Source organism: Alligator mississippiensis, chromosome 2 (assembly GCF_030867095.1).
Source record: "Alligator mississippiensis isolate rAllMis1 chromosome 2, rAllMis1, whole genome shotgun sequence".
Taxonomy (NCBI): Eukaryota; Metazoa; Chordata; order Crocodylia; family Alligatoridae; genus Alligator; species Alligator mississippiensis.
Window position 1 is genome coordinate 37,087,878 of NC_081825.1, and position 72,089 is coordinate 37,159,966.

The window sequence follows — 72,089 nt, forward strand, 5'->3', positions numbered from 1 at the left end:
AAACTGTCACTTGATGGTGCTGTTGCTAAATCCTTTTAAAAAGCAGAGGGAATGAGTGTTAATATCTAACATCCTGAAACCATTTGTATCTGGCATCCTCAATTGTGGCTGTGTGATTTCACTATTAAATAATAAATTTCAATAGGAAAGGGTACTCTTTTGATGATCAATATGATAGGTATAGTTTGATATACATTGTACTTAGTGACAATTCCTCATTTATATCAAGGACATTAAGGTGTATTCTTTCTTAATATACAAGTATTTGTGGATATTTTAACTCTAGAGGCATAATCCTTCCCCATCTTACAGGGAGCGAGGGGCAATCTGTGACATGGATACCACAAGTGGCATGGGCAGCCTCTGTATGGGGCACGTGAGACTGGGGAAAAGATAGGCAATACAGTGGCAGACAGGGCAGGGAATAGAAATCAGCACAGCAGGTTGGGTAAGGGAAAGGGATCAGAGTGACACTCAAGGGAGAGTGCGGGACTAATTTGTGGCATGCCTGCCCAAAACGTTGGCCCCCACTGCCTTACAATAACATAAATCATGAGTAATTCCACCATAATAAACAGACTGATAACACTATTATGAGAGAGGAGAATTAGACTCAAATCCAAGTTCAGCTTTGGATGGAATTAGCCCTATAAATGCAACAGCTACTTCAGAGCACCTAAACACAAGAATGTAGGTTAGGTATTTTAAAAGCACCTTTCATCTCTGTGTGATGTTGGCCACTGAACAACTAAGAGGAGGATATGCAACCAGAGGGTGTGACTCAGAAAGCTGGGTATAGTATTGAAAAGGAAAGGGGCCTGGCTTCTGACCCCTACATTTGTGGCTAAAGCTAGCCATGAATGTGCTACTAAAGAGATGTCCACTGAAGAACAAACTTATTTTTCCCAAAATGCACCCTGATATAAGTACTCCCTTGTTTTCCAGACTCATACTTCAACTCTCCCACCTCACAGTTTCCAGGGTGCAACTCAGTCTTTCAGTCAGGAAATGGCAGCTGACAGGGAGGTCAAATGGGATGACATGGAGTATGGGCTAGAAATGAGTCCCAGCTACTGGGAGGCAACAGAGAATATTGGTTATTTGTCCCGCTTCCTAACTGCCAGGTACTAGGAATCTGGGTTAGTCTCAGGTATCCCTGCAAAACCTGAGACTCTTGCCAGATGTGCAGGTAAAGGCATGATGGGATCTCATGTGTGAACCACGCAATCATGCTTCCTGCCATGCCACATGTTCATGGCAGGAGGCATGATTGTGGGATCGAGCGTCATATCCCATCAAACCTTATTGCTGGTGAATAGGGAGCCAAGGATCATGATCCTGGTCTCCCCTTGCACCAGCAAGCAGCAAGCTTCCATGGCTAGGAACCGCATCAGCTGATCTGGGCTCCCAGGCACAGGGGTGAGGGGCTCCCAGATGCAGGAGCACATGGGCTCCCAGTCTCAGGGGTTCATGGTGTGCCCCTGTGCCTAGGAGTCTGATCTGCTGGTGGGGTTGCCAGCCACAGGGGCATACCTGACCATAAGTTCAATTAATGGTGTGATATGAACCAGCCACAAAGTTCTTACAAATATAGTAACTTTGTGGCTTATCCCTTGTTTTATGACTCCATTAATTGCTTTAATGTGTAGCTGGGTCGTGACTTAAGACACGATTAACTGGTTATCACATTTTAAGTGCCGGATGTGGCAGGGACCTGTGTGAGACAAAATGGACAAGGTGTCTTCTGTAACATTGCCTCTGCAGAAGAACTGCTAAGTGGGTTCAAGAAACTTGTCCAAAAATCAATGCAGAAATAGAGAGCTATAACAAGAATGTAACTTGAACTCCTGCACCTGTGAAATTGTTCTACAGTGTATTGCCTTCCTTAAATATTGTGATTTATTTGACTGGCTGCTCAAAGCATTGATGGCTTTATGAAAGGAAAATTGCAAACCTACTATTAAAATAATTCTAACAATAAACCATTATAAAGAGAAGTGACATGTTTGGACCACAGGGAAAAGCTTTTATTTTCAGTTCTAACTTGTTAGATATTAGTTACAGAGCCTCATGAAGTCACTGAAACTGCATGTTGTGTAAAACTATACATGGGGCCTTTAAGTAGGATTGCCGCAGGGCTGAATAGTGAGTAATCTTCCTTCCATTATACCAGTAACTGTACTGGACAAGCTTTAAAAATGTGGTCTTCAGATACTAGCACAGACATAAAACATAAAAACACACACTTAAAAAACATGTTTTATGCCTGCTGCTGTCTAGTAAAGCTCTAATGCAGGGGGAGCTGTGGCAGCTGCAGAGGCAGTCGTCTCCCTGCCACATGGAGATTGGGACCTGACCTGATCTCCACAGGTGTTTATCAACATGCTCCAGGAGGTGTGGGGAGCTAATTTTTAATTAGCTTAGCTCCAAGAGCCGCGCTAATTAATAGTACCTGAAGCATGATGTGTATCAGCGACCCCATAATGAAAATAGTGGCAGGGTGCTTTCCACTAAAACTCACCATACTAGATTTAAAGTGCCCACTACCATCTTTCAATGCTGGGATGCTGATACATGTGATGCTGAAGTCTGCTGGAGCATGATAATTACCATGTTCCAGTAGACTTGATTAACTGAGTCTTCTCCAACGTGCTGTAATTACAACACATTGGAGCAGCTTCCCTGCACATGTATAGGAGCCCCATGTGGCTGGGTTTCAGCAGTCCTGGCTGCCGGGAAAGCTCTGCCCCATGGAGATCAGGACTAGCCTCCGTTCCTCCTGCCAGCCCTGGGCTGGCACCTGGGGGAGCCTGGAGCTCCCCTTCACTGCTGCAGCAGGGCAGAGCAGGGCAGGAGCAGCCCTGGAGTGAACTGCTCCCATCAGGTGCATGGGCACATGCTTGGAGGGGTGCAGTTTAACACACCTGAATTTTCTGTGAAGGAAATTTAGGTGCATTAATTGCATGTGTAGACACGCCTTGCATGCTTCAGACTGGAATAGGTGTGCAGGGCTTCTATTCCAGCAGCAGCCCTGAGAGCAGCACAGAGCTAGTCTAGACATGCCATTGGAGAACAGGAGATCGATGCTCTACTGAACCCTTAGAGCCTGAAGGAGAACAAGGACATAAAGAACGGTTATTTCCTTCATCATTCCTTATATTTTTGTTTAAAGTTCAAGGACTCTGTCATAAATACGGTGGCTGACTACATGATCAGAAATATAAAGTCATGATGAAAGCCCACTTAGAAGCTACGCTCTATGAAAAAAAATTCTGTGATATTACAGATATGTTGTATTTTATACATATTTTTTCAAGTGCTTTAATGACATAATCACTCACTTACATTGGTCTTTAATAATGTTTTACAAAATGTATAGAAGTTCAACTTACAGTTTGAGGAATTTAAATTGTATTTGTTGCAAATCCCCAACTCATGGCATAGTCATATCCTAATTTGTTTTGTTCTTTTTGGTTTTTAACAAATGTACCTTGGTAGGATTTCCTGTGACTCTTGGGAGAATGTAAATGCAAATGCTCCTAGGTCATATGGTCTAACTTCAAATTGCTCCAAGTAAGTTTTAGTTTTTGGAAAGAATTCTATTTCCCTTTTCTGCATCCAAATAGCAGTTTTCTAGCCATGGTGGTATTCGCACTTACACACAGGTTCTACTACCCCTGCACTATGTGCATATATATATGTGTATACAGATTGAGCACATTAAGCAGGCAGGGACATGGCTACATACAGAAGCCCATTCTGGATATGAAACTGTTTTTAAGTCTTGAAAAACTGGACGGCCAGAGACTCCTAACTGACAGCTATTAGATGGAGAAGGTAGCTACCCTCTTTCACATTTTAGCCCTAATCGTTGTGTTGTTAAGGCACCTACCCAGGGAACAGACCCTCTTTGCTCAGAAGTGGGACCGTACTATAAATTTATCTGCTTTCCTAGCATAATGCTCTAATCATTACACCACACTTGAATGCAGACTTAACATTTACCACTCCTCTCAAAGGCAAAACACATCTATTTCTGAAAGCATGGGTATAAGGCTAGGGTAGAATTGGTACCTACCTCAGTATTGCCTTGCTTGCCTTATCACTCAGTGCCTGAATGCTTTTTTACTGATTTCTGTAACTTTTCCCCCCATATCAATTCTAAAATATGGGAACAACAACTGCAAGCGGTATTTCATGTGTAGTTAGACCAGGGGTGTCCAACCTTTTTGAATGTAGGGCCGGATCATGAACTTTTTATCACCTAGCGGGCCAGTGAGCCATATTCAAATAACTCACAGGAAGCAGTATCATGTCACCCTCCCCAAAACGAAAGTACAATGTTTACTTTCGTTTCCCATCGCAGCACCTCGGGCCTCAGAAAACAGCTTGGAGGGCCGCGTAGCAGCCCGCTGGCCGTTGGACAAGCCTGAGTTAGAACATAACAATTGAAAAAGGATATTGTGATATCTCTGTCATTTATAGATCACCATGTCAGCATATTTATTAGCTTTGAATCTCATTTCTCTGTGCATCACTGAAGTCTGTCTTTTTCCTCTTATGGGGGAAGTGTGTGTGTGCACGCATGTGTGCACACACATACAAGTGTTTTAAATCTCCTTCATGCAGGATCTCTGGTTGTAATTTTATCTCCCTCTATATATTTAACAAACATTGTATGCAATATACATTGCACATGGGCTCCTATAATCTTATTTTTTTAAATATGTTTCCCTTCCAGCATAATATTCTTCCCATGAGTATAAATTATTTGAAACAGTAAATTCAAGTTTTTCAAAGAAGAGCATCTACATTAATAAAAAAAGTAGAAGCAGAGTGCAACATATTGGCAGCATTCTATATAGAATAAAAAATTCTTCCACAGTGTGGCAGCAAAGTCTTTGAAGAAATAAGCAGAAAGCAATGTCATTCAGCCCACTTAGTTACCAGTATTCTACTACTGGTACTAATGAGCAAGAGGTAAGGCTGAACCAGGATGAGAAAGATTATCTAGATATTTCTAGAATGATAAGATGCATTAAATAAATGTTACAGTCCCACTGTGTTATCTCCCATAGTCTGCATGGCTGACTTGGAAATAACAAGCACTTCATTGCCCTCTGGTGGTCACTTGGCAAAGAGCATCTTATTGTCTTTGAGTATCCACCACACTTTCTGCCTCCAACTTTGTAACTCGGTGTTTAAAAAAAAAATCTTACGCGCAATCTTCCTTCTCCTAATCAGTCTGGGGCTGCATACATCATGAACAGTGACTACATGCATGTTGTCATCTGCTTTAACATAATGGAGTTTTGCATTATTTTTCTTGATTCATTCTTTGTTTTGCCTTGCATTGAGTCAGAGGCTGAGTTCTCAGCTTGCAGAGACCAACATAAAACTCACCCTTCCAAAAGACTTAGGAGTTTGACCTAACTTGAAGAAGCAGCAATTGTTTGATTCCCTAAGCCAAGGGTGGCTAACCTACAGCATGAGTGCCAGAAGTATGCACAACTAGAAGACTTAGTCTGAAGAAGAGAAGACTGAGAGGGGGTTTGATAGCAGCCTTCAACAACCTGAAGGGAGATTTAAAGGAGTATTGAGCTAGATTGTTCACGGTGGTGACAGATGACAGAACAAGGAGCAATGGTCTTAAGCTGCAGCAAGGGAGGTTTAGGTTGGATATTAGGAATAACTTTCTCACTAGAAGGGTGGTGAAGCACTGGAACAGGTTACCTACAGAGATGGTGGAATCTCCATCCTTGGAGATTTTTAAAGCCTGGCTCAACAAAGGCCTGGATGAAATGACAATGTTTGGGGATGGTCCTGCTTTGAGCAGGGGGTGGGACTAGATGGCCTTTTGAGGTCCCTCCCAACCCTAATTTTCTATGATTCTATGTTTTTAAGTGACACAAGCAGCATGTCAGTTTGGCACGTCAGATCAGCAACAGAAAAGGCAGCACATCAACAGAAAGCAGAGTAGCAGATCAGGGAAGCAGCATAGCGCAAGAAGTAGAAAGCAGAGGAAATCAGAGTAACAGAGCAACAGATTCGGCAGAGGAAAGGGAACCGAGTGGCACCCAGGAAAAATGCAGGACTAATCTGTGGCATACCCGCCAAAAAAACTGTCCCTCATTGTCCTAAACAGTGGGCAATTTCACCCACCTGGAAATTAAAAGCTCCAATAAGGACTGTCCTTCCAGTATGACTACAGTCAAACAAAATATTACATAAGAAAGAATCATTTATCAAATTCAAAATGTTAATTTTGCCTCAAAATAGATAAGTTGAGCCAAAAATGTTGATTCCAGAGCAAAACATCTGGAATTTGTATTCAGATCATTAGAAGCATCAGAACCAAAACTACACTTCCTTAAAGTTCATTGTTTTGATCTTGGTTTTGTATCAGACCTTTTTTCTTTAGAATCAACTGTGTCAAAAAGGACCATGTTATATACTACTTGTGGTTAAAAATCCCAAGAGGAAATATTTCCATTTCTACTAACAAAAGCATGATTTTACTGAATTAATGTATCAAGGCAGGCTATTCATTTACTTTAATGTGTTTCAAGATAATGCCACACAGAAAAAAGGTTTGGTATATTTATAAAACTCATCAGTGAGCCATTTATAGCCACACAAAGAAAGCAAAACAAATCAAAACAAGTTTTATCTTCCCCAAAAGACAATGGAAATACATTAAATCCTAGGAATTAATGTCTAGTGGGAATACCACTATAAATTATTGGTATTTACTTTAAAAATAGTAATATAAACAGGGCTTTTAATTATTATTGGCTTGGATTATACATGCATACACTTCATTTAGCTATACAAATGGTCTGAAAAGAGACCATAATCTAAAATATAATTCAGGAGTAGAGCCCTTTTCATGATGGATCGTAGGCTTCATTAGAGGCAGTCATGATGTATAAATTACTAGAAAATATAGTACGCATTTTCTCAGTGTGTATATGACCAAGACCAACTAGAATAGGCAACATGTGTGCCATTAAGTTATGAGGTTCACTCCTCATCTGGGACTTGCTGAGTTGTGATTTAAGGTACAATGGCTGAAAACTACTTCTGGAAAAACAGCTGAAAGGGTTGAGTAGTATATTTTGAAAATGAGAGGCCATTCAGTGTTATCACTGAAAACTACAAAAGCAAAGCAGTCAGCTACATTAGGAAAAGGATTAACAGAAGCATCTTCTCATTAGCATTACACCCTTTCACAAGAGCTGGGCACTATTGAAGGATACTGCTCCCAAACTAATGCTACCAGCCTCACAAAAGAGAATAGAAAAGAATTAGAGTATGCAATATTGCTGAACCAGCACAAACAGTAATGTTTTCTTTCAAAAGGTAACATTATTTCATAGATTTCATAGACATTAGGGCTGGAAGGGACGTCAGAAGATCATCGAGTTCAGCCCCTGCCCAAAGGGCAGGAAGTCAGCTGGGGTCACAGGATCCCAGCAAGATAAGCATCCAGTTTGCTCTTGAAGGTGTTCAATGTAGGCGCTTGAACCACCTCCGGTGGCAGGCTGTTCCAGACCTTGGGGGCTCGGCCAGTAAAGAAATTCTTCCTTATGTCCAGCCTGAAATGGTCTTGTAGTAGTTTATGGCCGTTTGACCTAGTCGTCATCCCTTGGGGCGCTCTGGTGAACAAACGTTCCCCTAGATACTGGTGGTCACCCCGATAAACTTTTAGGTGGCCATCAGATCACCCCTGAGCCTGCGCTTTTCCAGGCTAAAGAGCCCCAGGGCTCTCAGCCTGTCATCGTAGGGTCTGCTTCCCTGACCTCTGATCATGCGCGTGGCTCTTCTCTGGACTCTCAAGCTTCTCCACATACTTTTTGAATTGTGGAGCCCAAAACTGGACGCAGTACTCCAGTAGGCGACCAGCGATATTGTGGATCATGGTGTGTTCCTAAGAGGTCTAGTCAGGTGCCTGATAAATCCTCCTTTTTGAAGTCTTGCAACCATTACACCAAGACCTTCAATGTGTACACCTAGGCAAGAATATGGAGGAGTAGACAGAGGCTAACATCCCAAAACCTAACATCCTTACTTTAGATCATTGAGACATAATCCAAAAGCCAGAACGAGTCCAGACATTTAGTACCTCTATGGCTGTAGCTTCTGCCCAAGAGCAGCAGTTAAGAACAGCTACTGACTGGCTAATGCCTCAGCGAGGGCGCATGTCTGTTGGGGTGATGTGACTCTTACCAAGGACTACCCACAAAGCAGTGAGGGATAGGATTTTGAGGCATTCTATGCTCACCTTACTCTGGAAGTTGCAACACTGTGGTATTTTTATAGGAGCTACCCCACCATGAGTACCAGCGGGCCCTCCAGTCAGATACAGTTTAAGGTCATACCCAGGACCAAAAGGGTAACAAACCTTCTGGTATAATATGCTCCAGTTCACTCAGAGGCTTCTCTGAGACTGGAGGAGCAAAGGAGCAACACCCTATCATCCCCTAGCTGGAGAGTGTGCCTTTGACTTTGTAGTGCTCCAGCCATGGAACTGTACAATGTGCCCACCCCCCACAGTACTTTACTTTTATATCACTGGGAAGTGCCCCAGCACTTTGAAACTACAAGTGAACATGCACATATAGCCTTAGTTGGTGGGAGTCAGTAATTAGTCTGTTCATTGTGCTGCATTGCTTCTGGCATGGAAGGCAATATATGTGGAACAGATAAGCATGTTTGAGCACAGTGGTGCCTGGCACAATACATTTCCAGTCTAAACATGGCCAACAAATTCATCCAGGTGGAGCCTCTGGCAAAATCTGGACCTAAATTCTTTTTCCATCACTAACAATTCCCTTCCTCCCTTAGTAACATACCAAGCATCAGCAACTCACTATGTAATATAAAAACATGCCAACATCACCTACTGGCAATTGCTTCAGAAAAGTTATTGCTCATTTAATAGTATGGTATGTATCTTAATACCCAGAGACCTTATGTGGAGTACTCCATGCTGAGTTTCAGTGACTAGGAGCTGAATTACTAGCTCTGTTCCACAAACTAATTTATACTGACAGCTCATGGCACAAGCACCTTGTGGTTCTGTTAGATCAGGGCTGTCCTACAGCTCCCCAGGTTCTGGCTTCACTGCCACTCCCCACATTGCTCCAGCTGCACCAGCAGCCAGAATCTCCAGGCTCCCCTCATCCCCTTCAGCTTCTGCATTCTGCACCTGCCCCAGGAGGTGGTGAGGCATGCCACAGCATAGCATGGGGAGTTCTGGGTAAGGCTCAGGCTGCATTATGAGCAGTGAAGGGGGCACCTGCACAGGGTCACTGAAGTGGTAGAAATGGTGCCTACACAGGTGCACCTTGCACTATGGGGGTATACCTGGAGGCAGAGCTGTACTGATACCCAGTGTGTCCACAGGTGGTAGATAGAGGAATGACCTTCAGGGAAGGTGAGCTGCAAAATAGGCAGGGGTAACTGAACAATAAGCAGTTGCAGAGCAAGCAGCAGAAGCACCACCACGAGAATATGGTAGGGACAGCAGATAGAAATGTTTTCCTTCCTGAAAAGCCACATATGTCCTTTGATGGTTCTGTGACATGGCAACTACAGATAGCCAATATAATAAGTCTGCCCAGCCCCAATCATAGGTCTACAAGTCTTCAAAAGCAGAGTAGCTGAAAGAAGATGTTAGAATCTCAATGGCTGTGAAGGCAGACAAAGGCTGCAGCAAAACAAGATCTCCAATTATCTTGACCTCCTTGCCTTTGGATCAGGGTCCTGTTCTGTCAAGAACCATGTGGAAGCTGATGTGCAACAGCTTCCCCATGATAAAAGAAATCATGCATAGACATCTTCCATGAAAATGAGCATATTTTTCAAGTCCTGTGGTGACCAGCTAGTAACAACAGAAGCTGGATTCTGAGGTCTGGAATCTCCTAGTCATGAACTAGCATAAAGGTGGCAGTTACAAGAAGGTCATCTAGAATTTGGATGAGGCAGGAGTGAGATTTAGCAGCTGTATCTGCACCTGAGCAGCCCTCTTCAGGATCTGCTTTACTCACCTCACATTTGGAGAAGGATAGAAAAGGTGCCCTAAACATAGCATGTCTACCTTCTCCCTGACCGGATAACCGTGTCCAGTGGGATCACCTTTACTGTTATCAAAAGCAACTAAGACACACAATCAATTTCAGGACCCGGAATATCAAGACCCTCATGGATAATCCTAATAGTGAATGCCCAGAGCACTGCACAGTAATTGTGGCTCAAGAACTCCAGTAACACAAAATAAATGTAGATACACTAAACGAGACCCAGCAAGTGGGAGAAGGGCAGCTCAAAGAACATGGAAGTGGCTTTCTTCTAGAAGGATAAAAAGTAAAGAAAATGCCAGTTTCATGGAGGTAATTTTCCCATCAAGAATGAACTCATAAACCTACTTATTAATTTTGATAGGAAAGACATTAAGTGCCTCAGGACTCTCCATCTTAAACTGGCAGGGAGCCAATATGCTACTGTCATCAGAGCATGCCTTGACTCTTGATGCTGTAAATGAAACCAAGGGTGAATTCTACGCCAATTTTAACCAAGTCCTTTCTGAAGTTCTGGAGGGAGATGTTGGCACTGGGTTTATGACCCAGTTCCAGGTGGACCCAAACCTTCAGACTGACCACAACTTCTTCATTCAATAATAGGCAAAGTTTATTGATACACAGTGAAAGCAGATAAAAATAATGCAGGCAAGGCAAACAAAATAACACTTCCCCCACCCTGCCAATTCTATGTCTACCAGTCCGAGGGTTGTCACAGAGGGAAGGTACATCTGGCCAGTATGTGAGCTTCACCCTGTGATAATTTCATGAATGTCAGATGTCAGCAGCCTGGAGGCTGAGGGCCGAGGGCTACCTTCCCCAATGGGGTGGGTGAGACAGATTGGTGGTGTGCCCTTTGTCCATGGTAGCTTTGGGTTCCTCCTGGGGGACCCTTTGCTGTTTTGAAATCCCTCTTTGTGTATCCTTTCTCCCCTCTGATGACTGTTCATTCCTGGGTACAGTTGATTGGTTTTCCAGTGGTCATCATACTGTCGATGTTCTGTCTTGTCAGCATATTCCTTTGTTTCCCAAACCCATCACATGCACACATATTAATTTGGTCATTTACTGCTGTCTTAATTTAATCTGTCCACCAGAACCATAAATCCCAAATCTGCAGCTGGTCATTGTGACCTGGCACCAATGTGGCAAGTCTATCTTATGTTATGGAACACTGTTTGGATATTTTTAATTTCCCAGGATGTGTAGGCCCACTTGTTTCAGATGCAGTGGGCCTTGCAGGAAACTTTGTGAAAAACAGGCTTTTAGAAACCAATTAATCTTTGCTGTCCCCCTGAACCAGTGTTCTAATGCATACCTACTTTATCTACAAGACAATTCCCAAAAGCATAATTTTCTAGCCATCAGAAGACGGACTTATTCTTCTCAGTGATTTCAATGCCAGAGTTGGGAGGGACTCAAACCTCTGGGATGGAACCACTGGCAAGCAAAGAATAGGAAAGGTGAACTCCAATGGTATCCTCCTCTTGACCATGGACAGAACATGGGCTCACTATCAGTAACACCCTATTCTGCCAGAAAACCAGGCACAGGGCATCATGGCAACACCCGTGATATAAGCATTGGAGCTGAATTGGCTACATCATTGTTCATGTTGATGATTGCAAAGATATCCACATCACCCAAGATGCTAGGAGCTGACGATTGCTGGACCAATCACTGACTCATCCACTCAGATTTCACTCAAACTGGCTCCCAAACAATGACTGCAGCAGAAGCAATTTCAGTGGAAGGTCATCATCAACATCAAAAACCCAATCAAGTGAGACCTCTTTCGACAGTGCCTCAACATAAAACTGTAAAATTCTTCTAATCAAAAAGAGTGGATGAATGTCAGTAGTGCTTGGGGTGCCTTCAAGACTTCTGTCATCAGTATCTAAGAAGGGACACTTGGATTCTCTATCAGGAAACATCAAGACTGGTTTGATGAGAACAACTGGGAGATCCAAGAGTTGATTGACTGCAAGTGCATGACCTTTTGTGCTTGGCAGAATGGCATCAAGTCCAAGTAAAAGAAACTGAATCTTTAACAAGCCAAGGCACAGGTCCAAAGGAGGACCCATGATATGAAGACCAGATGGTGGGAAGACAAGGCAAAAGAGATTCAACATTTTTCTGACATTCACAATATGTGTGGTTTTTTCAATGCCACCAAAGCTATCTACAGTCCGAGCACTCAGGGACCGACCCCCTTGAAACATAAGGATGGAGGAGACTTAATCAAGAAAGGGGAGCCATCAATGCCCATTGGAAGGAGGATTTTGAATATTGTCTCAAATGAGACTATTGTTGATTAGAGTGTTCTCAACCCCATCCCACAACACCCAGTAAGAGATGATCTCAGAATCTCTCCAACCCTTGACAAGGTAAGGGAAGCCATCAAGCTGATAAAGAATGTCAAGGTATCTGGAGATGATAGAATCCCTGCCCAAATCTTCAAGCAGTGGGAAGAGGAGCTCAAATCACAGCTCCATTCCCTCATCATAAGGATTTGGAATGATGACGAAATCCCAGATGACCTCAGGGATGCCATGATATGATAGTCTTTAAGAAAGGAGACAAGTCTGATTGTGGAAACTACAGAGAAATTATCTTGTCATCCACTACAGGAAAAATCATTGTGAGAACCGTCCTGAACTGACACCTGTCAGTTGTTGTAATCTTGGAATCTCAGTGTGGGTCCACCCTCATCAGCCATCTTCAGACCCACAGATAAGACAATCATCCTTGACTGTGAGAGACTGAGGAGGAGGAGGAGGAGGAGGAGGAGGAGGAGGGGGCTGTCCATGCAGAGTGCAACCTGGGGGCCCGTGAGTCTCACTAATGCAGCAGCTGAGGAGTACAGTCCCCAACTTCTGAAAAGCTGGACGACAGCCCTGTGTTGTATTAGTGTCAGACCAGGATGTGGGCAGCCCAGTCAGAAAATCAAGGGGCTGGCTAGGATCAGGATGGGTGAACAGAATCCAAGGGCAAACCAAGTCAGAAAGTCAGGTGGTCAATCTGAGAGAATCTAGTCAAGAATCCAGTTCAAGCAGGAGGCGGAGTCAAGGAGCAAGTCAGAGGGGACAGCAACGCAGTCATGAGTCAAATTGAGCCATAATTCCTAGATACTTCCTTTTCTGGATCAGGGTTTATATGTAGGAAGTGGAGGGTCAACTGTCCACAGCCAACCACTGCAATGAGAGGGAAAGAGTGGAGGGTTAGACCCCCAGGAGGCTTCAGGCCAGTCTTGGCCAGTGTGGGTGGCAAGCTGAGATGAGTAGCTGTGCTGCCAGGCTGAGTCCCCAGGCTTGAAGTAACAGTCTGACAGATAAATCATATTATTAGTTTTATAACTGTTGGATAAATACTGACTACTTATCTTGTTTCCCTTTTCTATCTCTAGTAACGTGGGCCAGGATCTTTTGTAATCTAAATCAGATATATTCATGGTGTGTTTCAAACCCTGCTGCGAACCAGGTTTGTACCTTAGGTCCATTCAGTATAAAACTAGTATGACAAGGTCATCCCTAATGAGTATTTAACTTTAATGTATTATTATACAGCGATAAGGATAATTTCATGAATGTTTAATGAAAGCACTTAAATAAATTGAGAATGTCTGCTGCCTCAAGCTATTGCATGTCAGTGTTTCTATTGACTGGAGCGCAATCCGTTATGTTAAAAGTTTTATTGTTACACTCCCATAATTCTAATACATTTGCTATACTCAGAGATAACTATTTATAAGATAATAGCTTATAAATAGTTGTATGTGTATTAAAATTTGTATTTATGTTATTAAGATAAGGAATAGTGTACACCGAAGAGAGTTACAACACTGGCAGGTTCTTGATTGCATCATAAGTAGACAGAAGTATTCAACTGTTTCACAAGAGCTTCAAAACAGAATTACAGGCACAAATAAGCACACCGAATTTCTTCTTCTTCCGTTTTTTTTTAAATAAATACTGGGTGGCAGCATTTGTCCTACAGACCAAAATAATTGCTACTACTATTTTTACTTTTCATAAAACAGAAATGCCAGTTCTTAAAATCCTGGCGCACTTGTTTTAAAAAAACCCAAACAAACCCACAAAACATTTTGAAGATGTATTAGGCTTGAATGAAACCTGCACTAAAAGTACAGAATCTGTTTACCAAATCCTAAGGTTTATGCCTTAAAGCCTAAAAACTGACATTGCTTATAAACTTCCATCTTCTATGCTTTTATTCTAGCATGTATGACTTCAATCTTGTATTATTCATACAAATATCTGGATGTTATGAGCCTATTAAATTCTCTCTTTAATATTATTGTGTGCTTGGTTCATTATATATCATGAGAGCAAGCATATTTTTTGCCAGTTTTCAACCTTTTACGTCTTTAGACCTGTAATATTACGTACTGCCTGTGAGTGCATGCATGAATGCACAAAAGATAAACATATACTTCAAGTTAGAACCTTCTCTAAATATCTTGTTGAATCAGGACCTTATAAAAGATTGTCTCCTCTAAGTCCATGTCCACACAGCAAGATTACCAGGTCCAGCAGCAGTGACCTCAAGCTTGTTATACTGCTCCACTTTGGCTGCCTTTTAACTCCAAACCAGTATACCTAAGTTTACATGGCACTTAGGTTGGGCTAATTAACATTGTAGAGTAACAGAGACAGTGAGCTCATCCACAACACAATACATGATTCCCCTGCTTCTGGACTGGGAGGCAGACTGGAGCCATAATTCCTGGAGCAAATGGCAGTCCAGTGGAGCAAAAGTATGCTCGAGAGTGCTGCTGTAAAATTTAGTAAATCTGCTGCATAGACATGGCCTATTAGTTTTCACTCCATCTGTCATTTGGATTACTCTCAGACAGCCACCATAAGCTAATGTCCGATTCAAAGCACACTGAAATCAGTAGGAAGTTTGAATGGGTTATATATCAAGACCACATTAATGTACCATAGTAAATGAGCTATGCTGGGAACTGACAGCAGATTAAAATGAGCCCATGAAGAGTTGAGGGGCACTATAGCTAAGCTGCTTCTGATACCCAAGCAAACTCAGGCAGATGTGCATAACACTGCATTCTGTAGTTTCAATACACTTGACATGCCCTGCCTTTATCCTATATGTCCTTGTGCCACAGACCTGTCTGAAGATGACTACCAAAACCTCAAGTTTCTCCCCACTTAACTGCCACTTGGTTTAAGGAACACACCAAGGCTGACCTAGCATAATTCCTTATCCTTGCAAGCCTCAGGTGCACAGTCCTTATACTGGACCCCACAGATGCAGCAAGGAGATCTCTGCCATCTCCAGATGGCATCCCCTTTGGGTTGTGAAGCAAATCTCAAGTCCCCCGAGCAAGAGCAAGAGCAGAGCAAGCCAGAGCTTATAGACAGAGCAAGCCTGGCTTATTACTCACCCAGAGATCACTCTTTTCACAGGCAATCAGTAAGGAGACAAAACAACAAAAGGGTGAATTATATAGAAGAAAAGAATTATGCAAGAAATCTGACCATATGTTTGAAGAAAGAAATGAAAAGACAGGAAAAGTTCCTTACCCTCTCACCTGGCTACATCTTAGCTCTCCTGAGAGACCTGCCAGGCTCCCCAGAGTTCAGCCTTACTGCTGATTCTGCCAGAAATGGCTGCTGGGAACATTACCTCCAAAGCATGGGATGCAAAAGACCATGATTCTATACTGCCTAGCTTCCAAAGCCAGTCCCTCCCCCATTCCCCCAACATTATTCTAATTGCTCATCTGTCACTAGAAATTTTGGGTCACCTTGAAGTACCTGCAGTGGTGGCCTTAGGGTTGTTGGGGCCCTGGGCAAAAAAGTCATTTGGGGCCCCTTGGAGGCTTAATTTTGATGACCTATAAGCAAGTCAGACTTTTTAATTTCAATTTCACTTTGAACTTTGCATGGAACTGCAATGAATATATCTTAATACAATATTAATAATACAAAGAAAGAATTTTTTAACATTGAGCTATATTCTAGGTGCTTTCTAGGTTCAAAATTTTGGGTTGCCCTAAAGTGTGGGGATCCGGGTGGTTGCTCGGTTTGCCTTCCCCTAAGGCCACTATTGGGTACCTGGAATTTCTTTACCTGAAAGCCTATTCCTCTCAGATGCATTTTCTATGGTAGAGTCGATTTCACTGTTACAGGCTAACAGTGCTTTGGGTTTGCACTAAATATATCATGTGGTAATCTCAGTTACATCATGAAAATGCGAAAGCACATTTATTTTATCTACTATAATATATATAGGACGTGTCTAAATGTGTGCCGGACTGCACAGTTATTACTGTGCTGTCATTTAGTGCTTGCTTAAACAAGTGTTACTGGTGCTACTGTGCAGTTCTGATGCCACAAGGGTTTTTTTCCCATGCTACTGTACACTAGCAACTGTTTGTGCCTCCTGATGCTATGTCGCGGTAGCAATAAGCTACAGCAACGTAGTTCATTGCTATGGCAAAGTACTGCCTTGTGTAGACATTCCCACAGATACACCTACCTCAGCTTCAATCTAGCTAGAAATAGAGACTAAACCTCACAGGAATAAATCTAATTTGGAAGACTATCCATGGATGCTACATGGTGAGCCTCAAAGGTAACTTAGTTTTTGGGAGAATCTGTGACACCATCCTTGGTACAAAGTGCAATGAAACCACGTGACTCTTTTTAGCTAGACTCCATAACCCCACACAAATCCATAATCTCTGCCATAGTGTATAAACCGAAGGACCCTATTATTCTAGAAAATGTTGGGGCCTAGCAATATAGACATGTACATGATATTAACTCTCTTTTGCTTCATCTTACTTATCTCCATCCTCCTAATTCATGACAGTGGTGATTCAAAATGCTTTTAAAACAGCCTCAGAGAACATCTATGGAAGGAATTAAAGTGCACTACAGTGATATTTATGAATGTTTCTTAAGCCCCCTCTACATGTTACTTGGATCATGCAATTACAAGGTTAATTAAGCAATAAATCTAGACCAGCTACATGTGCAATTTAACAATCACACCATAAAAGGTCCAACCAGTTATAAAGTTATTGATCGAAAATGTATAATAACTTTATAACTGTTTGGAATTCAGCTTTAATTTGTACATGTAATAAGGTCTGTCCCAGCAGCTAGGAGCCTCATCAGCTGACTGGGGCTGTCATCACTCCCAGCCTCAAGGGTGCAACATGTGCTGCTCTCAGCCCCAGCAACTGCGAAATTGGGGTCCTGCAGGCATGGGTGTATGTGTGGAGCTCCTATGGCTGGGAGTCCTGTCAACTGGGGGCGCTCCCAGATGCAGGAGCCTGCTTCTTGCTGGTACAGGGAGAGTCTGGGATCCAGTTCCCCTGCACCAGCAACAAGGAACAATGTAATCTAATGTGTGATCCTACAATCACACTGTTCGCTATGCACGTGTGGCAGGAGGCACGATTGCATGGATTGTGTATTAAATCCCATTGTGCCTTTACCCACACATGTAGAGGAGCCCTTAATAAAAACTGGGATTCAAATTGGGTGCAAGAAAGTAAAAGTAAAAGTTCACGTCAGGAATAACTAGGTTTACAGGACCTTCAGTAGATTGTAATGAAAGCATGAACATTTTTATATGTGAGAAAGAGCAAGAATGTGTATGGGTACACTCTTTTATTTGGTAGTGCCAGTTCCACAAACACATAGATTTTAATTCACCTATAGCACCAAATCTTAATAGATTCAAATGTACCGATTAGGCATCATAACAGACCTAGTTGCCTAAGTAGGATTCTATCTCATTTTGTTCAAGTCCTAAAAATACATTTGCACATATCCTTTTAGCACACAGGCATACCTTAAGACCACATACAGGTGTTATATTTCTATCAGTAGAATCATCATTCTCCAGTAGAAATGACAAGGGTACAAGTGTTCAATCAATTTCTCCCAGAGGAAACATGCTGTTGAATGAGCTTTAGTTAAAGTGCCCCCACCACCATTTTGAAATGTGGGACACTGAATATGTGAGATGCTGCAAATGTTTTAATTAGAGTGGCTCCCAAGAGCCGCTCTAATTAATCACCTGCCCACCCCCCCCCACCTTGGAGCATGTGTATGGGCACCCAGAAACAGGAAGAAAGGGACTTTTAAGGTGACAAAGGCTTTGCACTTCTTCCTTTCTAATCAAAGATTTCTTTGTAAAGAATTAGAGGTAGCTTCACCCAAATTTGATAATGAACTCTACAATTTGATAACCAGCTGAATTATCAGAAGCAAAGATTTCTTTGAACCCAGTCAAGAGAGATGGCACTGATCAAAGAGATTTTCTAAAAGATGTAAGAGGTTCTGTGACTAAGCCAAGGGGAGCTTGCTTCACTCAAATTTGAAAGGCATCCAGATGAGGCTTGTTACCCAAACATTTATGTTGCTTTAATAGGTGGTTTCTCCCTTTTAAAAAAATCACATTTTTATTGCTTGTGATTTTACTGAGGCTACAGCAAACACGGTAAGAAACCCACACTTTTTAAATAGAGGGGAAATAAATAAAAGGGAAAGCACTTTTTAAGTAGAAGGGAAAGCTGCTACCTTTTAGTTAGATGGTGCTTGATCAAAAGGATTATTTCTCATGAAAAAGAAATGAAAATATATGGTAGATAAATGGCAGGGGAATGTCAAATACCAAAAGGATGTCACTCTTTTCCCTGACACTCAACATCTTTGGCTTCAGTTGATTTACATGTTATTTAGTCTAGAGAAGAGGAGACTGAGAGGGGATTCAATAGCAGCCTCCAACTATCTGAAGGAGGGGTCAAAAGAGAATGGAGTTAGACTGTTCTCAGTGGTGGCAGATGACAAGAAGCAATGGTTTCAACTTGCAGCAAGGGAAGTTTAGGTTAGATATTAGGAAGAATTTTCTTACTAGGAGGGTAGTAAAACACTGGGACAGGTTACCCAGAGAGGTGGCTGAATCTCCATCCTTTAGATTTTTCAGACTTGGCTAGACAGAGCTTTGGCTGGGTGATCTTGTTAGGGATGCTCCTCCCTTGAGCAGGGGGTTGGACTAGGTGACCTCCTGAGGTCCCTTCAAACCCTAATTTTCTATGATTCTATGGATGTCCCTCCCACTTCCCCCCCAACCTGGGCTGGATGGGGCTGGGCCATGCCCCATTTCCTACATGGGGCCAATTTGGGGCTTGCTCAAGCCTCCTTCCACCCCTCCTTCCAGAGCTGGGTCAAGCCCCCATTTCCCTGTAGGGCTGGGCCATGTCCCTCCCCACCCACAGGGCTGGGTTTTGGCCTGGGCCATGCCCTCTACCCCTGGCCTGACTGGGTTATGCCCCCTCCTCCCCCCCACAGGGCTGTGCCATGCCCCCTCCCCCCTTCAAAGCTGGGACAACTCCCCCCTCCCCTTCATTGGTCCATGTTGGAGCCAGGATGCTCTCTGCCCCCCTCCCCCCAGGTGTCTAGATGGAGCCCCGTGACAACTGCCCCATGCCAAATTGGGACCACCAGCCAGGTTCAGCTTGGGCACCTCAAAAAGTTTGAACACTACTGTAGTAGAATAACTGGGATGGGGGGGAGGGTGCAAATGGGGCACTAGCCCCAGGTGATGGCTATGAAGGGGTACCAGAATGCCCCTCTTGGTGTAAGGAGTGACCTAGAAACTACTATGCAAAGCCTAAGCAAAAGTGAATGTTATGTGACGAATGCCCATCTACAATGATAAGGAGGAGACAGTCTTAGATAAAGGAGGCTTGAAAACAAAAGCAGAATCAGAGTACTGGGTCAAAGAGCTCATTGAAATACTAAAAATCATGCCCCTAGGTGGGGAAGAGGTATGCTAATGAAACATACATGTATGTTAATGAGATACATAGCTAAAACACAGGTATAGAGACATGCTCAGTAAAGAACTCCTTGCGTCACTCCTTTATAGCCAATTAGCAAACAAAGGATGCTTATGAAGGTTCAAACCCTTGTATAAAAGTGGCTTAGAATTGAAAATCTGGTGTGCTTGTTCTGTGAAATTATTCCGCTTGCACCTTTTATTGCTAGCAATAAATCTTCTTTATACTTTCACCCCTGGTATCTTTATTGCCCTTTGCATACCAGGCACGAACCCAGACTTGAGCTGGGGCTCAACATTGGGAGTCTGCCACAACAGGGACAACCCTGTGCTACTTGGCCACAGGAGCTGGATGAGTGTAGCCTTGCATGTAACAGTGTATCTGGGAGCAGGAAGTGAGTAGTGCAAGCAGAATGGTGCCCTTCCTGGGGAGTCTGCCACATCAGGCACAGCCCTGTACCCAACAGCATATTTGGGAGCAGAGGGAGTGAATGGGACACAGGGCTGTTGCTTCCCAAGTTGATGCTGCTATAGCAGCAACAGCAGCAGTGGAAATACTACTGGCTGCCTTCAGTGTGCAGAGATCTCAGGCAGGTAAGACTTTCTCCCCCTCTGCCCCCCACACTATGGTCAGCATCCCTACTAACCCCCCAGCCCAAGCACTGAGTGAGCTGACTACACCTCTGCAACTATCCATTCTAGCTTAGCCTATTGTGGATTTTAAAAGCCTGGCTGAATTATCAAAAACAATCAACTGCTCTGGTAGTGAATTTTTATTTTCAAGTGAGAATTGCAGCATTACAGAATGACAGTAAATGTACACATAGAATGAGTAAGCCAGCTGATGACAGTACTAACACAGGCTGGGTTAAGTCTCGGTGAGCCTGGTAGATTTAGCCATTTGTCCTTCATTTTGGACAGCTGCAAAGGAGTAAAATGTGTTTCCATTCAATACAAAGGCTAATGCAAGGATTCTCAGGAATTCATAGATTCTGGGAGGGCTTTGGCTCAGTACTGATATATGGAAAGGTGTGGGGTATGCATGTGGGAGGAGAAGAGACAATATCCATACTAGAACAGACAACAAAGAAGCTTCAGCAGACTGTAAAAAGTGCTGGTGTATATCTCTGGAAGAGAACTAGAGTGGCCTTTTGGATCAGAGGGCTGTCTAAAAGAGGTTTGAAGTTTCCCTGCTCATATCTGTTTTTGGTTGTATGATTATTCTGGTGCTCAAAAAAGCTGGATTGTACACTTTCTTGGAAATAAACTCCATCAATAAGTTTTCCTCCTAACAAATACAGTAAAAGAATCTGGAAGTGGATAACTTCCCTTACAAGTCATGGGTTGAAATAGATCTGGAATATCTAAATGGGGAATGTCTGCCTTTCTCAAACACAGGAAACAAGTAACTTTTATGGAGTGAGAGACAGTTTTCAAAAAGTGAAACTGGGGAAATGCATTGTGGGAGGATCTAGCAAAAATGCATATTTGGTTATTTATTTTTTGTTAAATATTGAACTAATTTTCAATTCACATAGAAATGCCACCATGTATTTCTTAAAAGACCTGGCTTGAAAGAAAGAATTTTTTTCTAATGGGAAAAAAATCATGGTTTCCCACAGAAATTTATTACTGAGAGAGAGTTCTTCCCCAAGTGCCCCACATGTACTTGCTGTTTCCCAAGCTTCTTCAATTTCACACATATAAAAGGATGAAATTTTAGCAAATGTTCCTGTGGCAGGGCACTGTTTATGCCTGCCACTTTAAAGGGCCTGGAGCAGACAGCTTCCAGGTGCCTGATGAGGGCAGCCATTTTGAACCTAGGGCTGCAGATATAAACATCACCTGGTTGCTGGTATCATCTGGACGTAAGGGAGGAGCAGCAGCAGGGGATGGATAGGAGGCTCCTGGTCCTGGGCATGACCTAAAACTTCACCTTGCTGGGAGTGGGAGGCCTGGCAGGGCTCTCAGTGGCGCGGGAGCCTTCAGGAAATGCCAGGCCAGTTACCACCCCAGTGAAAGGCGGGTTGGAGCACCTTAACCCCTAGCCCCCACAACCGGGTGGGTTACCTCTTTTTGTAGGGTCTGGGAGGTGGACCTCTGAGGAAGAGTGTGAGGCCACAGACTCACGAACCTGTCTGAACATTCCCCTAACTGGTCAATGCTGGGGCCAGGACTGGGAGGGTCAAAGGGCCAGGGGCCCACCGTGAGGAATGCCCAAGAGCTGAGGGTCTGGGGTTCCGACAGGCCTGGAGGTGGACCAGGGCTAGTAGCCCAAGGTCCCGGGGAGACAACACCCATGAGGGGGAAGCAACTCAGGGAGCCATGTTGCCGAGAATGAAGGCAGATTAGGCCACCAGAATGGAGGGATCATAGAGGGGTTCAACAGTAGGATTCTGGGGCCCAGTGAGGGGCCGGCAATTGTGAGAATTATGGATGCCAACTGTGAGGCTTGGGCTGCAGTGTAGGGGAGGAATGGAGCCGCAGATAGTGCCCCCTGGTATTGGGGCAAGAAATGGGCAGCCTCCCACTTAATTGACATCTATTAATTAATTACCAACAAGGAGTGTCGGGCAAGAAGGTGGGCAGTTAGCCCAGAAACAGGTGGGCAGGCCACAGTGAGATCGGCCCCGAGAAGGCCCCCTGTTACAGTTCCAAATAGGAAGAGAGGTGCTTTGCAATCTTGCTAAGCATGCAGCAGAGACCACTCTAATGTTTTATAGCGCTGTCATCTAGAACTGATCACAGTACTGCCATCAGTCATTTGTATCTCACAAATTATGCCCCATTAAAATGGCTTGCTATATTATCAGAAAATGTGTTTACAGAATTGATACAAAAATATAGAAAAGCACTAATAATTATGAATTGTTTGTGATCAAAGAGCAGCAAAGGCTAAAGTATACTGCTTAATGTACTATTAAGATAATCTGAAATGTATAACATTTAAATTGATCTTTTATGTAAGAAATTGAAAACCACCCACATTGTACACCAGACTTGTCTTTAAAGGTTCAGAAATTACTTTCATTCTCTATGTTATGCTTAGAAGGAGGTAAGTCAAAGGACCTGTTCAACAAAAGCATCACATGTGATAAGTACGTATCTTACAATTCTACAGAATAGAGGAGTATTGTTTCGTAACCAAAATATTAATTGTACCTGTCAGATACTCATTGAAATAGCACAGCTTTCAACTACGTTTTTTTCATTACTGGGATATCTCTGAGCAATTATCTTTGTACTACTAAGATTCTAGGAAACTTACTTCCTGAATTATTAACTACTTTTTGGATTTGGCTAGGGTTCATAGAAATGTGACAGTCTGATGAATCTCATCTGTAGGTTCTGTTACCAAAAGACTAAACATCTTTGACAGCCTGATAAAAAATGAATTGTTCTTCCTACCAGACAAGAGCAGTAAGTCTGGCAAAAATCAGAAAAAGGTATAGTTTTTGAAGGGTGCACCACTGTATAGTTTTGAAGGGTGGGGTTTTTGAAGCAATCCCACACCCCACCTTGTTTGTTTAAACAAAGGACATGAATTGTGGGAATCCTGGGCTCTTTCAGCTACATACTGTGCTCTTTTGAAAATTTCCCTATTCCTTAAATAGCCTTAGACTCTCTATTACCAGGCTTCTTAGAGGTTCTCATAGATTCCAGTTCTGTGCATACCTCATGTCCAAACCTATTATTTAAGCTGCCTTCAGCTTGCCAGGTGTTTCACAAGAAACTACATGTCTTTATTTATTCATCTGTGTATTTAATTTTTTATTATTATTTTAGTACAGAGGGCACAAAGGCCAATCTAGATGCCATTTTGATTTTGAGCAAAATAAAAAAACCCAAAAAACAAGGGCACATTCAGAGGCTGTAAACACTAGCAATTTTGGAAACTGCTTTACTTTAGCCCAGCAGGGCTAGCTAACAAAAATATAAATTCAGTGCACCAAAAATAACATGGAAAGGAAATATTAACATAGCATGATGTCATGAACTCACTCCTATTTGGAGATTAGTAAGGTATCATGCAAATTTCCTTGTGTTTATTGTACTGATATAGCATGAGTTATCTCCTTGGAAGGCCAGTGTTATGCTTGTAACAGTCAGAACCAGAGGGATTAATAAGCAAAAAATATGTGCTTCTTGGAGGCATTTAGTATTTTGCCTAAACAGGTAATATTAGTTAATTAAGCTTGTAAGTTTGTAAACTGCAAATGTAACTTGCCTGCCATAAGTTTAACCAAAATGATAAATTAACTGTTCATGGAACTGACTGGGCCCCATAGGCAAAGCTATAGCTGTGAGATTAGCTGACCTAATGGTTTCTGCTCAGGGTTCAGCTTTAGCGATAAAAAACTGGATCCAACTGCCTGGCACACCCAACACATTCCAGGAAAGTACATCCCAGGAAAGCATATTCAAATGAAACCTAAAAGGGCTTGGGGCTAAGGAGGAGTAATGTTAATTTCAAACCTAAAGGTGTTGCATCATAATTTGTTTATTGGATAAACTCGAGTTTGGGTAGTAAACTTTTATAATAATTTTTAACACCTTTCAATCCCATAGGGTAACAGATATAGGGTAACATTGTGAGTGGCTCTAAAGCCTACAGATTAGCATAAGACTAGGTATAAAAAGCGTGTATATCAGGTGATCAGCAGGAAGGAGGGAACAGAACAGTCATTGCTGTTCCATGCCTAGATCCCGGACTCCTGGTATGAGTGAGGATTGGATCCTGATCAAGGGTTCCTCCCCGGTAACTCCTCTGACAGCGTTGATGGGGACGCCTGACTTTGCTGGAATCACTTGGCGTGCACCTGGCATCAAGGGACTATCGATAAGTTGCTAACCCATGTCTGTCTATCTGTTGTTTTGAACAGCCCAGTGGCTAATACCCTTGCAGTGCCCAGTTGGCCTTCAATCCAATTGATCTGTTGTTATTATCCGTTATTATTATTTACTATTGGTTCTTTAATACTGCATTATCTGCTTATCACATGTATCTTTCTGTTAACTGTTGGGTATGTGTAAGCTATAATAAATTTGCCTTTACTTCACTCCTAACTTTGCCTCCTCAATCTGAAACTGAATTAAACAACCCAGTTGGCCTGTGATAAAATTGATACGCTCACAGTGCCCAGCTGGCCTGTGGCATATGGTATATCCATTTATTTTGATTTTATCACTGTGTAGATTATTTTATACTGCCTATATACATATACATCTTTATGATTGAGATCATGGCTTAGCCAAAGAAAAAGTTGGTAGGCAAAGCAGCTATGGAACTTTTGCTATTTTGATACTAGTGCAAGGACAATTGCCTCTCCCAATCACAAAGAGGAAGGGCCACTTCTGGGATGGTGTAACAGGGAACCCTAGCCCTGTCACCAGAAAGCAGGCCAGCCCCTTTAAGAACAGAACTTTCTGGGCACAGCCTGCTGGCAGAGTAGGGGTTAAAAGCTGAGCCATGTTGGCTAGTCAGGTGACCAGAAGGGGGCTGACCAGAACCATAAAAACCCTGGGTTGAGCTGGCTAAAGGGGGTCTTGGCTGAAGAGGGGGTAGACTTCCGATTACTCCCAGGGAAACTGTGGCAGCCTCACAAGAAGGAGCATAGCAGATGTGGTGGGGAGGGGGGCAGAGCAGAAGCACCAAGCCATGGAAAACATGAGCTGGCAGACTGCCTCCCTTGACTTTATTTTGGTTATAGCCCATGGGTGCACTGTTTGTGTTTGATTGGTAAACCGGTGGTTTCTGGTTGAGGCTGTAGGGGAGGAAGAGGCCTCATTAGCACCTTGGGGTGCAGTCATTAAAGGCCAAAAGGATCAATGCACTAATGGGTACAGCTGTACAGGGCCAGGGGCCCAGAGCTGGCTGCAGGAAAATGGGACTTTGAAGCCAGGTCCTAGTGGGTGGATCTAGGCTAGTAGCCTTAGCTATAAGAAAGGGGCCAAGCCTAAGGAGGCAGAAGGTCCAACAACTCAGTGCCCAGGGGCACAATGTGAAAGGGGGGCCAGAAGGCCTTGGGCCACAGTGAACACAAAAGGAGGGCCATGGGCCCAGAGAGTATTTAGAGGCTAGAGCCTCAGAGTTAAAACCCCACCTAGTGGGTTTAGGCTGGTAGGCCAACTAGAGAATGATGGGGGTGAGAAGCCCATGGTGGCAGAGAACCCAAACAGAGAAGTACAAACAACATCTGCGAGGCATGGGGCACTACAGGGGTGGTTACAGTATGCAAGGGCAGCCTGAGTCATTAGGAGTACAACAGGTATTCTCCTGCTTGTAAGAACAACTAAACAATATTTACATCAAGACGTGGCAGATGAGTAAAGGTGGGATACAGGACAAAACACAGGAGTGAAGCATTAAAGGACTTCCAGGGCACCCCTCACAGGCCACTAGAAAGCCTCTAGGAATAGCAACGTGTTACAGATGGGCACTCAAATGACTGTCTGCTTGGAATAGGAAAAACACAATAGCACAGAATAGTGAAGATATCCAAGAGAAATGGCCCATCAGGTCAGCGGAATACCATGTGTCCCAGAGAGAAAATTTCTAGATGGGCAATATATGGCTGTCCAGGAGGGGTTTTTTTTTAGTCTAGCTATGACAGAATCAAGGTCTTTGTCTTTTTTCCTAGGCTGGAGATGGGTCCAAAGCTCCAGCAGCCAGGGCTCATAGAAACATCAGGAAAATTGATCTCTAAAAATACTGGCAGCACTCTCAAGAGGGCTAGGATGTAGCCAGATGAAAGGGTAAGAAACTTGACTAGTCTTTTTATTTCTGTCTCCAAAGACATGGTCAGTTTTTCTTGTATAATTATTTTCTCCTATATAATAAATCCTTTTATTGTTGTGTCTCCTTACTGACTGAGAACCTGTGGCAGAGTGATCTCTGGGCAAGTGATATTTCAGGCCTACTCATTCTATGGAAAATGGGACCTAAAATTTCTTCCACAGCCCTGGACTTAGGGCTGGCAGAGATTCTGATGCTGCAACTGTGTGGTCCAGTATAAGGGCCATGAAGCTGAGGCTTATAGGGGGAACCTCCTAGGGCAAACCTCAGTCTGTTTCTTGGGAAAAGCAGTGGGATGGCAGGGAGAAAATCAGGGCTCTGGGGGCACCACACAGATGGTTTTGTGACACATGGTATGCAAACAGATTATAGTAAGGACAAAGCCATCACCTACTTGCTTGTTCTACCAGACAAAGAAAGAACAAAACCTGCCTTGCAATGAGAAATCATGTAGGAAAATTTATGCCCAGTCTAGCTGTCCAAACAAACTACCTGAAACTACTACTCTGCAACAGTAGCCAATGAACACAAGATATAACTTTTAATACAGTTTCTGAAACTAAAAAAGTTTAATTAAAGAGACTTTAATCCAGAGGTACTATGAAAATATGAGCAGAGGTACATTTTTCAGGGACTTCTCCAAAGAAAGTGCTAGCACTGTCCCCCCAAGCAACACAGGAAAAACCAGTTTCTAATAACTTGTGCATCATGTGTGTTACAGAGAAGAATGTCAAAATTTTGGCATGTACAGAGCTGCAAGAACTAAAGGTGGCAGCAAATGCCCCAAATCCACAGGGAACAAATAAGTTCCTGTAACAGAATGTCATCTTCGGCGGTACTTGACAAGACTGTGAGGGTGCCCCATAGTCTCTTATTCTACCTCTCCTCTAAGAACAAGGTCCCCTTCATTCACCTACTACATCTTAATGTTTCTTGGTTCTTGAAGGGGAGGCTGCACCAGGGTTTTCCCAGGGATGCTTGCACTCGCAAATGTGAGGAGCTCTTGCCTTAAGGGCTAATTGCACACTCTGACCTCCCCTTAATGTGCCCCATGCCTTGCACGTGTTACTTGTATGACTCTACTGGGAGTCTCAGCCTACTCAGCTTCTACCCCTTTTCTCTTTAGCTAGGCCCACCAGCCTAGACCCACTAGATAGGGCCCGACTCTGAGGCTCTAGCTCTTTAATATGTGGGGCCCTTGGCCCTTGTCTACTGCACCTTTCTGGCTCTAGGCTTTCCAGCCCCTAGCAGCTTGCACTCCTCTAGAGCTGGGCACTCTGGCCCTGTGCAACTGTGCTCCACAGATGCTAATGAAGTCTCCACCTCCTCTACAGCCTCAGCCACAAACCACCGGACAAAACTATAACATAAATAGTAATCCCCTGGGCTATAAAACAAAATTAATGGTGGGATTTAGCCTTCTTACTTGTTTTCTTTTCATGGGCTCCCCATCTCAGTCTCCACTGCTCTCACTTGTAGAGCAGCCGCAGCTCTGCTTGAAACTTGTTGGAGTCCACCATCCGTCCCAATCTCTTCCTCCTTGGCTTGTTCAGACCTGGGTTTATATACTTCTGGCCCTAGGCCCTCTCACATCTGATATTCATAGTCAGCTGCCTGGCCTGTGGAGCTTGGCCCTTAATTCCTGTCCTGCTGGCAGCTGTGCTTTGAAGACTTGGGTCTTAAAGAGGCCACCCTGCCTTCTGGTAACAGGGCTCGGGTTCCCTGTTACAGTTCCCCAACATCTACTTGGAGATGTCTGTTTCCCATTCCCCTTCCACACACAGACAACCCATGTACTTTGCTGGTTCTGGAGAAAGCAGATGAGAAATATGTCCTAAAGTGAGCTCTCATTCAGGGCAACCAACTCCTTTCCCCATATAAGTTGGGGATGTTTTCTGCATAGGCAATGTAACAAAACATTAAACATTCTTCAAACTCTTTCATCTTCATCCCAAGATATTGTACACACTTACTGGTGAGCACTTTACATTCAACCTTCCCCTTCTACTGATGCTCAGTGTCCCAGGAAATGTCCAACTTTTCGCTGCTTTGAGCATCTTCCACCCCATCACATGGATGGCTGCTGTGTAATATGCAAAAATAATGTGTGAGGCTGTGTCAACTTTTGGCTTTTCATCTTCAAGTGCCTTATACTGCACGGTATGTTGTAACAACTCTGAAGTCACCTAGGACTTCACAGTTGTCATTCTGCCACCGACCACAGTCATTCAAAATTTTACAGAAACAGCTGAGATAAAAATGATCCTTTGTTTCAAAAACATAAGTCCTTAATATTGAGCCAAAGAAGAGTGTATGTTTAAGGATTGTATGTTTAGTCTTATGATACAATCCGTTGAAGCGTTATGATTCCATACTCAAAAGCTCACATGCAATTCACAGGAATTAATGTTCATTTAAAATGTTTTTTCAATTGAAAATAAAGTGTATGGAGGCCATATACCATCACCAGAACAGATGGATTGGATGCGTGAATCTAGACCTCCACAGGAGAGACAGCAGAATCCACAAATGTTGCTGATACCTGGGCCCCTTAACTCTCCAAAGCATTTCCCCCGTTTGTAAAATGTGTAAGCCACATAAGGGGACCTATTTGAAAAGCCACTTCCCCAGAAAATATGGTAAGATCCTCATTCAGAAGAGCTCTCAGGGTCTCTCAAAATCACTGATGGTTTCTGAAGGAGGAAACAGAACAGGCAGAGCAGAGAAGGATCTAGGAGAATTAATAACAGAAATCAGAACTTTAAAATGCTCTAGGGAGGCACAGCTTGATAAAATCAAATCAAAGAAATTGGGGTCAGGTTCACAGCCCTGGAGATAAAGATGGAGGGAACCTGCAATCAGCAGTAAATCAGGAAAATAAATGATGAAGGTGACTGGGGGTTGGGGGGCAGGGGAAGAAGCTTGAAGAGAAAATTGAGATTATAGAAAACCATCAGAAAAGAAATAATATAAGAATAAGTGGACTCCCGGAAGGTGTAAAGAAGGGAGATACAGCAGAATAGGGCATTTATTCATGTGCTCTGGGAGTGGTGGGAGGGTCGCTTTAACTAGAGCGGCTCCAAGAACCACTTTAATTAAAGCACCTGGGGCGTCATGTGTATCAGCGTCCCTGGACTGAAAAATGGCAGTGGGGATGCTTTAACTAAAGTGGCTTTCAGAGCTTGGAGCTCAAATGAGCTTTAGTTAAATTGGCCCTGTCGCCATTTTTCAGCACAGGGACACTGATACATGTGACACTGGAGTCTGCTGGCGTGTGGTAATTACCGTGCTTCAGCAGAATCAATTAAATGAGTATGCTCTGACATGCTGTAATTATAGTGCAGCCTTGCTGCATGTGTCTAGGTGCTCAAAGGCAGCAGTCTTGTAGACAGAGTATACAGAACTCTTTATGCTTTCTACACACATGCAGGCACTTGTGCTTGCAGCAGCTCATATAGGAGCGGCACAAATTTGTGCCAGGGATTTTTGCCTCACTGCACATGCCTGGATATGCACTTTGGTGTAAGCATGTCCTTGTGAGTGGGGAGGTAGAAGCCCCCCTCCCAACATGTCCCGGGGCCCCGGCCGACGATGTGATAAGGGTGGAGTAAAGGGGAGGTTTGGAGCCCCACAAAGAAAGACCAGGGTCACAGCCCCTCTGGGACCACTGACAGGGAACTGCCTCTCCATCAATCAACATCAAAGTTGTGGCAGGAGAGTAGGGGCAGCATTCGGAACCAGATAGGTGGCCCCGGGGTGCGGTCTCACCCTGACATCGCTAGGGAAGAAGGCACCAGCCAGAAAGGGGCCGAAGCCTTACAGCACCTACCAGCGACAGTCCTCTTGGCCCCAAATAGCCAAGAGGTCAACCACCTCATCTACCCTCCAGCTGGGTCCCCCTGGACAGGCTCCTCTGCACAGGTCTTGCCACTTGTCTCAACAGCAGAGATCCTGTTGTTCCCTGTTTAAAAATTGCAATACTTGCATAGGAAACCCAAATTCTGTCATTAAACTACACAAAATACAAAATAATATTCTGCTGCTATTAAAATGAAACACAGGGCACATGCCCCCCTTTCCCCTGCATTGCCTACAGCCCCCCCCCCCACCTCCCCCACAGAAGCAGCCATCAGGGTGCTTAGGACCATCCTAGCACAGCCCCCACCGTGGTGCAGGGCAGTGTGGCATGGCCCCAATCACCTAGCAACCGGCATTGCCTGTGCTGCATTGCATGGGGCCATGTACCTTCAGGCAGCTCTGGGCTGCTTGGGCTGTTGCCTAGGGTCCAGCACTGCTCGCAGGGACTGTGTGTCATGCTAGGCTGGGTTCTGCCTCCATGGCCCAACAGTGCACAGGGCCTGTGCATGCAGGACCCAGCCCAGTGCAATGCACGGTCCCTTCAAACAGCACCGGGCCCTGGGTGATAGCCCAAATGGCCTGGAGCTACCCAAAGTTGCATGCCCCTGTGCCGAGCTGTGCCGGTCCTCTGTGATGTGGCACAGGCAGCGCTGGTTGCCAGGTGACTGGGGCTGCACCATGCTGCTCCACACCACACACACACTCTCTCTGACCCCAAACAGCCCCCTGCTCCAGTCCCTCCCACCCCCAGTCCCTCTTTACCTGGGGTCAGAGCCTGGGTCCATGCAGCCTGCACCACTCCTTGCCCCTCATGGGAAGGCAGCGTGTTGCAGCACTGGGACAAGGGGCAGCCATAGAGATGCTCTGGCTAGCTACCAGAGCATCTCTTTGGAAGACCCCAGCCTCCAGTTGCCTCAGGGCACTGTCCTGGACCATGCCTTGTCCCACTTTTATTCAGGGGTTGGGGTTTTTTTGATACCTGGATTTCCAGCTATCAAATTTTGAGGCCGTGCTGCAAATATGCAGTGCAGAGAATTTTTTTTTGTTCCCAGTATGCCTCTTGTGGCATCTCAAACTTCTTTGAGATGCCTCAAATGGCATGCACGGGCTCGTCTGGATGCGCCGCGCCCCCCCCCCCCCCCACAGTTCAAGCAGACTAAGAAACATGATACTACTACGTTTGCTCTGTTTTGAACAAAAGCAGCAGATTCTGAAGAAGGTTAGAAAAACTTTGAATCTGACTTTGTGAGTATATATAATACAAGTGTTTCAAGATTTCCTAGGCAACATTTAAGAAGAAGGCAACTGGGTGAAATTACAGCATCTCTCAGAGAAGCAAATATACAATATGGACAGACTTTTCCTTTTAAACTTATCTTTACATATCAAGAATGCCAGTACATTATAAAAGAGAAATAAGAAGGCTGTACAATACTTGAGAAACTAAATGGAATGGAAAGCACTCAAGAATCTCAACCTGAAACTGATACAGACAAGAAGAAGCAACATTTTAATACTGAGTGGCAAACTGTTAAGCCCAGGAGAAAAAAAGGTACCAAGGCACAAGGAGAAGTCACAAAACTAGGGGTATTAAAGAGGATTTGAATGGGACTGACTAATCATATGAGGGAAAAGAAAAGAAAAGAAAATGGAAGAAGGAATATCACACACACACACAGACATGAAACAGCAGTGTTGGGAACTGAAATCATTAGAAAAATGAAGTAAAGACATTTTCTAAGGCTAAAAGCAAAGGATAAAGGGGGTGTGGGAGGCATAAAATTATAGTGTAACATGGGGAGAGATGTGGAGGAGGCCTGAAATAAGGCTCTGCAGAACTCCCTTCAGAAAAGAGTATCTGATGAACAACAACATAGTGCCATAACTCCCCTATGGTGGGAGTCGGGAACGTCCCAGAAAGAAGTTCACTACCCAGGTGTGAAGGGATTAAATATTTCTTTCCATGTGAGGTTTAAGGTAAATCTCCACAATTTAGGAAAATAGTAAAGGTTACAAAAATGAAGATTATTTGGGGAATCCATATGGGAAGGAAATTGTACTGGATAATTAATAAAGTTGGGGAGAAGGGTGGAATAAAGAGTAAAGGGTACGATATTAAGGATCATTTGAGGATCCAAAAGTGAGGGAAATTGGACTGGGTAAATAAGAGAGCCGAGGGAGAAGGGGGGGAGAAGTGGGGGCTTTAGTAAAAAAGTTAATTTTAGGCTAAGAATGTATAAAAAATATACACAGGGGCCAAAACATTATTACAGGTATATTAAATAGACCAAAGAATCCATATATGCATTATTTCTTATTTACTTATAATATAATGAGGTGAAGGCAGTTCCAACAAATATATATATATTCACTAGCTATTAAGCCAGTCGTCTACCCAGATTGTTCGAATATTAACATATGTAACTGTTCTGTTGATAGTACAGATAATATGTTATAAGAACTGTTGTGTATTATTTTCTTTCCAAATATTTCTAACCCTATGCAATTCCTTTCTATTACTACAGCATTGGAGGTTTGATTCTACACTTACCTGAATTAAAAATAAATGTTTAAACAAAGAACAGAAAGTTAATGCAACATTAATGTTTTCTGTGATAAAATTTTTGTTTTTCAAAAAAAGGTTCAATTTTCCATTAAAACAAGTTGTTTTGTAAACAATGTCTAAATATTTCATCTTGGGTCAGTTCAACTTTAATTAGTATTTGTACAAGTTGACATAGTGCCTCATGACCTTAAGTTCCTTTATGAACTGGGCTCTCTCCCTGGACTAAAGTTTCCCATGAAGCATCTCAATTTTTATTCTGGCTGAACCAGAGTTCATTGTGAGTCACATGTTGTTGGCATTCTTTCATTTATAAGAGACGGTGACAGCCTATGACATAGATTGTTTGCAGTGGCTCATGTGACTGAACAGTCCAATCTGAGATTTGCATGATCTGTGACAGTGGTAACAAGTGTATGTATCATGGTTGCGTGGTTTGAAAGCTGCTTTCTTTCTACGAACTTTTTTCTCTTCAAGCTGTTGGAACCAATTCCTGTCATGTACTTTGATGCCATGGTGGACACAATGGCGCCACTTGTTCCAGTCACTTGCTAAGGTTTCCCATTGGACAGGATCAATTCCAAATACCTTCATATCTTGCATGTGTCTTTGTAGCAAAGCTTGGAATGTCCTGTTTTTCTAATTCCCTCTAATAATTCCCTGTATAGCATGTTGGGTTTATCTCCATCTTCCAATCTGCTTAGATGGCTAGCCAGAGCTGTCATCTCTGTTTGAGTAGTGCTGTCACACTTGGTAAATTTGCCCTTTGAAGAAGCTCTGCATTGTAACTTAATCTTGCCATTTGATTTTGAGCATGTGACGTAAACAGCACAGGCAGAAGCTGTTTAACACTTTCTCTTGGTGTGCATAAATTGTCTGTGTTTCCCCACCATACAAAACAGTGCTGAGTACACAAGCTTTGTACACTACCATTTCATCTTGCTGGTAAGCTTTGAGTTGTTCCATGCTCTTTTAGCTAGCTTACTGAAGGTGGTGGCAGCCTTTCTGATGCGAACATTAAGTTCTTCCTCCAGTGAGAGGTTGGTGGTCACTGTAGAGCTTAGGTAGCTGAACTTTCAGACTACTTCTTATTAAGGATGACTGACTGATGTTGTGGAACTACGTGTCCTAGTACAACTGTTTTCTTTATGCTGATGGTGAGACCAAATGCTTGGTTCTTGTAGTACAATGGTCACCAACCAGTCAGTCTTGATCAACTGGTCGATCATGGAGCCTCTGACAATTGATCTCAGTCTGTCAGAGGCTCCACGATTAGAAGCTGCAGGACACACATGGCTGGGCTGAGCCATGCCCCCTGCCACCTGGGCTGGGCTGGATGAGTGGGGTCAGAGCCTAGGCACCTTGTCCTTCAGGTGGGGGGAGAAGGAGGTGGGGCAGGAGTTTGTGGCAGGGAGGCATGAGGTGGGATGGGGGCTGGGGGCAGGCTGGGAGAGCAGGGTGGAGCCAGGAGCAGGCTGGAGGGGGTAGGCATGGGGCGGAGCAGAGCAGGCAGGGCATGGGTACGGTGGATGCTGGGCTGCCAAAAAGTGATCTTCACCATAAAAAGGCTGGAGACCACTTTTGTAGTAGGTCTTCATCATGGGCTGTAAGGACAGCATCATCCTCTAATAGAAGCTCCCTGATAAGCACCTTTCTAACTTTAGTTTTTGCCTTAAGTCATGGCAGGTTGAAGAGTTTCCCACCTGATCTTGTGTGAAGATACACTTCACCTTCCATGTCTTTACATGCACAGTTCAGGATTATCAAGCAAAAGATTCTGAAGACTGAGAGAGGCAAGAATGCATCCCTGCTTCACTCCGCTTTTCATCTCAAAGCTGTCCAAAGTGGACCCATCAAACTGAACAGTTGCTTCCATGTTGTCATGGCATGGAAGAAACATATAAGACTTAACAGGATTGGTGGACATCCTATCTTTTCTAAGACTGCAAATAGGCTTGCTCTGCTGATGGTGTCAAATGCTTTGGTTAGATCCATAAAGGTGATGGACAGTGGTCAGTTTTGTGCTCTGCACTTTTCTTGAAGTTGACACAGGGAAAATATCATGTCTATAGTTGGTCTTCCAGCCCTGAATCTGCACCGAGACTCAGGGTGGACACGACTCACCAGCTGCTGTAGATGCACCAAGATGGCCCTTGTGAAAGCTTTCCCTGCTATACCTAGCAGTGAGATACCTCTGTAGTTGTTACAGTTGCCCTTATATCCTTTATGTTTATACAGTTTGGATGTTTACATCATGCACGTCTTGCGTTACCTCACCCTCTTCCCAGAATTTGAGTAGCAGCTGATGAAGTTAGGGTAGTAGGGTTTTTTTCCTGCACCTAAGAATTTCCACTGGGTTATCATCTTTTCCAGGAGCCCTCCTAGTTGATAATGAATCAATGACCTTGCTTAGCTGTTCTATAGCGGGCTCCACATCTAACTCTGGCATGACCTGAAAAGTTGGTATTTGGTCAAGTGATTTGCTTGTGATGTTTGTTTCTTGTGAGTATAGATCTGAGTAGTGTTCAACCCAATGAGACATCTGCTTGTTTCTATCTGTAATGGCTTCACTGCTGCACAACTTGAGAGGGCCAACCTTGTTGACAGTAGGGCCTAGAGTTTTCTTCAGAACACAGTACATGACTTTAGGTTTCCTGTGTCTGAGGTTGTCTGTATCTTATCACAGAGCTTAGTCCAGTACTGATTTCCACAGCATCTGGTTGCTCTCTGTACCTCATTTTTTGCCTGTTGAAGTCTCGCTTTGGTTCCGTCTGTTGGCTTCTTCTTGTGTTCCAGATAGGCTGTGTTCTTGATGTTGATGAGAGGTAATTTCTTCTGCATTTTCTTCAAACCAGTTCTTATTGGATGGTCCCTTTTCCCCAAATGTAGCTTTAGCTATTTCATGGATTGAAGTCCTTAAACCTTCCCAAATTTCCTCTGCCTTCTCTGGTAGCAATTTTCCAATGCTGAGTTTGAAAGCCTTCACAAACTCTAGGTACTTCCTCTGATTCTTGGGGTTAGTGGTATTGGTTTTGGGCTTGCTCCTAAGTTTTGCTCTATGTAGTTTCTTCTCTGTGATCTTCACTTTGGTAATGATCAGAGAACGGTTCGTGTCCCAATCAGTACTGTGGAACATAGGGGCCTTCTGCATTGAAGGTAAATCTTTTCTTATAACAATAACAAGATCTAGTTGGTGCCAGAGGGTTGATCATGGATGATGCCATGACACTTTGTGGTGATCTTTCCCAGCAAAATATGAATTAGTAATGCCAAGTTGATTTTGGGTGCAGAATTCAAGCAATCATTGGCTGTTTTCATTAATTTTGACGATGCCAAAATGTCCGAGGCAATCTGGCCATGAGTTGCTGCTTGTGCCAACTCTTGCATTGAAGTTTCTGAGGAGGAATAGTTGCTCAGTTGATAGTATTCCTTTCATAACTTGGTACAGAGTGTCATAAAATTAATCCTTCTCCTTAGGGCTGGACTTGAGTGTTAGTGCGTAAGCGCAGATGATGTTTGCAAAGGCAATAGACATGTGAAGTCTAAGTGAGATGATGTGCTCTGACTTCCCAATGGGTGTTTCTATAAGCTTTGCCACCATACTGCTCACAGTGAAAATGAGGTCATGTAGACAATTTTCATCCGTGCTTTTATTTTGCCAGAAGAAAGTATAATTGGCTTCTTGAATAGAACCAGCATCCAAGTCTTGTTTCCTGAAGCGCTGCAATATCAACTCTGAGTTTGCACAGCTCACAGTCTATCAACATTGACTTCCATATGCTGCCTGTGTACTGTTGGTCATCATCATCTGTCAAGCCAGGACACGTGATCCTGACATTCTAGCTTCCAAGCTGGAAAGCTCTTGGTTTCTCATTTTTGCCAGGCACAAGGTTTCCATCTGCTTTTCAGCTCTTGGCCTAGCCCCACCAACCCAATGAAGTAGACAGACTGTGGCAGGTCAGCACCTAAGTGTCCAGGGGCTGCCTGGCATTATGGTGGGTGGTAGCTGACCAGTGGAATGTGATGACTCCTCTTGCAATCGAAGGTGATCCATGGTGCCCTCCTCTATGCAAATCAAGTGAGAGTTTATGACCCGTAACTGCCACCTTCCATGCTGTGTTCATGCCATCAGCAAGTATAGAGTGTCTTCTTCATGAGCTGTGGCTGCAGTACCCTGGGCAGCTGATATGGAGACTCTGCTTTGCCCCTGTATTAGCATCCCCCTTTTGGCTAAACTGGTTTGGTCCAAAGGAAGGGTGGAATTTGATATGTTTGGAACCTGCTACACTGCAGGAGTTGCAGAGCAGAGGAAATCTTCCATTTGCCTGCCTTTCAGGGATCCACTCCTAGACTGGTTGCCAGCCAAGGCTAAAGAGCCCAATCTACCCTGTGTGGATGCCATTGGCAAAATCACTTGGTGTTTTGCTTATTCACCTTTTGATGGCATTACCTCTATCAAGGGTTCCACTACTCTCCTCAGGCACTCATCCGCCTGAAGCCATTGGTACTACCTGTGGTTACCAAGTTAATTAATGGCTGCCCAGTGCTTGGCGTTGACCAGTACAGGTTATACTGCTTATGGTCATAGTGGTCCAAAAGGATCTTGGAATCATTATTGATGCCAAAATGAACATGGGCTGACAGTGTGGGGACGCAGTCAGGAAGGCCAAACACACCTTATCATGCATCTACAGATGCATCTCAAGCAGGTCCAGTGAGGTGATCCTCCCCCTCTATGCGACACTGGTCAGGCCACAGTTGGAGTACTCCATCCAGTTCTGGGTGCTGCACTTCAGGAGGGATGTGGACAGCATTGAGAGGGTCCAGAGGAGGGCCACCTCCATGATCAGGGGGCAGCAGGGCAGGCCCTATGATGAGAGGCTACAGGACCTGAACCTGTTCCGCCTCCACAAGAGAAGGCTGAGGGGAGATCTCGTGGCCTGTTACAAACTAGTCAGGGGGGACCAGCAGGCATTGGGGGAGTCCCTGTTCCCCCGAGCACTACCAGGAGTGACTAGAAATAACGGTCACAAGCTGGCAGAGGATAGATTTAGACTAGACATCAGGAGGCGCTACTTCACAGTCAGGACGGCTAGGATCTGGAACCAACTTCCAAGAGAAGTGGTGCTGGCTCCTACCCTGGGGGTCTTTAAGAGGAGGCTAGATGAACACCTTGCTGGGGTCATTTGACCCCAGTGCTCTTTCCTGCCATGGCAGGGGGTTGGACATGATGATCTGTCAAGGTCCCATCCAACCCTACAAACTATGAAACTATGGTAGCGGATCCCAAGCCTGACTTGACCTGAGTCACATGACCACAGGATATCTGGTCTGGCCAGAGAACCTGATACCCTAGAGAAGAATGCAGGTATGAGACACCCAAACTAAAACTCCCAGCAAGCACCATGACTGTTCACTGATTCAGAGATTTGTATTAAAATGAGATGAAATATTTTGATGTTTCTGAATCAACATTTTGCACAGGATACATAATTCAGAAAAAATTTTGTTCGAATACTTCAACATGCTTCATGTTTACAGCACATTGTATTCGGTGGAAAATGTGGATATTTTGACTGGATTCAGGTTTGAGATTTAAAAAATGTTTCATCCAGTGAAGTAATAATTGGATATTTCAACAAGCTCTAATTACACTTATATATATATTTTTAAATTACTAACAGCCCATTTAGAGCTCTTTTCATTTTCTTTTTCTTTTGCTCAAGACCACAAGTAGCTAAGGTTATGTTAAAAGTCTTTCCACTTAAGTGTTAAACAACATGTTTATAACCCTGGGTAAGATGAAGCATGGAGGCTGTGTCAGGTAGTTTTGTCTTCTTCACTCATTTTTCGGTTACCAAGAAAAAGCCTTCTCAGTTTATGCTTCAAATTACTCTCAGACAAAAAAATATAGAAATTATCCAGCAAGGTCAGTAGGAAAAAAATCAAGCAAAGTACTTTTGTACAATATATGTGCCAAGAGTTAGTATGACTAACCCAAAAGTTGCAAGAAATAAATTAACTCAAAACCTTTGGTGATAAATGACTGTGGTATTGAAGCTGAAGATATACAATTAAAGGTACACACTAAAGATGTACACACTATTTTTTGTATACACAATTAAAAATGTACACATTATTTTTGAATCCCAGAGCCTCAAAAACTGTCCCTTAATTTGTATTTTTAATCTTCTATTTTGATAAGAAATATATGATTTGGGCAAGCAAACCACCCAGGGAGGAATTCTGTAAAGACTCATCAACACTCACATTGGATGACATATGTTCAAACCTGAACCATGCAAGCACTCCTTAATACTGTACAAGGCACAAGCAGTTGCCATCCTCAAGTCTTCTGCTGAACAGCAAGGGCAGTCATGGAGGAGCCATGGAAATCAATAATCTTTATATTTAAAGCACTACCACCCAAAACTTCAAATGACTCTCACACAAAACAGTGCAGACACCAACTAGTAAGTTCACAGGTCAGTGGGAGGAAATCAAGTAGTAAAACATCAGGGTCTGGCAGCTTTATGCACTGTTGAATGATAGGAAGCTGAAGGACCCTTAAAGAGAGCAAAATGTCTGTTGAGTTGTCCACCCCAAAGCTACTAACAGACAAATTAGAGCAGCTCACTGCTCTTGGGCTCTTGCTTACACAGGCAAGGACTACATTTAACTTCAAGAGCAATGAGGACCAACCCAGTAAAGGTGAATTGTAAACAACAAGGATTTTTCTCAAGTATGCATTCTCCTTTAGCACAAGTTATAAAACTGGAGACACACAAATCTACTTTACAAATACATTTTCTACCAAGTGCTCTAAGGCATTAGTAAAATAAAGAAATAAATGATTTCTGAATGCAATTTTAAAATTCATATATATATTTAAACAATGCATTGCCAATATGCCACATATTTCTGAACAACTCTGAATTTTTCATGGATCAGGTACTAATGTCAGAAATTTCTGACCCATAGAAACTCCATGGATTTCCTGGGCTTCACAGAACCAAGCCTTTCCTGCAGTTGCTGAACTAGGCATTCTCACCAGATGCAGAGGCAGAGCTCTTGATTGTATCTCGCTTGTCTACTTCTTGACTATGTTGTCTAGGGACTTGGCTGAGGTTGGATCATCTCCAGGTCACTGACAATCAGTCAGCCAAGGAAGAGGCTACACCTGAAGGTACAGGACCCTTTTCTGGTTTACAACTTTAATCCTGAGGATAGTCAAAGAAAGGATCAATTGCTCACAGAGGTACGTGTTAATACACCTTGTTTTAAATGATGAATAGGAAGGAAACTGAAACACTTGCAAGCAGATGGAAGCTCAGTTAGTGCTTTCTGATACCCATGCTGTGAGCCTCTTCTAGTGCTGACTCCCAAGAAATTAAAAATGACTGCTGAGTGGACATGACACTTTTCATGCATGTCATCAACCTCTGTAGAGTTTGGAGCTGAAGTGAATTTAGGTGGTGTTAGAGAATGGTGATGTCAAAGCTAGGTGTTTCTATGATTTTTTTGGCTCCCTCTATTGTTTCTTACATAATACCAGATTCTTCCCTTTCCCCAGATCCATCACACACTTACCTTCCATATTTCCAGGTTGCCAAGCAAACATAAAAGGCTTCAGAGAACTGTTAAAAGCAGTTGATATATAAGGAGCACAAGTAGCAAAGTGTGGATAGGAACCAATAGCCATTTTTAAAAGAAGCAATTCCAATTAAAATTATTGGAAAAAAAGCTCAGGTTGGAGAACCAGGTTAGGTTCTTAACCATTGCAAAACAACTGGGTAAAGAATGTCCTATTTTAAAGATGTGAGAAAAATATTTCCAGGACAGATTTACATTTGGACATGTAAAAATAGCCATTTACTCTCCTAAAACCAGTGGCCTAATTTTCAAAGATAATGAAGTTCTAGATCCCTGTCCTGCAAACACATGCATGCTTGCTTAAAAAAAATGAAAAATCAAATTGCCAGTGATTTCAGATGTAACTGCTCCTGCGAATAATGTTACCCACACTCAGGATCTCAGACGTACAGATCTAATATTAGCCATCCAAGTTAGTAGTTGAGCTTTGGTGAATTACAACATGGATTCATTTTATATAGCATGTTTCAGGGCCCAATACTAGGTACTTTCTACCATTTTCCAAGAAATACATGCATCCATTGCTGCAGTGCATATACTGGAATGAATGAAAGAGTTTAATTCCATTTGATGTATTCTGTTTTAAAAATCAATCACTAAGGAAGAACGTAACTTTTAACCGTGGAAGCAGAGAAAAAAATTAAGAAGTAGGGGTATAAAATATTTTCTACCATTTCAACCTACTCAGACAAATTGGAGGTTAGATCTTATGGACAAGTCAAATTAAAAGAAAAAGCAGTCCAAGAGAACTGGCAGTTTCTAAAGGATGTAATATTGCAGGCTCAAGTGTAAACTATTCCAATGCAAGAGAAAGATTAGAAGAACCACAAGCGACTGAGATCCTGAGTGTGGATAACTAACTATTCATAGGAGTAGTATGGAGTAGTTGTTCACAGGATAGTTGGAGACATGTTTAATTTAGAGAAAAAGGGAATAAAGGGCAAAAGACAGCAGCTTTCAAATATATGAAAGGCTTCCATAACAAAGACAAAAATACTTTCTCCCATGCCACAGAGGTCAGGTGATGTGGCAATGGGCTAAAACACAGCAAAGCATTGGACAGGAAAATATTCCTAACTGGAAGAGCAGTAAGGACAATAGAACAAGTTACTACAGAAGATGTGGAATATCCTCCCTTGGAGGTTCTCAAGAAGAGGCTGGATAGGCCTGGGATGGTTTAAGAATAATACATCCTGCATCTGTATGGAGAAGAGAGGGGAGGCAATGTTGGACTAGATGTCACTTGAGGCCCCTTCCAAATCTAAGAGTATATCATTTCAGTTGTGTTTATTAGAAAACAAAATAACCAAAAATAGCTTTTTTGTTTACAGCTTGTTTTATATCTAAAAGCTTTGCCCCTTTGGTTTTTTTATCTCCCTGCAATTTCTTACTGTTCTTTCACCCCATCCTTACTTTCCATCTATTTCTGTTCTCTTAGCAGCTCCTCACAGGCAGCAAAGATGCTTTCAAATGTGATTTGAAATTTGAGGTTAAAACAGGAACAAAAATAGGACTAGCTTCTCTAAAGGGAAATCAATAAAGTAAGCAGCTCACACCCACAAGTAGTTAAAGCTGCTGACAGAAGCTAGGAATGAGCTGAAGAAGAGGTGCTTTAAAAGGTCTTTCTTCAAGCATGTATTCTGAATACTTCCAATTGTCACATTAAGCAATGCTTCTTCAGGAGATTGTCTCCTTTAACACTTAGATTATAAAACCACTTGTTTAACTTCTTAAATGGGAAAGAAGAGGCTGATTTCCTTTCACAGGTATAAATCAAACATACTTACAGTGAAGTCAATGCTATTAAACTGGAATTAAAAAGAAGGGACTCCAAACCAACAGCTGAATGCTCTGCTGTGAAATATGAGTAACCATGGTAGAAAGGAAAAGAAAAGGAAGGTGACTTTTCAGTGATACAGCCACAGCTGGCAAGCAATCACAAAACACTATTTTTAGTAGAAAAGTACCTAAATCACCATATTTCACCTCTCCTCAATAACTGGCAGGTGGAGGAGGGAAAGCAGAGTGCTTATGCAAGATTAGCCTTCCAGACTCAGCTTCAGATTCTAACCACACACTGCAATTAGTACTCACATCCATTTGTTTTAGTCCCACTTGTAGGTTTTAGGAAATACATCAAATAGACTTGAATATACCAGTGAAACTAATGAAAGTATAATGGCACTCTTTCATTTTGTTGTGATAAACAAAGCTCTTTTACTCTCCTCTCATTAGATAGGTTCTCCATTCCTTTACCCATGATAGTTTAAATTAATCTTCATTTTTTTAACAAAGAAGGCCAGAACCACATGCAAGATTTTAAATGGGGTCTTATCAGAACAGCAAGACTAACGTATCCCCATTTGTACTAGAAAATATTCCCCCTAATACAATGCTTGACTATCCCCATAGTCAGAAAATTCCTCCTAATCTCCAACCTAAATATTGCTGAAGCTTAAAGCCATTGCTTCTAGTCCTGCCCCCTACGTTCATGGAATAAGGACCATTTATTTCTGATACGTAATAGCCATCCAGGTATTAGAAGACTGTTGCCAAATCCCTCCTGAGCCTTCTCTTTTTGAAACCAAATAGTCCTTTCAGCCTGTCCTCAAAAATCTTGTTTCCCTTCATTTTTTTTTTGCTCTAGAATGGACTCTTTTTAAACTGCCCATAGTCTTCTTGAAGTGCGGGGCCCAAAACTGGAGACAACAACTGCATCTACATGAGATGCTGACTGCTCAGTATCTTGTTAATACTGCGCAGTACCATCATGTGGCATGAAACATGACATGATGCTACTGCGTAGTAATGACCTACTGTTCAGGCAGCATCACCTAAAAGCTGTTCGGCAATGCTACTGCACAGTAACTCCAGATACTGCGCAGTCATTTAGTACTTGTGTATGGAAGTACTAAATGACTGTGCAGTAACAACTATGCAGTTAGCATCTCATGTAGATGTGGCCAGTGTTTCAGATGAGGCCTCACCAATGAGGAGCAGAGTTGAAGAGTCACTTCCCTTCTCAGGTCCTTCTCTGAAGTACTACAGTTATTGCACTGCAAGTGCACTTTGCACTTGTCCTTGCTGAATCTCATTCGATTAATTGCAGACCATTTCTCTGTATCCTAGCCCTACCCTCCAGAGTATCTACTACTCCACCCAACTTGCTGTTGCCTGCGAATTTGCAAAACATGCACTAGATTCCATCATCCAAATCATAAAGAAAGATATTAAACAATAACAGACTCAGGGCAGATCCCTGGGGAACTTACTTGATACCTCTTCCCAACTAGGCATTGAGCCATTGATGACTACTCACTGGATACAATGATCTAACCAATGATGCACCCCCCTTACAATACTTTTTTCCAGGCTTTATTTCCTTAGTTTGTTAATGAGAATGTCATGAGACAATGTCAAAAGCTTTGCTAATGTAAAACCTTCCTCTGCCTTCTTTCAAACTCTATTTGGTACAAGATCTGGAGTATAGAGTCATTCCACAGGCAGGGTAAGCTGTGCAGCCTGGCAGAAAGTAAGGCCATTAGGGGAGTAATTTTGCTAGGCTGCTAAACCGGAAGTGGTGTTAATTGGATTCCATGCAGTGCAATGTAAACTCCAGATTTTCAGAAGAGATAATTAGTCCAGGCACAGTAATTTCTGCTTTAGGAGTCAGCACGCACAAAATACAGTGCCACATAGACATACCTACCATGTCATAGCACTGTGTTTGGGCTAATTTAATTAGGTCAACACAAAGGTCACTGCTGGGGGAGGAGTGTCTTTTGGGAATTTCACACAGGGTATGAACATTTCCTGGTACAGCTCTGTATATGGAAATAATGGGCAAGCAATTGAATTTCAACTTGTTTGTTGCTTTTTCCCTGTGAAATCATGAGAGTAGCCTCTTTCTTAGTAATTACCGTAAGGGGAAGTACATTAATTTTTTCATGCTGAGCTTTTAGTTGAAATGAAGAGAAATTAGTTGACCTTTGTTCTACTGTAGGGTATCCTTAAAAAGAACTGAGGAAGCTTTTGTTCAGCAAATTGCTATTTCCCAAAAACTTCAATATGCAGTGGCTGATGTCATGGATAACTTCAGGTCCATTTGCCAAATCATTTCAGCTGAAAAGGAAATATCAAAGCAGTTTGTTTTGAAAATGTCTAAACAAGAGATCTTATTTTATAATAGACACTTGTAATAGAAACCAAGGGAACAAAGGGCTAGATTCACAAAACAGAAGGAAAGGGAGCTACTTTTCATACAATATTCCAATGGTTAAGCATCCATCTAGGATGCAGGAAACCCAGGTTCATCTGTTTCCTCTGACTGCAACTATGTTTGAATCTGTTACTGTATATATCTTTAGGAAGATGGGTATTCTGGTGTGGGTTACTCTCAATTTGTGTGCTTGATACCGTTCAACTTGGTTGGATTACATCAGTATTCAGACTACTGCCTATCCTTTGGACACTTGACCAGGAGGTGAAAAACCCTGTACTGCAGTCCCTACTTTAGCAGATATTTAAGTATTTTATATAAGGTGGACCAGTAGCAAGAAGAGAGATTAAAAGCAACCCACACCATAATACCCTATAACCTGGTTATGAAGGCACTCACCTGGGAGGTGAGTGACATGGATTCAAGTCCCTTCAGTCAGGAAAGAACCAACCCATATCTTGGGTGAGAACTAAAACATTTTTATTTTAGGTTGAGTAGGTTCAGATTCTTAATTGACTGGACTTTTGAACTGAAAAAAAAAATCAATTAATCACACAACCCTTTTATTAAGTCATTATGAGTAGGACTAGAGGGCAAGGTTGAGGAATTTCCAAATGTTGCATACGGGTTGTTGATGTGAAAAACTGAAGTATTCAATAAAAGTCTATTGTGTCAGTGCCTATCTGAAGAGCTTGTACTACACACCTCATTGACACAACTGCATATTTTTTGTGAAAAGTACTCAGCTTGTGTGCAATGCTTTGTACAGCAGTACTAACATACCACTGTCTCTACTAGAAATATTGTTCCTAATCCACCCTAGAATTGAGTTAGCCTTTTCCATTGTCACATCACACTAGCAAATCATGGTTCTTGTGTGCATTTTTACTTCTTGTGTGCATTTTTACTTGCTTTGAAAGTAAAGTATCTTCACATTTTTAGAAATTGCATGTGCTCTACCAAACTATACATTATGAAGCAGAAGCTAGAAAATTTCACCTTAAAACTAAAGGTATTTTAAAGTGATAAACATGAACACTGTCTGAAGTCAGAGGATATGTTTCCCCAGCATAAAGGCTTCAGAAGTGTTAATACTCTTGTTACATAAAAAAAAGTGTCCATTATTCAGAATTACAGAGGTGTTATATTAATTTGGACAGTGAGCCAAATGTAATGGAGCTATGTATTTACACTTAAGACCACGGATTTTTCCCCCTAGGATCAAGTTTTAAGACCATGGAAATGGTTTTCCCTCCTAATGCTGGCCCTAGTCTTATTTCAAAGGACAGCAGATCTGCCATTTTCCCCAAGATCTGTTTTATTATAACTGCTTCCAAGAACACCTGCTGTTTCTCTGTCCCATGGGGCCTGGCACACCATATGTACTTCAGGTTCTCCACTGGCAATGACATTCAGGTTCCTGCCTGCTGACATTGCCTCTGGCTCCATCCCAGCTATGCCTTATCTCCTTAACAGCTACTTGATCTGACCTCTCAATTCTTCCCAGTCAACCATACTTCCTATTTGCTGGACCCTTTTGCATACTCACATCTGACTATTTCCCATTCTCCTTCTCCTTTCATTCCATCATCTACTTTATTTCTATCTCTTAGTTACCTGGAGCTGACATGAAGGAACTGTCCCCATACAATTTCAGATTGGTGCAAAGAGCAAATGGCAGCCAAGATTCCATTTTACACAAATTAATGTAGGAATGTGGTAGGTAAAAATAGCACTATATTAGCACAATGAAGACTGAAGAGGTTTTGAAAGATTTTTAAACTGGCTTTACTCTCACAAGGATATCTTCAGAGAAACACCAGAATAAATTGTTAAAGTTTAATATATGGAACATAATTTATCTCCAATTGTAGATATTAAATAGCTATTATGTCTAATGCAAACACGTGCTACTGTATAGTTCCTCAAAATACCTCTGAACATTGCTCAAGATCAGTTCCAAGTAAAATAGCCTTACTTTAAAAAGTAATCAATCAAATGGCTTAAATACTCAAGAGAGGAAGCATTCAAAAAAAGCACTAAAGAACCACTTATGCTTTATAAAATACAGATTAACTTACAAAATATGATGTATTCTACAAACATAATGATGGACAGAGGTGAAAAGTAGTGAGAGCTACATTGAGATATGAGATTTGCAACCAAACTTTCCCTGGCCATGTGTATAACAAATCTGTATAATGTGCACAGAGAAAGGGGTACTATTTTTTTTTTAAGTGTACATTTTATACTATAGCAAAACCAGTTTAATAGCTTGTGAAAGTATGTTCACTTAGAAAAACTGCTTCTGGAAAAATGTTCCAAATTCAAGATATCTCAAAGAACAAAAATAAAAACAAATTTATAGTCCACCTCTTAGCACTTCCAGAAACACCCAACACCCAAAATATCTTTTGCAATTATCTTAATTACTTTTACCTTTATCTTACAAGGTAATACATTTAAATGGTAATTTCTCATTACTGTAATGCAGGTTAGCCAGCTTTTAAAAATCTTTCCTGAATACTGGTTTGCATCATTCATTACATTGTATAGGTATTCAATGCCCTAATATTTAAAATGTATACAAATAATCTTTATTTCTATATGTTATAGTCTAGTGAGCAAATACAGAGTTCATCAGGCCAAAAAGTTAAAATATAATTATAACAGTTATTTAGACTTTCACAAAAAAAAGGTTCCTGCTGAGAAAAATTAAGTTTATAGTTGCATTCCAAATATTAACAAGCTGGTGTTTCTACAAACTCTAATATAAACTCACCTGTCACTCAGAGTTTCTCTAAACTTTTTTCTGGTGTATTGCTGCAAGGTGTTATCAATACAATTGAGTTAAGGTAACATATGCCTGTGCTTAAGGTTTCAGATTCTAGAATCATATAACTAACTACATAAGAGCCTGAGCTTGTAAAGTTTCTGGTCCTCTCAGTTAGTTTCTGAGGATTCCTATAGATGTGTGGAGAGCCTGCTCCGACATGCTGGAAATCCAGTGTGCAGGAGCATGGAAATTGACACAATCCAGCAGCCTTCCACATCATGTGCATCAGTGTCCCCATGCATCCCCATGGTGAAAAAATGATGGCGGGGTGCTTTGAAATAAAACACGTTCGATGAGCTTTTGTTCTAAAGTGCCCCACCAACATTTTTTTCAGTGGAGGAATGCTGATACATGTGATGCATGGGCACTTTTAATTAGTGTGGCTCACTAATTAGAAGTGCCTGGTGCCACATCCCACAACACATGAAAAAATGCCTTGAGATGCCATCATGCTCTGCCTTCTGCACAATTTTAGATTAACATGGCTAACTACCTTTTTCTAGTCCTCATGGTTCACAGATTCATAGACACTAGGGCTGGAAGGGACCTCAGAAGATCATCAAGTCCAGCCCCCTACCCCAGGGGCAGGAAGTCAGCTGGGGTCATAGGATTCCAGCAAGATAAACATCCAAATGTCTCTTGAAGGTGTTCAAAGCAGATGCTTGAACCTCCTTTGGTGGCAGTCTATTCCAAACCTTGGGATCTTCGACAGTAAAGAAGTTCTTCCTTATGTCCAGCCTGAAACGGTCATGGAGGAATTTGTGACCATTTGACCTTGTCATCCCTTGGGGGGGGGGGGGGGGGCTCTGGTGAATGCCCCAAGGGATGACAAGGTCAAATGGTTATTCAGAAGAACTTGTAGACATAAGCAGAGTGTAAATCAAGTTGAGAGATCTTCAACTACACTCAAACAATTGCTTTGAAAAGTGGAAACTGCCACAGGTATCTCAGCTGGGTTCTCACTCTAAGGCCAGCTGATCTGTATGTTCCAATAACTACCACTACAAAATAGGGTTCTGTAGAAATGTCTACACTGAGTGATGCAGTGCTGTGGGAGATACCTAATCTGGTTCAAGTACTGAAAACAGTGCAAGTGTTTCATAGGATAACTAAATGGTAAGATAAATTAGCCCAGAAAGAGTACCACACTATACAGATATATTTCTTCCAGTATCTGAGCTAGCCATTTACATGGTGCAATATTGGGCATTAAAGATATATTCTATGTGATTGTAAAGGTGCTATAGACCAGGGGTGCTCAACCCCTGGCCTGCAGGCCAGATCTAGCCCCAGCACCATGTCATTTGGCCCATGGGGCTCCCCATGGGCCCATGGGAACCCATATGCCATGGCCATGTGCATTAAATTGGTGATGCAGGGTGATACAGGGCATGATTCCAATGTATGAGGATGGGCAGAACCAGTGTGGGACCCTTAGGGCCCAATCCCAACTGGTAGGAGCCCCACAGGGCCCCAGAACCTGATCCTGGAACTGGGCAGCGGTGGCAGAAGGCCCTGGGATTCAATCCCAGGATGAGGAGGAGGCAGCACAGGGTCCTCAAGCCCAGTTCTGGTGGGTAGAAGTGGCTCAGGACCCTGGGCACTATCTTTGGATTGGCTGGAGGCAACATGGGACCTGGGAACCAACCCAGTGGGTGTAGGCAGTGCAGGGGCCCAGAGTCCAGGGCCCAATCCTAGCATGCAGAGTCTGATCTGGCCTGCAGATCAGCTCTGTACCATTCACTATGCTGATGGAGCCAAATGGTTAAGCACCCCTATTATAGTCCATTTATGCCAAAGAAAACCCAATTGTTGGGGTAAATATTAGGAAGTTCATGCTTCTACTTCTACTTATCTGGGGTTTCAGAGAGAAGACAAGAAGATAGGGGTAGATGACAGGGTCAGCAATTGCTAGTAGAGGGTCATGGGAACCATGTCATGTGTCATGGCTGCTCTTAATTTGGCCCTGCTTTCTGGTATCTAAAAGCCAATTTTAATGGGTAACATACTAGCAAGGTAATGCTCCTAGATGCTTGTTAGTAAGTCTGTACTCAGCAACAGGCATAATTATCTTCCCTAATATTGGCTCCTAAATAACACTTTTCAAGTAGATTTTATGGGCTGTAACGAAGGACAGCTGCAGAAAGGAATTCTAAGTTGGAGCCTTCACACTTCATCCCTGGCAGCTCTGTAGAAAACAATTTTATAAAAGCCAGTCAGAATATGGACTTTCATTTCTACCCAGGAGAACCTGTACAATCTTTTCTCCTATGTCTGAAGAAGGGTGATTGTAGCCCAAAGCTTGCAATTAAATACATTTTTTTGCAAAAATTTAGAAAATCTAGTTGGTCTAATAAAATATATCACCTCTACCACAGGTTCCGATTCCTTTTGCCTCTAGTCCAATATGGCTACAACCTGGATGCCAGTCAGAATATGGATGCATTCAAATACTTCTTATGTAGTGTTACTTTATGGCCATTTTGAGATTACCTATGTGATGGGATAGAGCTATATTCCACCCTCTAGCCACCAAAGAACATATACAAAGAAAAGTCCACCACACAAAATAGCTCAACAGAATGAAAGAATATTTTACTATTGTACTCTCTTCTGCACACCCACTATGCTTGATTTACCAACCTCCATTATGGACTGTCATCCTCAACTATGAGGAACTCTCAGTGAAGATGGCAATAATAGTGTTTTACCTTTTTTTTTTTTTTTTGCATTTCCATCTTTGCTGCTACTTTACAATGTCATCTAAAGCTAAATAAAGAGAGCGCATTCTTTTCTCTGTCTCATATGAATACATGAGCCATAAGTGGATGCCTAGTTTGACAGATGTAGGACCTCCGTTACAGAGATGTCCATCAACCCCGATTCAAACTGAAGTCATTCAGAGCAGCAAGTTGTAAGCATCCTTAAGCTATCAGGTCCTTCATGAATCAAAAAAGCAACTAAAAACTGGGACTTGTACCAGGTGAGGTTGATAGACGATATCTAGTACATCTAAGTTAAGAATTGCGTAAACATTTTTTCTTTCATGGCACTGATTTGAGCAGTTCTAGTGCTTATTTTCCAGAACCATAACACTCTTTTGGCTGTTAAATTAGAATGACATTTCCTGTCACTTTAAGATATGAAAAAGCATCAGGAATGGAATACTGCTTTGAATAAAATTATTAACAAATGGGAAAGAACTTGCTTACTAATGATCAGTTAATTAACTGTGTGTGAGACTATAATGACACAAGCTAACACATTAAGTTTAGATAGAGGATGTTGACTGTACAATATCAGCAGTTATGTTTTCTTGCATATATGTATACACACACACACACACACACACAATAATTCTCTTAGCTCCTCACTTGATTGGACTATATCTTTCTTTTTATTTTATAGAAGATTCTGGGATACAATTAAATTAACATACAACTTCCCAAAGTCAACTGCAGAAGTCAATTTACATATGATTGCAAATCAGTAGCGAGGGCATGTGGCCCATTGTTTGGTCCACAGACTGCAATGCAGCCTTCTCTCCTTAACACTTTCTTTGGCAATTTCTCTGTACTTCCAGATCATTGAGCCATAAAATTTTAAGTGACATCTATCCTGCATCAGTAAGTTAATTTTCTTTAAAAACGGTCCTATATTGAGACATACCATTTAAAATATTAAAGGGAAAAAAAGAAAGAAATGCTTAGATTAAAACACCACTGTTTTTTTTTTAAGTTCAGAAATATGATTGCTAAATTATTACTATTTTATTATTGCCATTTTGCAGCTAACTTCCCCACCCTCTCAGTAGAGGTAATTTGCCATCTTCACCAGCCTGGGTCTAAATTAGTAGGGGCAGCACTCTTGTGGAACCAAAATAGCATAAAAAGGAATATGCTTAGAAATTATCATATTCATGACTTTCTAGATAATCTTGTTACAGAGCAGTATAAGATAAAAACTAAAAGTAGAAATACTGTAGTGTCAAATTCCCTACTTAATTAGACAGCTCCTTTAAACTGTATTACATGTTTCAAAACATAAAGGACTATAATATTTAAATTAGCCAATCTATGTCTTGTCATTCCCAAGCATCAAGGAAAAGTAATCCTGAAATAAAATAAATTAATGAACCAAATATATAGCAAGGAAAATTTCTCTCTCTTGTATTTAAATGCAAATCATTTACATAAAAGGCAATTCTATGTTTATAATATTTTACAGCTTTTCATCAAAGTACAAAGCTATAGAGAGATACCCTTTTGCCCACCTATGCTCTTTGAATCAGAATCTTTTCTGTGCTCTTTGTAAAAGGTAAGGACAAGTGTTTTTTAAAACAGATAAATAAAGTATATAAACATATTGACCGTGACCAGATGAGCGTGGCCGGGTGGTATGTGGTGCCGCAGACATGTCTGCGATACCTTCAGCTGTTTTCTGTGTTGCAAAGGACTAGTGAGGGGAGTTTTTTTGATCCCTGGATATCCGAGAAGTGGCTGGGCAGGCTGTGCCAGGTGGGGGCTCCTTGCACCCAGCCCACTGCTTACCATTTCTATCACAGGGGATCCGCTCCAAATGCCTGCAGCTCCCACACTTGCAGCATGGAAGCCCCATGCTGGATTCCATGGGGAAGCAGGGGGCAGGGCTCCCAGCAGTGTGAGGACCTGCATAGCAAGGAGCAGGGAAGCAGCAGGGTCCAGTGTGGGTCTTCCCTTGCTGCGAGTGCTGGAGTTGCAGGTGCATGGTGGAATCCCAGTGATAAGGCAGGCTCCGCTCCCCGCCAGCTGTTGATAGCTGGATAGGAAGAGACTAAGTCAGACAGGTTCTTTTGGGCCTACAGAGCCTAGTAGGTGGGCTAGGGCCCTGAAAACAGAACCGGATGGGACTATCTAAGACTCTGGAGCAGCGATTACTGTGCTCAGTGGATGGCCTGTTGACTGGGACCATTGCATCCACAGGTAGCCAAGAACACTGTTATGGTGTGGTAGGGATCTGGGACTCCTCAGTCTGAAGAAAAGAAGGCTGAGAAGGAACCTGGTAGCACCTTACAGCTACACTAGGGGAGTACATCGAGGGCTCAGTGAGCAACTGTTCACCAGAGCACCTGAGGGGAAAACCAGGAGTAATGGCCACAAACTCCTGGAAGATCTATTCAGGTTCAACGTTAGGAAAAACTTCTTCACAGTCAGGGTGTCCAGACTGTGGAATAAGTTCCCTCCAGAGGTGGTGCAATCACCTACCCTGGAAATCTTCAAGAAGAGACATAATAGTCACCTTGCTGGAGTCACCTGACCACCCAATTATCTTTCCTGCTTGGTGCAGGGGGCTGGACCTGTTGATCTTCCAAGGTCCCTTCTGGCCTTACAGTCTATGAATCAGCGGTGGGAGTGTAGAGGAAGGAGAAGCCCCCAGAAGATGCAGGGACTGAGCCCGTCCATACATTCCAACTCCCGAGTAACTGAACAGTCCGTCAAGCAGCGGCAGGGGAGAGACAGTGCAGTCCATCAGAAATTATGGATAGGCACGTCCCTGCCTTCCCAACGGCACAGCTAGATCAGATGCGAAGGAGGTATGGGCCTCAACCCTACTGGGTGACACCCCTACGATAGGCAATTACTATGAAGTCTATCTTTGCACTCATTTACTATGAATTGAGATGTTTGTGTACCTGTCCATATCTGAAGGTCCCTGTAAGTCTAAGTTCCATTGATTTTCAGTGAGAACTTGTACATTTAAGTGACAGTCATTTTGAAAATGAGATTTAGGTGGTGTGAAAAATGTACCTTATGTGCCTATTTGCATTGTACAAAATATGTATATGTAAATGTGCAAGAATTCTTCCAGTGACAGAGATTGAGACGAATAAAGTGGAGGTAAATACAGGTCAAAATGAACACTAAGAACACAACTAATGTATATTTTCAGGATAAGTTTTCAGGATGAGGGTATATTGTATCGTTTTATGATGAACATATAAGAATATATTTACACATTCTCCAGGTTCTCACCATTCAACACCAAAGTGACTTTGAGCACTCTTTCACTAATATATTTTCTTGGCATTGGACCTTCTCTTTGGCTGCTGAGAACATAGTCACACAGTAAATAAAGTAGTGAACTGTCATAGAACATAGTGTTTCAAATATTGTATTTTACAAAAATGAAAACTTAAGATAAAAAGTAGAATAGATACATTTATGCTTCTTTAAAAATATGCCAGTCATCTTAGAGGATGACCCAGTTCAGTGAACAAGGTTATAGTTTAACAACTAAAGCTGACATTCTCTTGAGTTAAATTTATGTACTGTGACTGCAATACACTTTCAATTTATTTTTTATCTAGTGCATTACACTATGTCATCCTGCTTGCTGACATTCATATAAACCTATGGAGAAAATCAGGTTTTATGAATACCTGTCTCAGAAGTGGATATTTTAAAAAGTGAAATGCAAAAACCCTAAAGAAGAAAAAATGGATATATATTTACAGAAATGCCATTGCTTTTTAAAAAAATACCACATTACACCCCCGAAGATATGTAATAACATTTCAAATGATTGATCAAAATGTTGCTGGTGTATTGATGTTGCAAAATATGGTCCCACAAGGAAGATTCATAGCCCTCCCAGGGCTTACAAAAGATTAAGCAGATATATATAGAATCATAGAAAAGTAGGGTTGGAAGGGACCACAGGAGGTCATCCAGTCCAACCCCTTGCTCAAAGCAGGACCATCCCCAACTATATTATCCTAGCCAAGACTTTGTCTAAGCAGGTCTTAAAAACCTCCAAGGATGGGGATTACACAACCTCTCTGGGTAACCTGTTCCAGTGTTTTACTACTCTCCTTCTGAGAAAGTTTTTCCTAATATCTAACCTAAACCTCTCTTGCTGCAACTTGAGACCATTGCTCCTTTTTCTGTCATCTGCCACCACTGAGAATAGTTTAGCTCCATCCCCTTCAGAGCCAGCCTTCAGGTAGTTGAAGGCTTTTAATAAATCCCCTCCGAGTCTTCTCTTCTCTAGACTAAATATGCCCAGTTTTAGTCAGCCTCTCCTCATAAGTCATGTACCCTAGCCCCCTTACCATTTTTGTTACCCTCCACTGGACTCTCTCCAACTTGCCCACATCCTTTCAGTGCGGGGGGGGGGGGGGGGTGTCAAAACTAGACACAGTACTCCAAATGTGACCTTACCAGTGCTGAATAGAGGGGAATAATTACTTCCCTTGCTGGCAACACACCTACCAAGGCAGCCCAGTATGCTGCTAGACTTCTTAGTGACCAGGGCACACTTCTGGCTCATATTCAGCTTATTGTTCACTGTAACCCCCAGGTCCTTTTCTGAAGAGCTGCTGCCTAGCCAGTAAGCCCCTAGACTGTAGCAGTGCATGGGATTCTTCAATCCTAAATGCAGGATTTTGCACTTGTTCTTATTGAATGCATGAGATTTTGTTTGGTTCAATCCCCCAATTTTTCTAAGTCTCTCTGAATCCTAACCCTACCCTTCAATGTATCTACTACTCCTGCCAGCTTGGTGTCATCTGCAAACATGCTGAGGTGCATTCTATGCCATCTTCCAGGTCATTAATGAAGATATTGAACAAAACTGGTCCCAGGACCAACCGCTGGGGTATACTACTTGATACCGGTTGCCAACTAGACATCAAGCCATTGACTACTACCCTCCACTAACTACCCTCTGAGCCTGATGACCCAGCCAAATTTCTATCCACCTTACAGTCCATTCATCCAAACCATACTTCCATAGCTTACCTGCAGGAAAGTTGCAGGAAACCATATCAAAATCCTTGCTAAAGGCAAGGTATACCACTGATCTCCCTGCAACCCAGTCAACTGATCATAGAAATCAATCAGGTTGGTCAGGCCTGACTTGCTCTTGGTAAATCTGTACTGACTGTTCTAATCACCTTTTTCTCCTCCAAGTGTTTAAAAATAGATTTGTTGAGGATCTGGTCCAGGATTTTTCCAGCAATTGAGATGAGGCTGACCAGTCTATAGTTCTCTGGATCTTCCTATTTCCCTTTCTTAAATATGAGCACTATATTCACCCTTTTCTAATCATCTGGGACCTCACCATGAGTTTTCAATGATGGCCAAAGGCAATGACATCAGCCAACTCCCTCAACATGCTTGGGTGCATCCTGTCTAGCCCTATGGACTTTTATATGATGCAGGAAGTCTATGGGTCAACAAGAGGTAAAGCGCTGCTCGACCTGGTTCTGGCAGCTGGGGATGACCTAATCAGCAACCTAATGATCGAAGGGAAGCTGGGTGACAGTGAGCACGAGCTGATCACCTTCACCATCCGCCGTAAAGCTGGCAAGTTAGTCAGTAATACAGAAGTCCTCAACTTCAGGAAAGCTGACTTTGACAAGCGAAGGAGGTTTGTCAGTGAGCCCAAAGAGGAGGGGAGTTCAGGACGAGTGCTTTCTTCTCAAGGGAGCAATCCTGGATGTGCAAGCAAAGTCTATCCCATCTTGGAGGAAAGGCAGCAAAAGAGCATAGCAGCCCCCTTGGCTCTCCAGGGAACTAGCAGACCTCCTGCATCTTAACAGGAAGACCTACAAAGGATGGAGGACTGGAACCACCACCAAGGCGGAATACTCTGCTCTGGTCTGCACCTGCAGAGAGAAAACCAGGAAAGCCAAGGCTGCAATGGAACTCCAGCTAGCTACAAATATCAAGGACAATAAAAAGTCCTTTTTTAGATATGTGGGGAGCCGGAGGAAAAGCAAGGGCAACATTTGACCCCTGCTAAACTAAATGGGGCTACTGACAACCGATGCCCATGAAAAAGCAAACTTGCTAAATGGGTACTTTGTGTCAGTTTTTCACCAGTCCCAAGGGACACCCCTACTCACTGTGGGTCAGGGATGCCCAGGTGAGGGAGACTCCTTACTCTCCATCGAAGCTGACCTTGTGAAGGAACACCTTGACAGGCTGGATATCTTCAAGTCAGCTGGCCCTGATGGTTTACACCCAAGGGTACTCAAGGAGCTGGCTAGCATCATACCTCAGCCCCTGGCATGGATCTTTGAGAACTCCTGGTGCTCTGGTGAAATACCCAAAGATTGGAAGAAGGCCAATGTCATGCCTATCTTCAAGAAAGGGAGGAAAGTGGATCCGGCAAACTATAGGCCCATCAACCTGACCTCTATCCCGGGGAAGGTCTTGGAAAAGATTATGAAAGAGGCCATCCTTAACAGACTAGCTGATGGCAATATCCTGAGGGATACCCAGCATGAGTTTGTTGTGGGTAGGTCTTGCTTGACCAATCTTATCTCCTTTTATGACCAGATGACCTATCACCTGGACAAGGGAGAAGAGATTGATGTCTTGACTTTAAAAAAGCCTTCAATCTGGTATCCCATGATCACCTTTTAGCAAAACTGACTAAGTGGCCTTGACCTCACCACCATCCGCTGGCTGGGGAATTGGCTCTGTGGTAAGACCCAGAGGATGGTGGTTGACGGAAGTCAATTATCATGGTGCGTGGTGACCAGTCGGGTCCCTCAAGGCTCTGTACTAGGGCCTAAACATTTTAACATCTTCATCAATGATGTAGACATTGGTGTCAGCAGTGGGCTGGCCAAGTTCACCGATGACACCAAACTCTGGGGTAATGCATCCACTCCTGAGGACAGGAGATTCAGGCAGATCTTGACAGGCTCATGAAATGAGTGGATGAGAACCTGATGGTGTTTAACACTGAAAAATGCAAGGTTCTCCACCTTGGGAGAAAAAACCTGCAGCATGCTTATAGGCTTGGTAGTGCTACGCTGGTTAGCACTACAGAGGAAAGGGATTTGGGGGTCATGATTGACCACAAGATGAACATGAGCCTTCAATGTGATGCTCCAGCTAGTAAAGCAAGCAAAATGCTGGTTTGCATCCATAGATGCTTCTCCAGCAAATCCCAGGACATCATCCTCCTGTTGTACTCAGCCTTGGTGAGGCCACAGCTGGAGTAACTGCATCCAGTTTTGGACTCCACAATTGAAAAAGGATGTGGAGAAGCTTGAGAGAGTCCAGAGGAGACCCACGCACATGATCAGAGGTCAGGAAAACAGACCTTATGATAAGAGGCTGAGAGCCATGGGACTCTTCAGCCTGGAAAAGCACAGGCTCATGGGAGATCTGGTGGCCACCTATAAGTTTATCAGGGGTGTTCACCAGGATCTGGGGGAACATCTGTTCACCAGAGCGGCCCAAAGGATGACAAGATTGAATGGTCACAAACTCTGCCACGACCGATTCAGGCTGGACATAATGAAGAACTTCTTTACTGTCCGAGCCCCCAAGTTTTGGAATAGACTGCTGCCAGAAGTGGTTCAAGCACCCACTTTGAACACCTTCAAGACATATTTGGATGTCTATCTTGCTGGGATCCTATGATCCCTGCTGATTTCCTGCTCCTGAGGCAGGGGGCTGAACTCGATGATCCTTCTGGGTCCCTTCCAGCCCAAATGTCTATGAAATCTATATGTCCAGCTTTTCTAAATAGTCCCTAACCTGTTCTTTAACTACAGTTGGCTTCTCATCTCCCCCCAAAACTGTGTTGCCAGGTGCAGTAGTCTGGGAGCTGAACTTGTCTATGATGACTGAAAAGAGCATTGAGTACTTCAGCCTTTTCTGCATCCTTTGTGACTAGGTTACTTTCCCCCTGTCAATAAAGGACCCACACTTTCCCTGATCTTCCTCTTGTTACAAGTTACTGTTACTGACATACCTGTAGAAACCCTTATTGTTACTCTTCACGTCCCTTGCTAGCTGCAACTCCAATTATGCTTTGGCCTTCCTGACTTCATCCTTGCACGCCCAAGCAATACTCTTGTACTCCTCCCTAGTTGTTTGTCCAAATTGTCCAATATTCCACTTCTTGTAAGCTTTCTTTTTGTGTTTTATTTTACTGAAGAGTTCCCTGCTAAGCCAAGCTGGTCTTCTGCCATACTTGCTAGTCTTTCTGCACATCAGGATGGTTTGTTCCTGCACTCTCCTTTGAAGTACAGCCAGCTCTCCTGGACTCCTCTACCCCTCAGTCTGGCTTCCCAGGGGATCCTGCCTGTGAGTTCCCTCAGTAAGTCAAAGTCTGCTTTTCTGAAGTCCAGGGACCTTACTCTGCTGCTCTCCATCCTTCCTTTTCTCAGGATCCTAAACTCTATCTTCTCGTGGTCTCTTCTGGCCAAGTTGCCATCTACTATTACATTCCCCACCAATTCTTCCCTGTTTGTGAGCAGCAGGTCAAGAGGAGCATGACTGCTAGTGGGCCACTCCAGCACTTGCACCAGGAAGTTGTTCCCAACACTCTCCAAAAACTTCCTAGATCGCCTATACACTGCTGTATTGTCCTCCCACCAAATGTCAGGGTGAATGAAGTCCTCCATGAGAACCAAGGCCTGTGATTGGGAAACTTCCACTAGCTATGTGAAGAAAGTCTCATCCACCATATCCTCCTGGCCAGGTGGTCTATAGCAGACCCCCAACCACAAAATCACCCTAGTTGCTCTCTCCTCTGACCCTAACTCAGAAACTTGCAATAGGCTTATCTTTAGTTCATGCTGGAGCTCTGAGAAATCATATGGGTCTTTTACATAAAGTGCAACTGCTCATCCTCTTCACCCCTGTCCTTCCTGAACAGTTTATACCCATATATGGTCTGACATGATCACGCTGCAATCAGGATACAAATACAGCATTTGTGCCTAAAGATACAAATAGAGTTTTTGCTAATTTGTTCATATTTGTAGCGTTTCTGACACTTTCAGGGAATTCTATAATCAATGAAGTACAGTAAGGCAAGTAGCTTGTTAAACATAACTGCTTAGTTCATGAAGATCATCTCCCCACCACTACTTGTTTGCAACTCTATCCAGAGAGCATCTGCAGTCTTGAAATGGGGAAGTACCCAACACCCCCTAACTATCCCTATTGTGCAGATCCAAGGTGGGGAGAGGGATATCTTCCAACCAATATACATTGTACATAACTTTAAAAAAAAAATGCATGTTTTGGATACATCACGGGATGTAGGGGATTGCTGAAGCATGGGTGGTAACAGCCAGAAGGGGGTGGAAAGTTTCTCAGATACCATGAAAGGGAGCATGATACAGATGTCTAGACAAAAGTCTATTCCATAATTCCTTTAATGGTTTGCAAAACAAGAATATTGCACAAGTCTCTAATAACTATTTGGGATTGGGTATGCAGGGGTGAAATGTTCTTTTCTCCTCCTCAACTCCTGTCACACCAGGAATTGTCCTTGGAATTCTTCTTTGTCTGTTTCTTTTGATTCTCACTGAATGTGCTCAGAAGTACTTTAAAAACCAGTTATATTGGCGTTACAAAGGCATTGTCAGATGGGATACTCCCTTTGAATAGGTAGCAACTGCATTGCTAAGCAATCCCATGCAGCTTCTGTGGGTGAGAAATTTCAACTACTTGGCTTTTTGCTGGACAGGGCCCATCCATGTGGAGTATTGCACCAACTTCAACAAGTCACACATGTAGTTTTAGTAGCAGAAAGAAGAGGTTGTCCTTGAATCATCTCCCTGAATTACTTCTGGGAAAAAGCAAGTAGCATAATACAGCATTAGAAGGAAGTACACATTGGTTTTCAGGCTTCATATTGTACATATTCCAGAAGAACAGTGGAGATGGTCACCAAATATATATTTCATACACTGAACTCAAGCCCTTATATGGTCTCCATTTTTACAGCCAGAATAGGTTTTTCTCTGGCTGGATGATTATTTGTCTCAAGATGTGCATCAATAAATTCAGTTTTATTGAATTTGCACAAAAGCCCCTTCAGCTCAGCTCTCACATATAAAATATTCATCTACCACAAAGTCTTGAGGCAAATCATCAAATCCAATCTGCAGACTCCTAACAATAACAAAATTGTAACCATGTCATTTAAACATCAAATCTAAAGAAAAGAAAACATCAATAAAATATAATTCAGACGTTTAGCAGGGTGGCAAAAAAATGCTTGATAAAATAAAATGACAATAGTCAATACTTATTGAAAAATATAACTTTGCATGTTCAATATATTATATAACTTACAAAAAGGGTATCAAATATCTGGCATAATTAACTAAACATTTTTGGCTTCAGATAGAATATTGCCACTTCTGTAAAATGCATTGTAGAGTATTGAATTATTCCTATTCAGTGTACACAAGATGTCATAGTTCCTCAGAAGAACTATTCTACATAAATACGTTTTCAGGATTGCATTGTGCACACCCATATGTGGTTTGTTTGTGGAGCTGACAAAAAGTCATACTTGTGGAGAAGCTCACAACTCTTTTCAGATCATGACACGTAAACCACTTCCATGAATAAATCAACAGCTGTTGCTATTGATACTGAACCAAACCCTGTTTCCGCCCATGCTGTTCCATATATAAATTGGATTTTCCAATAACTTGTACTAGAAGTAGTCAGATATATGGTAGACTTAGGTAAAATGGGTAAAATGAAATCTTGGAATTGAATGCCTTAGTCTAGTGGTTTTCAACGTGTTGTCCATGGACCCCCGGGGGTCCACAGACTGTATCTAAGGGATCTGTGAAAGATGGCTATGCTCAAAAGTATGTAAATATGCATGCTTATAATGCAAAGGGGTTTGCATCTACATTAAAAAAAATTTAGGTGTCTGTAAATGAAAAAAATTTTGAAAACCCCTGCCTTAGCCATTTCCTTCTACTTCTATGCCACAGTAGCTGAAATATCACATGCCATAGACAGTTTCCTGATGGTGGATCACTCTCTACCTTTTTTGTGGTCCCAGCTTTTAAATCCATAAAAGTTAGGGTCTACTTTAGCCCCATTCCTTTTGCACTAGTATTGTAATCACCACAGGGTACTCCTTATACCTAGAACACCCGCTATGGACACCAAGAACTGCAAGCTAATTGCAGCCCCAAACCATCAAGTTTTCTTTGAACAAGCACAGTAAAGATAAGACTGGCAGGATTTTGAGTTTCCCATTTTTTTAAATGAACGACCAGATTCTCTGTTTTCAATTACAATAACTTCAGCTTTAGTGATGGTAAAACAGGTCATTTCAAGTTAACGTAGAAGGGTGTAACACAGCTATCGACTGCAATACATTTACAATGGGATAAAAATAGCCCACTGCATTATCAAGAAAAGGCATTTAGTGGTGGTGAAGAATATTGTTTAGGCGTGTTTATGCAGTGAATATTAATTATGCACAAAAATGACAACTGAGGTATAACAGCAGACAGATATTTACATGACTGAAATATTAAAGCTAGATAAAACATTGCATGAAACCTTCACTATGTTAGCCATTAGGGTTTTTTTTTCCCTTTTCATAGTGAATTGCACACTGAGTTAGGCTAAGTATAACTTAAGCTCCTTCTGTTAACTTCTCCACAATTAGCAAGATTTCCATTATTACCAATGTTGGTCCATAAACAGTAATGTGATGGAAATGTCTTTGGTAATAATTTTAAATGACACTCTTAGTTTAAATTTTAAAAACACATTTCTGATAGTTAATAAAATATTACACATATTCAGCTGTGTATCATGATTGGTTTATTACTGGATGTATTTAAAGAGCTCCCTCCCCATCTTAAACAAAAGTAGAATTTGTAAGATATTTTCTATTTTCCAAAAAACTCTCACTAACAAATCAAGATTACACCTGCTTGGGGATGCTCCAGAAAGGGAAGAAACAGTAGACTGGCCACAGACACAGCAGTTAAAGTTGGGTATAGAATGGAAAAGTTCCTTACCACATGCTAATGCTGCTAACAATGCTGGTTCCTTGTATTTAATACAGGGCACATCTACACATGCCCCTATGACACATTGCTACAGCAATGTAACATCACGTGCCGACATACCCACAGTGATGTAATTTAAGATACTGCACTTTACACTGAGGGAGATTTTGACTGCCAGAACTTTCAAGCATAAAACTCTTTCTTGTACACCAGGGCGGGCAATTATTTTGGGTGGAGGGCCCTTGGCCAAGTTTTGGCAAGCTGTCAAGTGCTACATTGGTAGCCCCGCCCCTTGATGGGTGCTCTGCCTCCTAGTCACCATCTTGTATACTTGCCCTATGAGGAGAGATTGGGGCACCTGGACCTCTTCAGCCTCCATTAGAGAAGGTTGAGGGGTGACCTTGTGGCTGCCTATAAGTTCATCACGGGGGCACAGAAGGGAATTGGTGAGGTTTTATTCACCAAGGCGCCCCCGGGGGTTACAAGAAATAATGGCCACAAGCTAGCAGAGAGCAGATTTAGACTAGACATTAGGAAGAACTTCTTCACAGTTAGAGTGGCCGAAGTCTGGAATGGGCTCCCAAGGGAGGTGGTGCTTTCCCCTACCCTGGTGGTCTTCAAGAGGAGGTTAGATAAGCATCTAGCTGGGGTCATCTGAACCCAGCACTCTTTCCTGCCTATGCAGGGGGTTGGACTCGATGATCTATTGAGGTCCCTTCCGACCCTAGCATCTATGAATCTATGAATCTATGGAAGTTCTGTCTCCTGACCCCCAACTTTTGCCACCAGAAGACCCTCCCCTTGCCCCCGGAAATACTCCTTTCAGCAAGGGGTTTTGCCATCTCAAAATCAGAAAAATACCAAACTATGTTCTAAAAATTGAACATCTACAACATTCATTACTTTGATTTCAAAAAATACTTTTGTCTTGATTTATATGCATTTGTGTAGCATACATAGAGGTGATTGCACTAGCTTATAATGAAGTCTTACGCTTTTATATTGGGTCGGGGGGTTGGGTGGCGTGAGGGGGTGGGTATAGGTTTGTGGAGGCTGTGGGTGTGTTGGGTATGTGGGGTGTGGGTGTGTCTGTGGGGGAGACAGATATGGGGTAGGGGTGGGGTGAGGGAGCATGTGGGTGTGTATATATGGGGTGTGCATGGCTATGGGTTTGTGGGGAGCTGTGTGTGGAGGGAGGATGACTGGGGTATGTTAGGGGTTGTGGGTGTGGGGGTCTGCATATATGGCAGTGCAAGGGGGGTGTGGGTATGGGACTCACCCTATGACACACACACACACACACACACACACACACACACACACACCATCCTGCTCTTGGACCTGGGGTGCCCACACAGTCCCCATGCCTCTGGAGTCCAGTGATGCAGCCAGGGGCCACATGTTGCTGGAGCAGCCAGCATCCTGCAAGGAAGCAGTGAAAGCTGCAGCAGGCAGAGATTCCGGTTGGGGGTGTGGGGGTGGGAAGGGGCTGGGGGTGGGGAAGGGCCAGGCTGGCCTTGCTGTTGAGTCCTGTTGGCTCCTCCTGGGTCATATTGCCCCTGGTTCCTATCATCTTTGATAGGTAGCCAGGATCAGATAAATATACATTTTCTAAATTTTTTAGGGGCCCTGCAGGCTGGATGGAATGGTCTGGTAGGACAGATCTGGCCCATGGGCCATATTTTGCCCACCCCTGATCTAAGCCCAGTGGCAAGGGAGAACCCTGAACAACAGACATCCATCTTGCTGCAGCCTTCTTCCATCTTTACAGCTGTTGAGATCCCTACATTTTCTTCTTCCTGATCCACCGCTGGGGACTTGGGTTTTGGACTATGGTTTGTCTGGAACCTCCCCTCAGGCCTGTTCACTATTGGTGACTCCCTGCCAGGAGTACAAGACTTCAGGTGACATACCCCTGAGGATCATTGGGACACACAAGCATCTCAACCCCTACAAGGTCTCAGTCCATGGAGAGGTGAGCTGAATCAAAACAGGCATGACAATCATCTACATGCATCACTCTTCCAAGCTGTTTTGCTGCTTCTCTGCCAGAGAGTATCACACACTCTGATTGGTTTGTCTCAGGAAAAAAGTTCAATAACTCTACAGATGTGTTCTAGAAAAAAGAATGTATCCCATACACTTCAGGGGGACCTGAAGCAGGATAGTGGACTTGTATGTTTGTGGAATCCAAAGGCAAAGGGCTTTCTCGCAGGATAAATGTGACATCTGTTTACAGACTTAAAGACTTAGACTTTTTCCCTTGGATAACATTAACTTGTTGTGTACTATTTAGTAATCTATCAGTATTTGCAGTGATCTCTATACATTATCCGGTTGTGGAAAGTGTTCGGACTGCTTTCATGGAGGCATATATAAAAATAAATAAATAAGCACACACACATATATTTAGAACAAATATGAATAAGCTGTGGAGGTGGTAGTTTAATATTGGGCAAATTTTATACCAAATAATTGGTCATTTAATAGTTGAAAGGCACAAAATAAGCAATGGCTTAGAAAAAAAAAATCTATCTTAAATATATCTATTTAAATTAGGAGTGTGTTGCTTAAAGCTTTATGGGTATGGAACTGACTGAAATATTATTTATAAGTATGCATCCACTACTCACAAGGAAATAAAGATAAGAACAGGTTCTCTAGTATGGTGGAATTTCTTTGCCCAGACATGGTTTTATACTGAAAATGTAAAAATGAGTGCAGTGCAAAAAATGTTTTATGCTCCCAGAAATATTTTCTGCCATAATTTTGATAAAAGTACTATTACAATTCTATTATTGTGTTTCTAAAATATGCACCAGATGCAGACTGTGTGGATTTTAGCAAATAAAGAAAAGTGAGCAGCTTCTCCACCCCTCTTTTACCATATTCAGATCAATAACACATTCGTACCAATAGTGGGGGCTGTGTCAGGAAGACTGTAAAAGATAATCTTAGTTTGCTCTTTTCTGTGATGAAATACATTGAAAAGCAAGCAAAGATAGGCTTTGAAAGATTATTTATTTTAAAATTGGATGCCTTATTATGAGAGTCAGGAAGAAATGGAAAGATATGAGATCAGGGCCCTGTTTGCAGGCTTCTTAAAGGGAGACATACATACTGTGTTTGGGGAACATGTATCAGACAATGCAGAGGACAGTTAGAAGAATGGCTGATATTCATTAAAGATAGTAGAACAGGAACAATAAAGAAATCAGCTAATCTTAATTTAAAGCACATACAGATAACAAATTGAAAGCCAGCATTCCATTTTCCTGTGCTTTTAGAGAAACTGATCCTACTAAAATTCTGCCCAAAGGATATCAAGTTACAAAAATTACATGATGAATTGGCTTATTATATCCTGCAAATAGTATTCTCTTGCTATCTACTTTGGTAATGATAACCAAACAGGTGTTACATACAGCTGGTAAAGAACAATGATAATACAAGGGGTCAATGGGCTTTCACCCACTTACGCTACATCTGTATTTGACCCATTGTTACTACATCCGGGCTTGTAAGGGGCTCAAAACTATACTTTTGTCCTCTCTGTGCGGAACTCCCACTGAAACTGGTGGGAATCTTGTCCCCTAAACTAATTTGATTGAAACCTGTAACTGAGAGCCACTGTATAAGCATCATGTGCCCAAGATATTTCATACAGACGTTTCATGTGTGCATGAATCATATAAGGCTTGATACAGCTCTATCAAGTTTTGCTATTATCTTCAATGGGATGAGGTTATGAGGATCAGTTCATGCAATGCAATTATGTTAAAAGCTATAGAAGAGTGGCATACACTAGTAATATAGGCACACAATTAAAAATATTCAGTGTTAAGTTTATGCTAAGGACCAGACAGGACATTCTGAGAAAATTTGACAACTATAGCAATGCTACTCCAGCTCACAGTAATCACAATGCCACTTTTGCCTTACTTCAGTCTATTCCAGTGTGTTACAATTCAGCCAGGAAATTATCTATTATACTTTCTCCAAAGCTCCACAGGATGCTTTTATCATGTGAGAAATTGGCTGTCCCATGATAGATAAACAGCAGAAAAGCAATGGGCAGCAAGTGACAGTAGTGAAGCTCATTTATGTGTTCCACCACTCCATTCTGCTTGGAGCAGCATCAGTTTGCTTTCAATCTTTAATTTTTTAGGCCAGTTTTAACATAGCAAGAAAGAAAATGATTTATGTGATGTTGCTGTGCACTTAACATATTACAGGAAGCTTGTCATGCTGCATGAAAAATGTAAGAGGTCCACTGCTAGTATTGCAGTCATACATTGGTTCATAGAAATAAGCCTTCCACAGTTCTGATATGTATCAGTTCTTTCCTCTTTATACATTTTAAAGTAAGTATTGTTTGGTATTTTTTATATTGAAAAATATAAGAATTAGAAATAAGAATAATATCTTCTGAGAATCCAGTTGTACTGTTCCAGAACCAGGCATTTTTAAAGAGGTTGGTGCATGGGCAGTGTAAGTTGCTCTTATCTGCTTTCCTAATTATAGTCCCGGTATTGATGCTGCTTTGAGTCAGGGTCCCAGCGTTTCAGGCATTTCCAGGGAAAGAGTACAGTTATCTTCCTTATAAATGAATGAATTCATATCCTCCTCTGGAAACATCATTCTTTTTGTGTCCTCAAGATATTTAATTTCACATTCATACTCGCTTTCCTAGCAGGAGTAGATTTACGGATTGGACAGAAGCTACTACATAATATTTTCCATGTCAGCTACAGCAAAATCCTTTTTGCTTCTTAAATGCTACTATTTTTCTATCTTAGAAGGCTTGTTTGGTATAACACTGCCTTCACAGCTTTCTTTTTGTGCTGCAATAGCTCTTCAGATCAAAAGGCCAGCAGTGATTGATTTGTTTACTCTAGTTGAATCCCAAATAATATTATTAAAGAGTAAATTACCAGGTGGCACAACAGATAAATACTTTAATTGGACAGAGAGTATTTTACTTCCTTGTAACATGTCATTCAGGAATCAAAACATAACTTTCCTTTGCCTTAAAATACATATATATTAGAGGTAAATAGACTGCTCTAATTTTTATCTGAGCCTAATTTGCACAAAATGAACTTTTCCAACCAAGGTATCTTACCCTTTCAGCTCTCCCATAAAATTAGGATTTTCATTACCACCTAGGAGAAATTTTACAATCTTTGCATTCTCCTATGCCTGAAGAAGGGTGTGTGTGCCCAAAAGCTTGCAAATAAAGTATTTTTTTGGTAAATATCTAGATGGTCTAATAAGAGGTATCACCTCTACCGAGTGTTCCAATTCCTTTTGCCTGTAGACCAATATGACTACAACCTGTAATCCTATATACTGAAACACACAGAACAAACCCCTTCTGCTATCTAGAAGAAATAATTATAATTGCAGCTACCACCAAACAAAAGTCAGATTCCAATGCTGACTTTCATTTCTATATGAGAATTAAAAAAAACAGTAGTGAACTGTATATAAAAAAGACTAATAATTTTTTACAAAGATTGTAAATGTTGTCCATCATACTTGTTTAAGGAGTCTGGTATATTGTAGCTGATTACCTAGAAAGTTTAAATCATTCTTCAGTCAGGTTGACAATCCATGAGATGAGAGTCAAAAGAAGGGACAAAGTTTTGACAAAACTAGAATCAACCATGATATCGATATTTGATAATGCTCAAATATCTCAGCTACAAGGCTATTTCATAGATTTCATAGACATTAGGGCTGGAAGGGACCTTGAAAGATCATTGAGTCCAGCCCTCTGCCCCAGGGGCAGGAATTCAGCAGGGATCATAGGATCCCAGCAAGAAAAACATCCAGGTGTCTTTTGAAGGCATTCAAAGTAGGTGCTTGAACCACCTCTGGTGGCAGGCAATTCCAGACCTCTGATCATGTGTGTGGCTCTCCTCTGGACTCTCTCAAGCTTCTCCACATCCTTTTTGAATTGTGTAGCCCAAAACTGGATGCAGTACTCCAGCTGTGGCCTCACCAAGGCTGAGTACAACGGAAGAATGATGTCCTGGGATTTGCTCGAGAAGCATCTATAGATACAAGCCAGGGTTTTGCTTGCTCTACTAGCTGGAGTATCATATTGAAGGCTCATGTTCATCTTATGGTCAGTCCCGATCCCCAAGTCGGGGGCTCTCATCCATAGTGCTAGTCAGCCTAGCACTGCCGAGCCTATAGACATGCTGCAGGTTTTTCCTTCCAAGGTGGAGAACCTTGCATTTTTCAGTGTTAAACACCATCAGGTTCTTATCATCCCATTTCCTGAGTGTGTCAATGTCACCCTGGATTACCCCCCTGTACTCAGGTGTGGATGCTTACCCTAAAGTTTGGTATCTTCGGCGAACTTGGCCAGTCTGCTTCTGACAGCAATGTCCACATCATTAATGAAGAGGTTGAACAAAATAGGTCCAAGGACAGAGTCTTGAGGGACCCCACTGGTCACAGGGCACCACGACGATTGACTTCCATCAACCACCACCCTCTGGGTCTGACCACGGGGCCAATTCCCCAGCCCGCAGATCATGGTGGACCTGAGGCCGCAGTTGACCAGTTTTGCCAAAAGGTGATCATGGGATACCAGATTGAAGGCTTTTTTGAAGTCAAGATACATGCTATCAATCTCTTCTCCCTTGTCCAGGTGATAGGTAACCCTAACGAGATTGGTCAAGCATGACCTACCCGCAACAAACCCATGCTGGCTATCCCTCAGGGTGTTGCCATCAGCCAGTCTGTTAAAAATGGTTTCTTTGATAATCTTTTCTAAGACCTTCTCCGGGATAGAGGTCAGGCTGATGGGCCTGTAGTTTGCCGGATCCACTTTCCTCCCTTTCTTGAAGATAGGCACCACATTGGCCTTCTTCCAATCATCAGGCACTTCACCAGAATGCCAGGAACTCTTGAAGATCTGTGCCAGGGGCTGAGCTATGATGCAGGCCATCTCCTTGAGTACTCTGAGGTGTCAATTGTCAGGGCCTGCTGACTTGAAGGTGTCCAGCCTTTCAAAGTGTTTTTTCATGAGGTCAGCATTGATGGAGGGCAAGGAACCACCCTCACTCAGGCCTCCCTGTCCCATAATGGGCAGGGGCATCCCAGGGGACTTGTGAAAGGCCAACACAAAGTACCCATTTAGTAAGTTGGCTTTTTCCTGGGTGTCGATCATCAGTTCTCCTTTCTGGTTTAGCAGGGGTCCAGTGTTGCCCTTGCTTTTCCTCTGGCTCCCCACATATCTAAATAAGGACTTTTTATTGTCCTTGATACTTGTAGCTAGTTTGAGTTCCATCACAGCCATGGCTATTGTTCACACCCTGCCTAGCTAGACATGACATCACACCATCTGGGGCACTGTCATAAGCAAATCCTGCCCATTTGGTCCTGCTCCCTATGCCCCAAATGCCAAAAAAGTCACATAGCTGGTCATAAGCATGTGCCCAGGCAAACCTAGCAACACTTTACAACAGCTACATTATAGGTTTCCTGTGTACAGAAGGCATAGATTAGGAGAGAATGACTAGGATTAGTTTTCTCAGTGGTACTCCCAAGCACTGTTCATTGTGATCTATACATGCACAAAAGAATAAAGATCAGAACTTGTAAGACTGCTGATGGACAACTATACTGCCAGTGACTGTGCACTCTGCAACTGACCCCAAGATAAGAGTCAATGTTTTCCCCTGGCCAAGGTTATAAATCAACAATAGATATTTGTATATTTAATCTCGAGACTGTTAACAGAAGTCAGTCACTGCAAAAGGGCCAGTGAGTGTCATACTACTGTAGAAGCAATTTCAAATGGAAAAGAAAAACAACAGGCTGTCCAAAACTTGACTGACTTTTATATCGCTCCCAAGTCTTGGGTTATGTAGATTATATTTGATAAATGTTTTATGTAACATTTAAGAGCTATATAGACAGTAGTTGCTACTTCCCCCAGGCTGGGTGTTGAGTGATAAACCAACAACCTGTCCTCAAAAAGTGAAGTCACATAAATATAACAAAGTAGCCATCCAGCAGAGAACACGACAGACAGGAAATGCTTAATCTAATAAATGCCCTAAACCAGTGGAGGTCAACCTACTTGACAGGCTCTGAGACCTCCCCAAATACCATTCCAATCCACTTCCCTTGCCTGATTTGCTGCTCTGCTTTCTGCACCCTGCCCTATCTGCTGTTATGCCTTCTGCCTCTTCTTGATCAGCCATATGCCACACAGAGAGACTGCCCATGCCACAGGCTAGCCATCCTTGATGGAAGCTACATTTGAGGGCACAGGATTTTGCTTCAGACAAATTAATTATTGAGGTAAACATTATTTTCTGATCTTTATCCTGTTGTGGCAGGCAGCTACAGCATCCTGCATATTTGCAGGGGCTGCAATCCAGCTGTAAGTGGTAAGTTACTGATTGCGGGCCTGTCTAGGAGGACTGGGCCAGATGAGGAGGATAATTGGCTCTCTAAAGGAAGCTAAAAGCCCCCAGGTAAGGGAGCTAGGGAGGATAGGGGGAAACTGAGTAGGAGAGCTCCCAAGCTAGTGGCTGAAACACTGGGCCAGGATACTCTCTCAGAACATGGGAAAAGACCCCAGCAGAGTGAGCAGAGAGAAAGGAAACACTTGGAAGCTAGAGGCTACAGCACAGAGTCAGAGTGGCTGTCTCAGGGTGTGGGGGAAAGGCCAAAGAGTGAGAGAAGGTTACAAGACTAGAAGCAGCAGAGTAATCCAGGGACTGTGTATGAACTTGCTTGCTGATTACTGATTTGTATTTTAAGCTGTTGTCTGCAGAGAAAGAGTGCCCTAAACAATAAAGATGGTGCGAGCTGAGCTAAACCACTATACCTGCCCAAACAGTTTTTGAAAGAGTAAGCAAAATGCATCAACTAATGCTTTCCATATTTAATAATAATAACAATGAATACAGAATTGTGGCTTTCTTGAGCAAGTAAGTAAAACTGAACTAATTAGGAGGACATTGAAAGTTGGCAGAGAAATAGCAGCAGAAGTCACTGATGAACTGCCTCTGAATGGTCTGGAGAGTATTGGTTTTTGGTTTTCCACTTGACAGTCAGGAGACTCAGTACATACATAGCAAACTTAGCTGAATATTAAGTGCTCACAGTGCTCAGGTATTCTGTAGGATAGCAGGTAAAAGTACTCAGAATTTTGCAGAACTCTGAACTCTACAGAGAGGTGGAATTATGAAGGTATTCTTCTGAATTGTATAGGAATGAGGTGTGACAAGGGACAGCTGCTGAACTGCGGGTTTAGAAGACAGCAGCAATCCCAAAAGGGGATTCAGAATTCAATTTGACATTCCAGAGATGTGCACTGAACAGATACCTGCCTTATTCAATAAACATAACACACTAAATGCATACCCTTTTACATGTACAATATAGAATGTGAGACTAGTCCAACATGAAAAAGGGA